We start from the raw sequence: 72,089 nt of genomic DNA, 5'->3' as shown, positions 1-72,089 counted from the left end.
GTTACATAACACTGAATCGAAATGTCAAAAAGTCTGTAATGACGTAAAAACACAAATTTGTGAGCATTTTCAACCTATTTTTTCGCGGCATGAAAATGCATTACAGAATCATGAAGCAGCCATAAAAGAACTGCAAACCATTGTTCATGAAAATCATGAGATATTGTGGGCTAAAATTGACTCAGTTGCATCTACCGATTCGGTTACGCAACTTGCAAAAACTCAGGAAAACTTAAAGGACACAGTAGATTCGATTTCAACACAAATGGACACTCTGAAACTTGGTTCAGAAAAACACACTGAGGAAATGTGTTCACTATCGGAGAAAGTAGCCGAACTTTAGGATCAGGTCACTAACTTATCTACAAAGGTAGATGATGATCTGAATTACACAAGACCCGTAGCCTTCACTGACACAGAAGAGTATGAACAAATTAGAAAATTCAAACAAAATCAAATCATTACACAGTACAAAAGAGAAATCCGGGAAGTACAAGATCAGTTGACGCAGGTAATACAAGAATTACATATTTCAGATGACACTCGCGCTCCAACACGGGAAGAGGGACATAGAAATACGGAACAACCACAAAATAATAACACAGGACACTGCGGAAATTATGAAAGAAATTGGCAAGGCGCATTGGATTTTGAGATGGAACCGCCGAAACGAAGTAACAACGAGCGATGTGTGACTCGCCGACACGATGATTTCGACTATACGCTGTTCATTACTACACGTAAATTCAAATCATTTAAGAATTCTGGCAACGACATTCATCTACGCATGGCTTCATCAATTATCTCATTGTTTTCCTCTCAACTGGTCATTGGAGCACAGGTTAGAATTTATGTGTGGCTACTTGGAGAATGAACCAGCTGTAAGAATGCGATCGGTCATTCACGATTGTCACAGTGAAGGAGAATTTTATCATGCCTTCCTCTCAGCATATTGGTCTCAAGCTACACAAGACTGAATAAAGCATAGCATCATAATAATGAAACATTTCGAACAATCTGAATTTTCCAGTCTTGTGAAATATTTTGAAGACATGTTGCACAAGAATCAGTACCTGTCAAACCCATACATCTGCATTTGCTTAATCAAACCGCCTGAACATTTGAGACATATTATTTTAGCAGGACGTTGCAAAGACGACATTGAAGCTTTTCAGGGACTGTTACAAGAACTGGAAATTGACACTGACAATTGCGGAACGCGAAATCAGGAGTACAACAATTACAGGTCACATCTGTCACAATTCCGCGATGACAGAAATAATACACGACAAGGCTATTCTTATAACGTAAATCGTGACCAAAACAGACACCACCCGTATGACAACCGTTGGCAGAGTAGTAATAATTACAGGGAAAGATCACCTCTCCACGGAAATGACTGTCACAGAGACTATCAGAGAAACAGACAATATGGGAACCAAAATAATTATTATCAAGGGAGACAGAATAACTTTAGATGCAACGGTCCAGCGTGCAGTTACGACTCAGGGAGAAATTCTCCACCACGTGACCGACAAGAAAGAAACTATGGAATCTACCGACATGACTACAGACGATATGATCGTAACGACAGACGGGAATTTCATCAGAACTGGCGGGATTTAAACAGGGCTGGGCGAATTTGTAGAAGTTAGGTCCCCAAATCCCAGTAACGACGCGCACCAACAAAGAAACAGACAATGACTCGCACCGCAGGCAGCCACTTGCGCCCGCTGGCTCAGGGAAAAATAGCATTGACGCTAACCTTGAGCAAAATTCCAGTATTCTTTACGGACGAATACCGCATGATAATTGTACTCTGAGTACCATGAAGAGTAAAGAATTGCACCACATTTCACATGTAAAACCGTTTATTGAGAGATAATGTGTTTTTTTTAACTTAGTCTTTGCTATAATATTTTTCACTTTACATTACTAGTATGCTTTGTCAGACTTAGTATCTGTTAACATGCAACAATGTTTGAAGTTAAATATCCAGTCAAGAACCAAGAGAACTTATTTAAACAGAAATTATGAATGCATTGTTATTGTGAACAGACGACACAGTGTTATTGTGTGGGTGCATTCTTGCTTGTTAGTTGCACGATTACGTAACGTCTATAAAGCTCACATACTTAGAACATTTACCAGTACTGCTAATGAGATTTTAATGCAACATTTTGGTTTACTTGAAAATACATTCTGAATTAAAGTACTTTCTGAGAGATACCAGATGACACAGTGGTTAGTTTATGTGACAGTTACACGATTATATCACGACGTTACTAATGAGTGACAATTTACAATGTTGCTTTTGCGGTGTATCTGTTTTATATCTGCACAGTTTTTCTGAATTCTTCTGTAAAGTAAAACATGTTTTAGTAGTAACTTCTGTGGTATAGCTACTAGGAGACAGCCTTTTCCTTAGCACAACAATACGTTACAGCACAGTACTTTCATCATCACAACAATAAGTGTAATAACTAAGATATCTATATGCAAAGCATTTCACTTTTGTTTATCATGAGATAAGTACATTGGCTTCTGCAGAACTTAGCTTTTGGAGGAAAATAACTACGACACTTCCACAGACATTATCTTACAACAAGACGCACATTTAGTGCTACAGGACACGCATTTCAGTGATTAATTTTGTACTTAAAACATTTATTTTTGAAGATTTTTGAATTACAAAGAAAGTTTTCCGTGATACATTTCATTCCAGTGCTGTAATCTGTAACACCTCATGGTATAATTACATTAATCCTCAGGGGGGTACACGCTTACTTTGTGTACCATGTGTTTGGCAAGTACAAGGAGCCCTAGCTAACATGGTATTTGCTTATACCACTTTACACATCGGTACCATATTTCTCTAACACACAAATTAAACAGCTATCTGATCATTTAACTGAGAGAAAAACATTTTTTTACTACGGCAATGACAGATGTTTACGTAATTACACCGTTGGATAACTTCACACTTACGAAATTGTATTTTGTCTGTACTTTGTGAACTGTTCATATTTTTTCGGACCAATTGTGATATTATGGGAGCTTTGAATGATATATTTGGTATGGGATCACGATTTTTAAAGTACGTTTGAGGCAGATGACCCTTTTGACATGAGCAGAGAATTTTTTTAGGTTTTGAAATTATTGGAGGAAGCTACGACGATTTTGAGAGTTGACTGTGGTGTTATGATGTTATTATTACGATGACTATGTGTATTATGCTGTTGCTGTATGTTTATGATCAATAAGCTGGTGCTATATGAGGAATTTGAATATGTGATGTATTTATTATGATGAAATATTGAAGTGTCGTTGCAAGATTGACGTGTCGACGAATATATATATATATATATATATATATATATATATGTGTGTGTGTGTGTGTGTGTGTGTGTGTGTGTAATAAGGTAAGGAGTAATGAATAGTGGTTAGGGACTCTGACTTGTGAAAAAGGATGTTGGAAACCAAGAATCGTACTTTAATAGTTATGAAATGTGTGTAAATGCGTAAATGTATCACAATGCCGGCAAAATTTTTTTGGACACTGTTATGTTCATAAGATTTTGTTTCTACACATTTGCAACGCAAATTCTCGACCCGTGAAATTTTGTATATGAGACTGTCACTGTAGCGGAAACTGCTGTCGTAAATATTTCCGTAAGAAAGTTAAGTGACCACCTGCACGTAATGCGTCGTGGGCACCCAGCTGTGTCAGACGCCAGGAGAACAAGTCATTAGTGAGGTGCCTCGTCAGAAGCACAGGTAGAAAAAAAGAAAGGGGAGGCCATTGTCCTCGCTATTGACATTTCCTTGTTGAAAGCATACTGTGGAGCTCGTAATTTACGATATTTACTAAAATGCCTAATGAAATGATTAGAAACATTTTACATCTATTGTCTTTGTAGTTGAGAGATTGCTCATTTTGTTTAATATCTGGTTTCCAGCTGTGTTGCAGCATTAGTTTTATAAAATAAACTTAGATGCATTTGCTAATGTGAACACTTTCTGTCAACAGATCTATTAAATAATTATTTTATGATCCACATTCTTCGAAAAAGGAGCTCTTGGTATGGAAAGAACAATAAGAAGGGACTGATAACAATAACTGCATATATAATTTTCTTTTCAAGTACTTGGTAATTTTTTGTAGAATTAGTTTTTGTGGTGCACCACTTTAATTACATAGACATTAAGATGTGAATATACATTTCCCTTATCTGCATTGTTGTTTTTACTGTAATATTTTTTCTGCTTGAGCTATGTCATGTTTAGGTATAAGTTACTGCTGTTTGCCAGGCATAGTGTTACTGAATTTGACTTTGTGTTACTCTTCTAAGCTAGTTTTACTACTGTTTTATTTTTCTTGTTTGCTGCACAGTGCCTTATATTAGTTGTAGTACTGCAATTGCTTTGCCTATTTAAAATTTTTGTCCTTGATGTTTGTGTTAATTGTTTTATGCTGCAGCATTGCCTCATCCCTTAGTTTAGCATCTGAGCTCAGTAGATTTCAGTTAGCTTAAGAGGGGGTGGACTATAAGAGAATGAGTTGCGATGAATTGGGAGAAATGCATTGAGAAGTTATACGAAAAAAGTACAGAAAGCAGGTATAGGTAGGATTTTCTTGGAAATAAATGATGAGGTAAGATAATGGAAAATAAATAATGAGGTAAGAAATATGTGAACATATAAATACAGAAAGCATGCTTGGATAGGATTTTTTTGGTGGAAGCAAAGGTTGAAATAAGACGAAAGATCCATGGAATGAAGTTTTGGGTTGGACTGCAGTACCAAATGTTACACTGAAAACGAACCCTGTCCTTTCCTTTTGTGTTATCCCACTATGTGTTTGTGTACCCTTGTGTATTTGTTTTCTTACTGTCTCTGTGTAGTTTCATAGAATTTCTTCTTCTAATACTAATCTACATTCACTATGATAAGGAATACTGTTATCCTCAAATATAATTGGCATTAATAATATGTTGTTTACCTTGTAAATATGCTTAGACATTATATATTCTGTTTTGTTGTAATGCTCATGTGTGAAGTTGATGTTTCAATAATTATTCTGATCTTTTATATATTTACTTATGTCATAATTCCTGTAACACTCATGTATATGTTTATTTCTATTCTGTTGTAAAGCCTATACTATTAATGTTATCTGTATTGTTGTTCTTTAATGATGTATTTTGTACCTTTGTAATCCAATTCTTATGTTATAAAATTGTAATTGACACCAGTTCATCATATTATTAACTTGTAAGTTCCATTTCACTACACACGTTTCTGTTGGTCATAGTATATGGACAATATGTGAGAAGTAGGGACTGTTAGTGTTTGCACGTGTGTTAATAATTCAGCAAGGGACTGGATAACAGCATTGCTGGTTCTAAGGACAATTCCAAAAACTTTGTGAGTGCACAAGTGGTGGTAATGGACTTGCTCTATTATCTGCAAGACTCTTCAATGGTGATTGTGCACCTGCACAGTCACAACAGATGGCAGCTGGCAATCTCTACAAGGACTACACTGGGTCTGCATCTTTGATGACCCAACAATACCATTATTTCTACAAGTACTACAGTGGGTCTACACCTTTGCTGACTCACCAGTACCATTATTTCTACAAGGACTACAGTGAGTCTGCATCTTTGATGGCCCACCAATACCACACTCTCTGCCAGGACTACAGTGGGTCTACTCTGTGATGACCTACTAATATTCTTCAAAATGTCGAATGACTCTGCTGTGGGTTTGCTCTGTTGTGGCCCATTACCTGTCAGCGTGTCAAGAGTCAGCATTGTCTTTCTGTTGGAAGGACAACACTACTTCTTCAAGACTGCGTGGAAATCCACTACTTCCGTGTGCATTTTCTTTTATTGCTCAGACTTTGCGAAAAACACTGCAATTTTACTGTGATGAACAATCGGGACTGTCTTTATGGACTGTGAGAAAATGTTAGCTTTTGACCAACATTTTATCAGTAAGTGTGTGCATTTGATATCTTTGTTATTGTAATTATGAAACTTTTATCAAATCAGTATTGGCCACTACCCAAAACAATTTGTAAAATTTTTTGTGGGGAGCATGGGGGCTATGTAAGTAGGCTGTTTATGTTTTCTTATTGGCAACGTTACGTAGCGCTGTGTATGAAAATCACTGGCTGTTCTGTGTGCCGTCTGTGGCTAGTTTGCATTGTTGTCTGCCATTGTAGTGTTGGGCAGCGGCAGCTGGATGTGAACAGCGCGTAGCGTTGCGCAGTTAGAGGTGAGCCGCCAGCAGTGGTGGATGTGAGGAGAGAGATGGCGGAGTTTTGAAATTACATATATTATGACTTGTGATGATATTAAGGTAAATACATTGTTTGTTCTCTATTAAAATCTTTCATTTGCTAACTATCCCTATCAGTAGTTAGTGCCTTCCGTAGTTTGAATCTTTTATTTAGCTGGCAGTAGTGGCGCTCGCTGTATTGCAGTAGTTCGAGTAAGGAAGATTTTTGGTGAGGTAAGTGATTTGCGAAACGTATAGGTTAATGTTAGTCAGGACCATTCTTTTGTAGGGATTTTTGAAAGTCAGATTGCGTTGCGCTAAAATTATTGTGTGTCAGTTTAAGCACAGTCATGTATAAACTTTTCTAAGGGGACGTTACAAAGGGAAAGGTGAGCAAACTATGTGGGTTGGACCGAGGGCATATTGTGATGGCCCGGAGGCTCGGCACGAGCAGTCAGGAAATTGAACAATTTTTCTGGTGATCGAGGAGTGCTCCTGTAAGTATCTTCAACACATAGTGAAGCCAAGGTAAAATCGCGTCCAGACGTCGTGGGATTGGGCACCCTTCCCTCATTACAGATTTACTGATGTCGGAGATCTTAGGCTGAGAGGACTGGTAAAACAGAGTAGGCGGAGATCTGTGGCGGAACTAACATCAGACTTTAATGCTGGGCAGAGCACAAGTGTGTCTGAACAGACAATGCCAGAACACTCCCAGCGATGGGCCTCCGCAGCCGACGACGTATGCAAGTACCTTTGTTAACAACAACGGCAGCTACAATTGAAATGGGCACGTAACCATCGGCTCTAGATGTTGGCGCAGTGGAAGAGCGTTGCATGTTCTGAATCCCGATACCCTCTTCATAAAGCCGAAGTGGGGGGGGGGGGGGGGTGAATCCGTCGTCTTCCAGGGGAACAGCACCTTAGCACCTGCACTGCAGGACGGAGACAACCTGGTGGCGGCTCCAAGAAGCACTGCGGAACATTTACTTACGCAGCCATGGATCGAGTGGCTCACAATGACGGCCAAAGAGTATCGTACACCGGTTGCAGACCACATTCACCCCTTCATAATGATTATGTTTCCCAACGACAGTAGCATTTTATAACAAGATATCCCATAGCCCATGTCACAAGGCCAGGAGTGTGATGGAGTGGTTCTAGGAACATAGTGACGAGCTCCTATTGATGTGCTAGTCCCGCAAGTCACCAGACCTGAAACCGCTCGTCGCCACTCTCCCTGGAATTACGGGAATTAGGTGACTTGTGTATGCAGATCTCTCTCCTGAGATATACCAAGGCCTCATCGCCTTTATGCCGTGACGCGTCGCTGCAGTTACCCCTGCTAAGAGGCTATTAGGTATGTGGTCACAATTCTCTGGCTGATCAGTGTAACATCCATTTTTGTAATATGAGTGGATGTCGGGAGGGAAACATCAGCTGTTTCTGCCGGAGTCGTATGAATTAGGTATTAAGTCCTGTTGCTGAAATATTGAGAATTCTCAGTACTTAGTTTGATTGAAGAGCAGAGAAGAATAAACCCCTGTGCATTTTCTTATATCATTTAAGGCAATTTTCTCTCTTTTTCTCATACCTTAGCCGCTCACCTTTATACGCGGTGCATAAGTCTGAAAACGGGAGGTACTTGTGCACTGCTGGCGAACTTCCCAGCATCAGCTCTGAATTTGCTCCCTCGTACACTACCTCGAGCGCAGACGTCAGCACGGCATGACGAAGAGTAAACGCAACTCAGAACGGACGTTAACTATTCAGTAGCGGCAAGCATTTAACATTCATCGAGCAAGCCAATTTGCATCGTGCTCCGGCATGCGCACCATAGCGCAGCGATATTTGTTCCCTGAAATACATTTACCCCCTACGTTTTCTCCAGCTCCACGGAATTGCAGCTATTGTCTGGATTTCCGATTGAGCCCATTTACCAGACTGTCTTAACGCATGACATCATGTCACAACATTAATCCCGGCTCTCACCTCATTCAACCATCTAGTTACCAAGTCTGACAGTCCTCAGTTATAGAAAATGCAGTTTCTTGAGGATGAACGTCACGTCTCTTTTATGCAGATGTCTGGAAAGCATGTAATGAGCTTAGACCTGCACACAAAATGGTTTCAAGAGTTTCCCCGTGAGCCTATTTACAGTACGACATGCAAAACTTCTGTACATATTAAAATTCTAACTTGTTTAGCCCTAATGACAGATGGAAGCTGCCATGCAAGACTTTTCAGCTAGAGATTACCATGACAGATTGTTCCTGGAGCAGCATACAAACCACACTTTCCAATAAAAATGATTGTAATTTCTCATATCAGTCTGTTAGTAGGAGGGACAGTTTTTACATCTACATCTACATGGTTACTCTGCAACTCACATTTAACTGCCTGGCAGAAGGTTCATCGAACCGTTTTCACACTACTTCTCTACTAGTCCACTCTCGAATGGCGAGTGAGAAAAAGGAACACTTAAATCTATCCGTTCGAGCTCTGATTTCTTTCATTTTATTACGATGATTATTTCTCCCTACGTAGGTGGGTGTCAACAAAATATTATCCCATTCGGAAGAGAAAGTTGGTGATAGAAATTTCGCAAATAGATCTCGCTGCAAAAAAAAAAAAATAAATAAATAAATAAATAAAAAATAAAAAATTCTCTTTGTTTCAGTGACTGCCACCCCAACTCGCGTTTCACATCAGTGACACTTTCACCCCTATTGCGCGATTAACACGAAACGAGCTGCCCTTCTTTGCACTTCTTCGATGTCCGCCGTCGATCCTACCTGGTAAGGATCCCACACTGCGGAGCAATATTCCAGCAGAGGGAGGACAAATGTAATGTAGGCTGTCTGTTTAGTGGGTTTGTCGCATCTTCTAAGTGTTGTGCCAACAAAGCGCAGTCTTTTTTTCGCCTTCCCTACAATATTATCTATGTGGTCTTTGCAATTTAAGTTGCTCGTAATTGTAAATCCTAGGTATTTGGTCGAACTGACAGCCCTTAGATTGAGCGATTTATCATATACCCAAAATTTTTTCGGATTTCTTTTAGTACCCATATGGATGACATCGCACTTTTCTTTGTTTAGCGCCAATTGCCACTTTTCGCACCATATAGAAATTCCCTATAGATCATTTAGTAATGGGAATTGATCGACTGCTAATTTTACTGGACGGTAAATTACAGCGTCATCTGCAAACAATCTAAGGGGCTGCTCAGATTATTCCCTAGATCATTTAGGTAAATCAGGAACAGCAGAGGTCCTATGAGACTACCATTACACTGGTATAATGGTGCCCAATCTTAATTACATTACTCTCTAACAAATTTTCTGAGGGGAAAGCAGAGGTCTAATCTAATTAAACCACGACGCTAAAATATTCTTCAACGTTATCTACATTCTTTCTAATTTGTTGGACTACGATCACCATCGGCGGCAGCAGCAGCAGCAACCATCATTTAACATTTAAGATAAAGGAACACTCCAGACATTATTATGCAGTACAGTCGTCAGCCGTGTGTCTTGACAAGAAGTAAATTACCCCTACGAGCAATTAATAAAATAGTTCTGTCATTTTAAACTGTGTATTAAGTGCGAAAGTTTAAGCCGCAGAATAGAATTCGAAGTGCAATGTGACGGCCAATTGTTAGAAAAGTCTCTCCCTTGTCTGCTGGGCTTCCACGCCCGCCAAATCAATTATTTTATAACTTCATTACCAGAAGGAAGATTGCTGTGTTTGACTGGTGTTGGAAGCGGCGCAACAGAGAATGTGGGCAGACTGAATTTTAGTAGATGTAATTTGTGAAAGTCCCTCTATGCTGTATGATTGATTTAAAAAACTCGCATTCTTTTTTTGAGTGACCTCAGATTCCTCACCTATAATGAATAAGAATGGCCATTGTAAAACTATATATACAAAGGCAATGTCCCGACAGGCTGACTCACTGACTGCCTCATCATCGCACAGGCCAAAGATTCAAGGACAAAGTGTGGATGCTATTCTGTAGGCGTCATTTAAGGAGGGATTTTTCTTAATTTCAACCCTGAGGGAGTAAAATGGGCGGAAGGTTTTAATTGAAAAATGTTGCTATTAAGGTAATTTGGAGCTCGGCTTACGAAAATTGGTATTTGGTCTCTCGCTCAAACATAATTTCTTCTATCAGAATTTTAGGAAATTTAGCTCTATGGACATGAAATAGTGGGTAATGGTTATTTTTTTAACAAATATATCATTATTAAAGAACCACTACTGTGTTTTTAAAAGCTACATCTATGAACATTGGTTAGAAATAAAAAAATAAGTGTTTCATTGTATTTGGATATTCATGCCTTAGGGGAGAACAATAGGGGATGAAAAAGCTAAATTTATGGAAAATGTTATGTTACTTCCAGGTTAGATATATAAGGAGTGTTTTTTATTGGATGAAAGTTGCTATGGAAATATCTCCATAAGACCAATTCTTTAGACACCTGGTACTAGAGTCGCTTCTTGGTCTAAAGTGTATTCGTAAAAGACAATGCTTATATGGCCTCAATTTGCATGAAAACGTTAGAAGGTGTTGCAATTTGTGAACAACATAAAAATTCGATTAAGTGAAAACAAAGAGATCTCTGGAGACCATACTCGAGCGATTAGCAGGCGCCAAGATAGCTAAGCTAAGCGGGCGGATCGGTACCACATCGAAGTGTTGCGTCTTCCTTGCCTGAAATGCTTAAAATTAAAACTCATGACACAAAGAATAGCGAAATTAATAACATGAATTAGTTAAATGATAGTGAAACAGGAATTAAGTAACTCAAGATAAGCTAGTATATTGTGAAATCACTATAACTATAGTCGACGATGCTTATATTATGGAACTAAAAAAGCAGAAAGACAAGTGACGTCAGATGAGGTTGAGTGACGTCTCCATTCGGCGCCAGGCCGGCTAGTATGATCTCGAACCGCTCGCAGAGCATCTTAAGATGTTCCTCCATTTTACTTTGAAGACTATCACATTCAGCTCTTCACTTTGGATGTCATGAGTTCAATCGTTACACTAGTGCCTCATTCGAAAACTTGGTAGCAACTCTTGCTGTCAAGTTTCGAATGAAGCACTAGTGTAGCGATTGAATTCACGACATCTAGAGAGTTTTCGTTTATTTGGAGAGATGCACATAGGGCCTGGACATGGAACAGTGAAATACTGAAACCGGTAGCCTTCAAAATAAAATAAAATGACGTCGTAAGATAAACGGCTCTTGGTGAATTTCGTTGACATTGACACGTGACGTCCAACATTCTCAGTGACAATCGGGTTTGGAGATGCATTTTGAGTGTCTCCACATAGGTATCCACTGACGTCCACTTGGCAGCACACACGCTTTAAGGAAACGGGTTCAGTTCGTCCCACAGGTAAGTGGACACGTTATATTCTGCAAGAATGCTGTTGACTTGTTTTTATGTTCCCTTAGCACCCCAATAGGGAATCGTGATTACATACGATGCACCCATTCTCTACCCAAACATAAGGTTGGCCACAATTTATCAGACACACACAACTAGTTTGTTTTTCACTATAAAAAACTCTGAGTACCTCAGTACGTCATTTCTGATTTTAAATCTGCTTCTAAGTCATTTTATCTTGTTATAATACTGTAACTACATGTTTTTACAAAGTTCTAACAGGTTCTCAGCCTTTTAGACTACGCTTTAGAGTTTTATTTTAGTATTCACGTATCGTGAAATTAGTATTTCAAGTAATTATATGCACATGACAGTGCAGATGGAGAAAACAACACACTATTACTTGGAGCACTGAGTGTAATAGGAAAGTGGTTACAAAGAAAAAACGATTCAATTACAGACAAATAAATGCTCACAAAAAAGGCGTGGAGGAAAGAACCTCTATTGACAAGTTTCACGCCGTCAGTACACTACCATACATGTTGCTTAGTTGTGTTTTGTGTAAGACTACTACTAGTGTTTACGCCGTATACAGTCCAGTACAGTACGTATACGTGTGTTATCGTTTTATGTTTATATGGTACAAGGCGCCCTGTGCACTGTGTCTGTATAAACGTTTTCATTTGTTGACAGGACGCCTTTCTCAGGCATTTTCCTGTTTACCCTGTATTTTTATCAGTTCACCACCATCTTTACTTTCTACGTAAAGTACCCATCATACCATTTAAAAGTGTTAAGCGTTCGCCAATGTGTAAGGCTGAGGTGCACCTTTGCACGCAGAGGGAACAATCTTACATCTATAGAGGTGAGAAATACTTGATATTATAATGAACATAGAAAAACACAGATAAATGCTAGTTGGTCTTACTGCATATCTTCTTCCGACTGATATGTGTGTATGTATGCAGGCAGATAAAAACAACACCAGAGCTTGTATCACAAATATATAAACGGTGTTGCTTATTTAATGTTTATTCTAAAACGAAGTCAGGATTCGTGATGTTTCACGCTTTTCAGGTTATTCGAAGTTCAGTACGAAGAATATTCTCGTAGCTAGTATTACCTACCATTTGTTTTGTTTGTTTAATAGTTCTGGGTAAGTAGAAACTTCTTCAGTTCTTTGTGTAGGTACAAATCTTGAATCTTACAGGTTCTATAATTTGTTAACAAGTAACAACCTGGACATGGGATGCGTGTGATGACATATCTTCCCTCATAAAGTAGAGTCCATTTGCCGTTTTTACGTTTGAGTATTCTTTACACACAGTGGACAAATTTCCTGTTTCTTGGAAAAAGTATGATGATTTTGGTATCTCTATTCAAGCTGAATGTGTTAAGATATCACTGTAAGTTCAATATGTGTGAGAATTTCTTTTGATCCTCATTGAATTTTCACTTACCTTCTACGCTGGAGACAAGTACTGTCCATTGTTCGTGCCTATTCCTTGAGGCAAGTTTCCGCAAACGTTTGTAGTATGTGGCAGTTATTGTAGGCTTTCTTAGTTAGTCTTACTGTTAGCGTGTATTCGTCTGTATATTCACGGCTATAGCTTTACCACCTCGATTATGACGGCACTTCAGTTACGCATTCTTTTATTTCATACTTTGTCATCGTTTGTATAAACAATGAGATGTTTTTTTTTTCTTCATATAGTAAACTGTTGGGGGAACTAACCCTCATGTAAATTGTATACTGAGAAGAAACTTCTTTTTGCTTGTTGAGAAGACATGAGTTAGTAGTAGCTGTCGTTATTGCTTACTAAAAGAGCTTTTCACTGATAGCAGTGTAACAATTTAAAGTCAGTTTCTTCAGACCAAGTTTCAGTGTTACAGACGGTTGAGCAATGAACGGAAGTGCTTCACTTATAGGTATTAATTATATTTTGTGTCACTTATTATCGTACTGGTTTGCTGCCCTGGCCAGAATCATTACAATTTCCTCACAATCTATAGTTGAGTAGCACTGCTCAGAGGTGAAATCGTCTGTTGCTTCCAACCCTCAATTTATACATCAACTAATATTCAGGTCCTAGGGATGGGCTTTTTCTTTTACTCTCTTTTCCCGGTTAACAACTCTACACTAACGTTGGGCGACTAGAAACTAACAGCACTGATGCCTCAGTATTCCTGAACAGGTTACCGTAGTATCGGCATTAAACCTGAATCTGTGGCTCCAAAATATGCAGTATAATAGAAAATAATTCACTACTCTTGCGTATAAAATTAGTTACGTAAGTGTATTGAACATTGCCCGTGTCATGGTTTGAAATGCTTTACTTGAAAGCCAACAATACTTCGGATTTTCCTTTGCTAAGACAGGTTGAAGATGAGAGTCATCGTTTTAATTGAATGTACTTACTTATCTTACGCGATAACGTTTCTTTAAGGTTTTTCTTTACTTTAGTATGTTGAGATATGTTGTTTCCCCCGTCAGATCCATGGTTAAACTTATAATAGGTCATACTGTGCACGTTTAATGTTGCTTATTTGTTACTAGCAGCAGATTGGTTACACTGTTTGCTGGACATCGGAATGTAGTATGGAGTATCATTTGGCTGTTGTTTGTATTTATATTTCACTCGTAATATTGCTAAGCCGTCGTTAATGCAAGTGACAGTCCACCTAATTATGGCAATTATTTCTTTCTTTTCTTGTAGTCGTACAGGCAATGAATTGGTTTCCGTACGACTGCTGGATAATTTACCAATTATCTCTTTGAACAATGCTTTGACCTGAATTATATTTTTAAAAAAATGTCGTGTAACATGATAGGAGCCTAAAAATCTCATTACTGCCTCCAGATTATGCAATAGGCGATAGGGCAGTGTTTTTCTATGCTTTGTCATCATGTTGCTACGCTGGTTGATGTTATTAAAACGTTCTCAGACAATTAAATTACTAAGAAAATAAACAGTGCCCCCAGCTCGTATGGCTGGTTGTGACAGGACATCTTTCTGTACGGCATTCAGTCTTAGAGCTTGGTTGCCAAATGGTCTTTCGTGTTTTCTGAAACATCGCTGAAATTTGTATACTCGTCGTCGACAGGACGTATGTCAGGACTTGTATTAATTGCGCTAAAATTTAGTTCACGTAGCATTATCTTCAGGAGTGATGTGAGCTTATATGGCCATCAGTTCCTTTCTTAGCTAAATTATTTTAAATTTCTCCACAAGACTGACACAGTTCACATGCGTGGCAAATGTATCTTGCAATAGCCCATCACTTGCATTCCGCTTCATTATGGCTACTCAGTCAACATTTTAACTTTCACTGCGCAAACGATTGTCTGCAAATGGCATGGCGGAAAAGCAATTTTAATTATTGCGTAAGTCAGTTAAATATACAGAGGCAAAAGGTAGGACAGAAAAGTCATTTCTACAATATTCTTCTACGCTAAGTTCTTCTGATTGTTCAACATCTGCAAATGGTAAAAAAGAGAAATCATGCGCTGTAGTTTCTGTCCCTTTGAAAATGTTTGAAACCTGTGTCTGCAGATTAGCTACACCCGATGAAAGTCCTGGAATTTAGGTAGTCATATTTAGCGTTACCTCATCGAACTTTGTGGTCACTTAAGCAGAAAGCCATCGCAGCAATTTCACTTTTGATTTCATCTTTAAAAGTGACCATTTTTTATTTCATTTTTTAATGTCGGCTCAATGTCTTTAGTAGTCATATTCATTAATATTTTTTTCCATATTTTTTAGCCATATTTAGGTCGCTATAAGTTTGTGCTGGCGGGATTGCGAGGTCGGGTCAAGTTCGAACCACTGCGTTCGCATTCTGTTCGCTATTAATGGATGGTCGCTCATACTGGTGTACTGTGGAATTTTCGGAATGCGTACTGCTTCCACTCACAAAAACGGTAATATCTCATTTATTTACGACCATTTCGACTTCGTTACTTACTTCGTCTGAAGTTGAGTTCTCTAAAATTCTTTGCTCATACTCTCCGTTTCTATGTCAAGTTTGACCACAATAATAAAAGAATGATGAATCGCAGTAAAGCATCTTTTGAATAAGTGACATTAACTGAGGGCCAATATATTAATACTTTTAATTATAAAGCATCTTTCCTGGTTATACTACTAACTGGTTACAGATGTTTGTACATTTCGCTTCTTTTAGGTCAACATATTCTCCAAAGCACTACTTCTTCCATTCTTATTATCAGCAGTTGACGTCGAAAGACCTCGTTTCACATTTGCACTTGGCAGTTTTTGCCGTTCTGTAGTATTTGTTGTGCTGCGTTTGATTTACTTACACTTACTCTTGTAAACTAAACCGCACAGGAAAAAAGAAACAAAACAAGTGAGGTAAGCACTGGTGTGACGAGAGAGGTAGTCAGTAATGAAATCAAAAACCTAATAAGACATATGAAAGAAAACTGAGCAAACCAATGCAATACAGATTCCATAATACTGACGAAACTTGGGAAGAAACTGCAGGAACATAACACCATCATCCCAAAGAGACCGGGATTCTCTGATTTAATGTTATTGCCATTTCCTGGGACTTAAGTGGAAGCCAGTAACTTACTACTTCAGTCACCTTTGAAGCTTCCCTTTTGGTATTTTAACAGTCATTCTCCCAGCGCTGCACATCTTGCTAGGATTATTACATTCGTGGCGTTCTCGCTGCTATTAAACAAACACTTTACCTACGATGCTGCTCTCTTTTGATTTACTTCTATATCCTCTAACTGTCCTTCTTATTCCGGGGTATGGGATGTATGTGTGTGTGTGTTTGTGTGTGTGTGTGTGTGTGTGTGTGTGTGTGCGGATATGGTGGGAGGGGGGGGGGGGGGGACAGAGGAGGCACTAAAATCAAATATCAGTTAAAGAAGCATGTAGTCTGCTATTGCTAAGATGGGTGTATTTCCTCAGCAGTCATCTAATTAATCTCAGTCAGGCATCTCCACTTCCCACAGCTGGTTTTAGATGACCATTCCACTTAAAATCGAGTAAAATACACATATGCAGTTATTTAACAGCTTTGTTTTCAGGGAATAATAATCGTGTTGTCAAGAATTTCTTTTAGCAGATTCAAAGAGCTCTTTTTTTTACATTAATTTTTATTAAGGGGTAAGTTCTAGCTACATTGTCAACAGTACACTTTAGAAAGTAAGATTTGTACATACGACAGAGTTCGCGGGATTATAATTTTCTTTAATTGATCTACTACTGAACCTGAATTTTGGTGCTGTTTTAAAGCGTAAGTACTTTAATTATACCTATCTATTATTGTGCATCTTAGGCACCACTTGAGAAAGGCCTTGGTTACACTTGTTTAGGGAAATAAATAGCGAAGCCGCGGATCTATAATTTAATTATGTCGTTCCTACAATTCTGTTTCAAATTTGTAAGTTCTTAAGAATAATCCTTTCCTCTGCCTTGATACTTTTAAAGAACTCTTTCAACTTCCCGAGCTGTTTAATGCATGTAGATAAAGTAGCGATGTGCGTTAATTCATAACTGAAGTGTAAACGGTACTTCTTAATAAAAGTGTGTCACGATTTACCAGATTACATTTATTTTCCCGAAAACTCTTATACAGGACACATTCATAGATTCTCAAAAATCATTTCCTTATGTGTCATGGCATCCATCAACCTCAAAAACTGGTCCATCATTAATGTTCAGAATCGCTATAGGTGACACTTTTGAATTGTAAATAAAATACGTCAGAAGTACGGAACCTTGCAACACTAGATTTTCCAGTTCCCCTGACTCGTCTGACCTCCTAACCATGATTTTTTATGTGTTAGGGATATATGAAAGGCTAGGCGAGTAGCAAGAAATTAATGGCCAGTGTGACCTTCGCTTTTTGGGCTGTGAGATCATATTCCTACGTGCAAAATGTCACTGAAACCGAACAACACAACGGATTCGAATGGTTTGCCAGTGTGAAGAACGCTAAAAATTGGAAGCAATTCGCATTATTTGTAGATGCAAGTATTCTATCATAGCCTCATACAGATGAAGATGCCATACATGAAGACTAATTACCATGAGGCACTACAGCTTTTCAAACTTTAGGGGTGCACCATAGTAATTTCCTCTTCCACAAATATATTTCATTTATTACATTCATTTCATTCACAAACTGCGGGAAATATTCATGCCATTCTATTAGTTTCCATATCCTACATACCTCCTTCATATTCATTATTTCAGGTGTCCTCTATCTCCAACAACATAAGGAACAGTGTTAAACGCTGCCCTATATTAGACAACATAAATTGTTACACCAGGTTGCTGAGCCACGTAGAAACTATGAGGAAATTTAATTGTAATGATTTCTTCTTATGAATGCACTCCTGTTATAAAATAATTCAGCTAATGGTTTCGAACTGATAGTTTAATGGTTACACTGCTGTTCACATTTAAAGTTCCATATACCGTAAACTGTACATATGATATTCGCTGATTTTTGCTGTTATGAAAGTCCGTAAGCATGGTGGTCCTCTACAGAAAAAAATCGATTTATGATAAAGAACTGTTTTACCCTAATTCACCGTAACAATGATATAAAACATCTTCCTGTGATACGAAGTTAATCAGTTTTGCTTTAATTACATAGAAAAGTTTTTCTTACTTTTATTGCATTGTTGGCTGTTTTTGCGGAAGTGCATATTTCGCTGAAAGGTAAGCAAGATTTAAGCGTTTCCTGAACGTTGAAGGCACAGATAGTATAGGGCATCACACACACGCACACGCACCTATTTATTTTGCCCACACGGATGCTTACATAGAAGGATTACGACTTACAATGTGAACAGCTGACTGATGATAAACGTGTTGGTACGAAACCGGTAACTGCGCCATTTGTTGTAAATAAGTGATATTATTAATAAATAATATTATTAACAGTGCCGGATAGAGATTTTACTTTATTCGACCAATTAACTTGTATTTTCACTCCGCTAAGTACTCATGTAAATAAATAACGTTATTGGCAGGGGCTGGTTGCTGTTTTTACTTTAATGTATCCACTAATGTGTATTTTCACACACCGGCGATCACATCACGTCAGTTTTACTATGCTCTAACAAATACGATCAGAAGATAAATAGCAACATAATGTAATATGGTTTCTATAAGGTAACTCGTCACAAGAAAAAAGAAACTGACTGCATGACAGTATACAGCAAGAGAACTGAGGGCACCGCCTCTATTCGTTTTGTCACTCCAGTCAGGTCCACAATAAATCATAGGTTATACTCGGGATGGAAGCCGTTCTCGTCCGCTACGTAGGAGATTTTGTACTCTCTGCCGTTTTCGTCCTTCCACGCGATGATTCCACGCATCTGGATCGCTTCGTCTTTGGTACCTGGGTTTTTCAGGACTGACTCCTCTTGGCGCACCAAGCCGTCGCTAGTCTTGAAACTGTAGAAAAGACAGACAGTTCATAGTTGAAATTGTCACATGTAATCAACGACATTTCAAATGTATAAACTACTCCAAAAAACTATTTGATCGTTAGTGACGCTGTCATGTTATAACTTTTCTGGGATTTTTTCGCCATCAGCAATTCCGCCATACTTCCCGAGAAAGAGCAATCTTAGCACATTCAGTTAAAATGCGCATATTTCTAAAAATATTATGGTGAGACGCTAACTTCTACACAAAGCTGAATCTCGTTGTTTGTCGTTGTGTTGCGCAATTCCACAAACAACGAGATGAAGTGTTCTGGGCTCTAAACCGCAACAGTAGTAGCCATCAATTGACGTTACTTTCTCATTAACTCCAAATTTTCATAGTTTTTTAATTGAGTAGTTTTACTATTATGTAATACTCATATATTGCGTTAACATACGTGATGGTGAGAAAAACATGCTCGTAACGTGTCGGATAACTTTTATTTCGGAACCACTATTAAACATAAAGCATATGGTAGCAATGAAACACAGATATTAATTTCCTTTAAGTTTCACTGTAATTCTGTGTTTAAAAATGATTGCTCACGTTTCTACATGTACCTAAAGCACTAACTGTAAGTGAGATTTAAAGAATATTAAAATGAAGGAGTGAATTGTCGAGATCTTGTGAACAGATAGCAATTGTAATATCTCGTTTGTTATGTCAAACATATTATATCAGTTTTATTAGCTTAAAATTAGTTAAAACACCCGCCTTTGTCATCATCAAACAAGTGCGACCAAATTACAATGGCCGGTAAAATTGCTCACCTTTTCTTACGGAATTCTCGAAGTCCTTTGAGTCTTCCACCTCTCAGAGGTAACAATACTTTCTGTTAATGAAGCAGTTTAATACAAAGCATGCGTCAACAATGATCATGATTCTCTTGGCGCAATCCATGACTAATTGGAATCAGAGCGGAAAAATACTGCTGATCACGTTTTTCATACGATGGCCGTATCAACAGCCGTCGTCGGTTTGTTTCCCGCCACAGATGAAATGATTTTTAAAATGGACTTCTGTGTGCCCAAGTAGATACCCTGCTCCTAATTTATACTAGTGCAGTCCTCGTCCTAGAGATAGCTACTAATAAGTGAAGCTGGTAGGACAACAGAAATAGAATAATTTACACATTAATACGAAAATGTCTAGCTAGTCGATTATTGTAAGTTTAAAGTTTAGTGCATCAAATTCTATGGACTAATCGTCTTGGACAATAAATTTTTGAGATCTAATATGATGCGTATCCCTCCTAAGAGTGTTTAGGCACATTTTCTCAGCAGATTTTTGCAACTTCGTTTTCTTAATGTGTAGCTGGAGTCATCCCAAACAAATTTTTGCTGATTATGTCTTTCATGCGGTGCCCTGAGTCGACGGAAAGCAGCGGTTTCCTTCCATTTACAAACAAAATATTTATAGAGCAGAATTTTAGGTTCCCATACAGTGGTGAGGTCCCACATTAGTCTAGTGCGATTTCGTTATAGCGATATGTGTTTACAAGAGAGTAAAACACGAGGTACTGTAGCAGTGTGGCCCACGCTGATTGCTACAGCCATACAGCAGGGCTAGTCAGTCGCTGCTCTTTTATTTCTCCAGTTTCAGTGACTCTCTTAATACAAGTCGCTATGACGAAGATTGCACTAGTGCAATAGACTAATTTGGGACCACTCTATCGAATGGGAAAGTAAATGTCCATTTGAAAAATCATTTCTTTTGTATCGGGAAACAAACCGACGATATTCGTACACTGCCATCGTATGAAAAATGTTATGAGTGGTATTTTTCCAGTCTGATTCCATCTAGTCAATGAGAAAATGAAATTACAGATACATGCAAGAAAAAATCAAAAGAAATGAGAGTGACGACATTCAGGCGACAGACACATTTCAAAATGCAGCGTTGACCCCGCCCACGCTGGAGAGGCGGTTAGGACGTGGTCTATTCTGCACAGACAGATGTCAGCTTAGAGCTGTAATTTTTTACGATTCGGTGTTTTAGAGATATTCACTTGTACATATAGTTGTATGAAATTGTACAAAATTACTGCTCCAAGCTGACATATGTGTGTGCAGAATACAGAACATACCACGTCCTAACCGCTCCTCCAGCGCGGGAGGGTTCAACGTTGCATTTCCAAATAGGAACCCACTTGTGCTGTATGTTCGGTTTGTACACCAAAAATATGTACGGTTTACTGAAACAATTGTTTTCCGTCCTGCTAGATGGCGCGGTAATGAAGAAATGTGAAGTGTACCTGTTTTTGCAATTAATGACTCTTTATTTCAGTTAGAAGTATGTTATTTCCATGATTTAATTTTCAGTGTACAATGAAATTATGTAATATTTCATGACTAGACCGCGGGCCCTTAGGTCAAAACCTGTTTTTTTGCTGTGTTTCTATTTGTAAATAAACATGAACATAAACATTTCACGACAAATTAAACTCGAAACTGTTAATTTTATAGCACGTAAAAAAGCCAATTTCAGCGTTAACACGTTCTTTTGCCTATTTTAGCTTTAAATCTTAAAAGGTACATATTTATTTAAGGTAACATAAAATTATTTTACTTTCAAAAGACTGTAATTCCTTACAAGAATCGAAGGTAGGAGTTCTGAGGGCAATATTTGAATTACAAAAGCGTTTGGTGTTGTTAGGGAACAACAAAAAATACTTTTTATATACACTTCAGTATAGCATCTTGTTTCTTTCGTGTATTAATTTTCTAGTGATGGGAAGTCCCACTTAAATCTGTATGTAGATGGAGCTCTACATAAGGAAAACGTTTTAAGAAAATCAAAACTGGAGCAAATGCTCTTAATAAAGACATCTGATGAATCAACCAAAAGAACCAGTACAGCAGTGACCTGTGTCATTCTATTCTGGCAGCTAATTTCCCTTTTCGAAAACGTTGTTGAGAAATGCTGCCATCAGTTTATTTCTGCAGAGTCAACGTTGCGAAAAATTGTGTGAACTCAACTTGTACTGCACAGACTCCGAGACGATTCGGGGAGTCTTACTTACGGATCGCTGTTGACGAAACTATTGAAAATCGTGGCAAGTATAATGCAAAAAAATGTTCAAATGTGTGTGAAATCTTATGGGACGTAACTGCTAAGGTCATCAGTCCATAAGCTTACACACTACTCTACCTAAATTATCGTAAGGACAAACACATACACCCATGCCCGATGGAGGACTCGAACCTGCGCCTGGACCAGCTGCAGAGTCCATGACTGCAACGCCTTAGACCGCTCGGAAGTACATTGCAAATCTGATCTTTGGCAATTTGGACACAGATGTTTGATTTGTTCAGGACATCTTCTAAAGGCTAACAAACAAACAACTGCCTACTTACTCAACAATGGACTCAAAGTGCTATATTCAAATGGCGTGGATGAAAATGACGTGCATCTGTCCTTCACTGACGTAGCGGCGCGTACGGTTGCAGCGCTTCGATAGTTTCAAGTGTTCTGTAAGTTTTGACGCTACATGTAACTCGTGCAGCATTGGTATCAACTCTGTATAAGAGTAAGTAAGGCCAGAATTCCCTAAGGTAAATAATTAATCTCCTCGGAATGAAACTTTTTGTTCTGTCACCACAAAGGATCAGGTATTCAACGAACAACTTTCGTATGTCCCCTTGCCACCTGAACCTGTTGTTACCGACTGGGGCACTTGGTTAGCTGCAGTGGAATTCTACAGTAAGAATCTCCCAACAGTGAAGAAGGTAACTGAATATCGTAAGTGGGATGCCGCCCCTGTAACGTCAGCAAAGAGCAATCAATCCTGCGGTACTTGACTTACGTTGAGCCTATCACACATTTACGGAAAGTACCATCTCGCAGTAGAATGGTCAGAGAGACCTATGTACGAGAACATACTGGAAGAAGTTAAGAAGAAAAGTAGTGAAGAATTCCGATATAACATGTGACGAAAGTGAAGTACCGATACGTTCCTGTCACATCCGTTCCTTTTAGGCATATAAATTAATACTGACTGACAAGTGTCATAGGATTTCTACGGAAAACGGAGAAAATGTTTCAGTTATTTACTGTGAAGCCAACTGTGATCTTAATGTTCGAAACTATCGCTTTATCCGACGTTGATTAAATTACATATTAACGTATTTCAGCATATGGGTATATGTGTTTTATACTGGATTTTTATCTTGGAAGAAATAAAAAGGTTTGGGATTAGTTTGAACACTGAAGTAGTGTAATGTTTTCTGTGCTGCGCAACTGTGCGTATTTTCATTTTCCGTGTTTTTAATGAATATTAATACACTAATATATTAATAGTGTCTTTTACATTATGTTCAGTTTTTCTATACAACCTTTTTAGGACCTATTCTATGTTTCATATAGCCTAAATGACGTGCTGAAAGAGCCTATTTTAGGCGCCTAAACTGCACTTTTTACGAGCAAGCAATCTGCGGTCTAGTCATCATCTTTCGATTTAAACGTAACTTAGGATGTGAGAAGAGAAGCAAACTTTAGTTTTAGAGTTGCACAGCAGTTCGTCGGATTTTTTTGAGTTTGTGACCATCATGTTTGATGACACGCTATGGCCACCGATCCCGGACGATCGAGAGAGACGTCCGCACCATCATCGGGACAGACGGCCATCCTATAAACTTGTTATATAATGAATTTTGATGTAATCGTTGTCTTTTTACAGATGACGAATAAGTACATTCCTTAAGGAGATCATGGAAAAACTAAGACCTTAAAAATGATGTGAATAAAGTAAACAACAATGGTTATTCTGTGAGAAAAGCTTCCAAGGAGTTTAGTATTTCCAAGGAAACTGTTGAGAGAAAGTTAAAGACCAGCTGTTATTCCAAAATTCCAATTAATCTTAGTTCTTATTTGGGTTCAGTTAATGGGTTACGACTTGTCCACCACGTAAAAAAACACTACAAGCCCATGGTTTTCCCTTAACCAGGGACCGTGTACGAAATGTAGATATTGATTTTGCTGTGCAGCTTGGTCTAAAACATAAATTTACTAACAACAAGGAAAAACATGTTACGATTGGTTACTACTGTCCTTATTTCGACATTCAGATCAAAGTGGGCGAAAACCTGAAGGCGTATCTTTCACCAGAGTCAGGAATGAATCGTGATGGAAATCAAGGAATATTTCACTTTACTTGCAACCCTAAAAGGTGAAAATTATTTGCTCAATAAACTTGGGAGAATATTTATCATGGATGAGTCAGACCTTCAGTTAAATAGCCGACCAGTCGTTGTTCTAGCTGAAAAGCGTTCAAGATCAGTTCCTGTTGTTACTTTGTCAGACAAAGGAGATACTATTACAGATTTGCAAGTATTTGGGCAAACAATAACTGAAGCGACAGTGCAGTTTATTTTGTAGTATGCTTCCATTTTAAACACAACACCTAATGTTATATCACAGTAATTTTCCGTGACAACGTAATTTTTAATCTACGACTAGCGCCCGGAACGTGGAACGCACACTGACGTTCGTAACGTACGACATCGTTAAGCGCATGAATCACGCCGATAGGTCGTGCACTAAGGGGCACTCTGACAACAGTTTCACACTTGGCGAAGGGTGCTAATAGAAGTTACACCTCATAAACGGCCATGAGGCTGTAATGGCGCGTTTTGTGTGTGGTAGTCTCTTGTGTTCTATTGTTTTAAGGCAAGGGAGCGAGATGGCCATATCCTTCACGCGATATGTGTACTCGTCGTACGCGTTCGTATATGACGCTATTCCGTCGTGCCCTTGCAGTATTAGCCATCCAGCGAAACCCACGGCTAACGCGTACCATCGCGGTGAGGAAGCCGTATAAACTTCAGACATCATAGCGACCATTTCCTAGCGAAAATGTGCCCAGTGCACGTTACGATTCTGGATCTTCCTCATTAAGTCGTTGCATAAACAGTTGCGTGTCCGTACCATATCACAGCGCTAGGCGGCTTGGTTATTCATGAAATATAAAGCAACGGTCCCCCCCATGAACCATGGACCTTGCCGTTTGTGGGGAGGCTTGCGTGCCTCAGCGATACAGATGGCCGTACCGTAGGTGCAACCACAACGGAGGGGTATCTGTTGAGAGGCCAGACAAACGTGTGGTTCCTGAAGAGGGGCAGCAGCCTTTTCAGTAGTTGCAGGGGCAACAGTCTGGATGATTGACTGATCTGGCCTTGTAACATTAACCAAAACGGCCTTGCTGTGCTGGTACTGCGAACGGCTGAAAGCAAGGTGAAACTACAGCCGTAATTTTTCACGAGGACATGCAGCTCTACTGTATGATTAAATGATGATTCCGTCCTCTTGGGTAAAATATTCCGGAGGTAAAATAGTCCCCCATTCGGATCTCCGGGCGGGGACTACTCAGGAGGACGTCGTTATCAGGAGAAAGAAAACTGGCGTTCTACGGATCGGAGCGTGGAATGTCAGATCTCTTAATCGGGCAGGTAGGTTAGAAAATTTAATAAGGGAAATGGATAGGTTAAAGTTAGATATTGTGGGAATTAGTGAAGTTCGGTGGCAGGAGGAACAAGACTTTTGGTCAGGTGATTACAGGGTTATAAATACAAAATCAAATAGGGGTAATGCAGGAGTAGGTTTAATAATGAATAAAAAAATAGGAGTGCGGGTTAGCTACTACAAACAGCATAGTGAACGCATTATTGTGGCCAAGATAGACACAAAGCCCATGACTACTACAGTAGTACAAGTTTATATGCCAACTACCTCTGCAGATGATGAAGAAATAGATGAAATGTATGACGAGATAAAAGAAATTATTCAGGTAGTGAAGGGAGACGAAAATTTAATAGTCATGGGTGACTGGAATTCGTCAGTAGGAAAAGGGAGGGAAGGAAACATAGTAGGTGAATATGGATTGGGGGGAAGGAATGAAAGAGGAAGCCGCCTTGTAGAATTTTGCATAGAGCATAACTTAATCATAGCCAACACTTGGTTCAAGAATCATAAAAGAAGTTTGTATACCTGGAAGAATCCTGGAGATACTAAAAGGTATCAGATAGATTATATAATGGTAAGACAGAGATTTAGGAACCAGGTTTTAAATTGTAAGACATTTCCTGGGGCAGATGTGGATTCTGACCACAATCTATTGGTTATGAACTGCAGATTGAAACTGAAGAAACTGCAAAAAGGTGGGAATTTAAGGAGATGGGACCTGGATAAACTGAAAGAACCAGAGGTTGTACAGAGTTTCAGGGAGAGCATAAGGGAACAATTGACAGGAATGGGGGAAAGAAATACAGTAGAAGAAGAATGGGTAGCTCTGAGGGATGAAGTAGTGAAGGCAGCAGAGGATCAAGTAGGTAAAAAGACGAGGGCTAATAGAAATCCTTGGGTAACAGAAGAAATATTGAATTTAATTGATGAAAGGAGAAAATATAAAAATGCAGTAAATGAAGCAGGCAAAAAGGAATACAAACGTCTCAAAAATGATACCGACAGGAAGTGCAAAATGGCTAAGCAGGGATGGCTAGAGGACAAATGTAAGGATGTAGAGGCTTGTCTCACTAGGGGTAAGATAGATACTGCCTACAGGAAAATTAAAGAGACCTTTGGAGAGAAGAGAACCACTTGTATGAATATCAAGAGCTCAGATGGCAACCCAGTTCTAAGCAAAGAAGGGAAGGCAGAAAGGTGGAAGGAGTATACAGAGGGTTTACACAAGGGCGATGTACTTGAGGACAATATTATGGAAATGGAAGAGGATGTAGATGAAGACGAAATGGGAGATAAGTTACTGCGTGAAGAGTTTGACAGAGCACTGAAAGACCTGAGTCGAAACAAGGCCCCGGGAGTAGACAACATTCCATTTGAATTACTGATGGCCTCGGGAGAGCCAGTCATGACAAAACTCCACCATCTGGTGAGCAGGATGTATGAGACAGGCGAAATACCCTCAGACTTCAAGAAGAATATAATAATTCCAATCCCAAAGAAAGCAGGTGTTGACAGATGTGAAAATTACCGAACTATCAGTATAATAAGTCACAGCTGCAAAATACTAACGCGAATTCTTTACAGACGAATGGAAAAACTGGTAGAAGCCGACCTCGGGGAAGATCAGTTTGGATTCCGTAGAAATGTTGGAACACGTGAGCCAATACTGACCTTACGACTTATCTTAGAAGAAAGATTAAGAAAAGGCAAACCTACGTTTCTAGCATTTGTAGACTTAGAGAAAGCTTTTGACAATGTTAACTGGAATACTCTCTTTCAAATTCTGAAGGTGGCAGGGGTAAAATACAGGGAGCGAAAGGCTATTTACAGTTTGTACAGAAACCAGATGGCAGTTATAAGAGTCGAGGGGCATGAAAGGGAAGCAGTGGTTGGGAAAGGAGTAAGACAGGGTTGTAGCCTCTCTCCGATGTTATTCAATCTGTATATTGAGCAAGCAGTAAAGGAAACAAAGGAAAAATTCAGAGTAGGTATTAAAATTGATGGAGAAGAAGTAAAAACTTTGAGGTTCGCCGATGACATTGTAATTCTGTCAGAGACAGCAAAGGACTTGGAAGAGCAGTTGAACGGAATGGACAGTGTCTTGAAAGGAGGATATAAGATGAACATCAACAAAAGCAAAACGAGGATAATGGAATGTAGTCAAATTAAGTCGGGTGATGCTGAGGGAATTAGATTAGGAAATGAGACACTTAAAGTAGTAAAGGAGTTTTGCTATTTAGGGAGTAAAATAACCGATGATGGTCGAAGTAGAGAGGATATCAAATGTAGACTGGCAATGGCAAGGAAAGCGTTTCTCAAGAAGAGGAATTTGTTAACATCGAGTATAGATTTAAATGTCAGGAAGTCGTTTCTGAAAGTATTTGTATGGAGTGTAGCCATGTATGGAAGTGAAACATGGGCGATAACTAGTTTGGACAAGAAGAGAATAGAAGCTTTCGAAATGTGGTGCTACAGAAGAATGCTGAAGATAAGGTTGGTAGAATACGTAACTAATGAGGAGGTATTGAATAGGATTGGGGAGAGGAGAATTTTGTGGCACAATTTGACTAGAAGAAGGGATCGGTTGGTAGGACATGTTCTGAGGCATCAAGGGACCACAAATTTAGCATTGGAGGGCAGTGTGGAGGGTACAAATTGTAGAGGTAGACCAAGAGATGAATACACTAAGCAGATTCAGAAGGATGTAGTTTGCAGCAGATACTGGGAGATGAAGAAGCTTGCACAGGATAGAGTAGCATGGAGAGCTGCATCAAACCAGTCTCAGGACTGAAGACCACAACAACAACAACAAAGCAACGATGAGTTTCGTTACGTGAGAGAGAAACTACCACATGAATGACGTACGTAGATTAACGAAGATTGTATTTATTCTGCACTGTTAATGGTCCAGACGTCCGTGAAGTTCTCTGGCGGAACCTCGTATTCTTGAAAAATAATCGTTAGTTAATTGTATAAAGAGACGTGACAATGATGTTTGATTCGCTAGTGTTAGAACAGTTATCGTTAGCTCCACAATGAATTATAATACTAGAACTGACGCGGGATGGAAGAATTGTTAGGACCATGTCTGAGCAACGACTGTTCAACTCCAGTAGTCATGTCACTCTCTGAAATGTAATCCAGTTTCTTAGGATCTAGGAGATGGTTGTTCTCCTTGTTAAAATCGCTTTTATTCGACATTACTGATATGCTATATTAAAGTGAGGTGTTACTGTGTCATGAAAAACTTACTAACTGAGATTTTTACTTTTGACAGTTACCGCTTTTTCTTAATAATTAATACTCATTATCATCATTTCGCCTATTTATTCAGCCCATTCCTCCAGCACAACGGTCAATGCTCATTCTCACTCCTTCAACTACGCTCCTCCATACCCCCAACTCCATCCACCACTCACCTAAGGCTACAGAGAAACCGCTTAATTATCTGTTGTGGTTTAGCATACGAACGAGAAATTAGAAAGTGAAATGAGGAAGTACTGTTAAATAGCCGAGCTATTCGCGTTTTAGAATTACATGTTCACTGCTGTTAAGCTGTCTCCTTCGAAGATATAAACGCTTTTAACGAATGCAATAAAGTGAAGAAAATGTGTTATTCTTATAACAGAGATGCCACAATCGCAGTTCCCTAAGTACCTAAGGAAAACTGTTTTCAGTTGCGGGCAACCGCAACCGTGTGTCCACATTTTAATAAGAAAGCAAGAATATCAATCTGGCCTAAACAAATTTTTTATTAAAACTACGATCGAATTCACACCAATTTAGTCATGAGCACGCACCAAAATTGGCCTTAAGCCGGTCATGGTTTTAATAAAAATCTTTCTACAGCCAGGGCGGTGTTTCTTTCCTTCTTGTAAGAAGCTAAGCAAAACGTGCAGTGACAGAGTTTGGCCAATACGACCCACACTAGGCAACTAAACTTGCACGTTTTATAAAATATGAACTAGATTTAGAATGTGTTGCAGAAGCGTTTCAAATAGGCAGGCGTTGAACGTCACGCCCCCATGCTAAATAGATACTCATTGGTGGATAGAACTGTATTCCACTTGACTGAGTGCCCTGATGTGGAGCCAGACAGCTAATTCACTGAATCATGTGGTTGCTTATAGCTGCGTGCCAGCAAAAGGCTGCATTCGGTGCAGAGAGGAACAGAGCATAGTTTCCACAATTGTTCGATTGTCCGTGTGCTCTGTCTCTGTACCACAACGCACCCTCAAGACATAGGCTACCTCCGTAACTGCCAACGCTGGGGAAAATGTCACATTGAGGCGTTATTTTTACTACCGAGTCCCCTTAGATAAATTTATATATTCAGAAAACTATGGCTACAGTTACTTCACGTGATACATTTCTTACTTGCTTTGTGTCACACATACATTGGCTGCGTATCTTGACCATACTCCACTAACATTAAAATCGATGCTAAATATTCTACACGCTTCTGGGCGCGCACACTACAGACAGGTGCGGCATAATGTTGCTACTGGCTAGTGCATCACTTGGTACACCGGTCACTGCCACAGCGTAGCACTCCATCATATGCTTCCTTATGTTGGTACCACTAGTTTGCAGGGTACTGCAACCTGAGCTCTCTCGACGACGCTAGGGCACTATCTGACGGCTGATGTGCAACAAAAGGTAGCGGGGACTAGTGATGTCCTGCTTTCGTCAGCCATTCCAGGCAATATCATAATCCTGGAATCCTCGTGCTGCGCTTCCTAGCCTGTGGTGTTAGTGAATACCTCCGTCTTCCTGGAAAACACCCACTATCCTCTAAATGATGCAACGTACGACAGACAACTTCCACCCCCTTCTCGTTGACATGGACTAATACATGAACTGATGGAATCCATGCGTAATATCATCAATATGCCATTTCTATGCCACCCTTCTGTATTAAGATTGGAGGACGCTATGAGTTTGGCCCAACACATGCAATCAAAACCACTACACCAAGGTTCTTGGCCCAAGAGCCATGTCCCGAGAATAATAAAAGACTGCCTGATGATGTGCCTTGTATGTCACTAGTTTTTATATAACGTCACCGACGCTAAATCATTCCAGTGTTGCTGCGAAGCTGTATTGTTCTATGTGCTCGACAAAAATGTGAAGTACGACAAGGGTTTATCTCTAGGTGGACGACAAAGTCATTAAAAATTGTGCAGAAATTCGAAGTGCGGAACGATGGTGAAGGATATACGAATTTCAAAAGGACCCATGTCGCAAAATGTCTTTAAGTGATTTAAGGAAATCACGAAAAAGCTAAATACGGATGGTTGGACTGGTACTTGGACCGTCATCTTCCCGAATTCGCCATATCTTACAACGGTACCGTATCGCTCGCTGCACTTACTTTTACGTCCCTACAACGATGCTCGCATATCTCGAAACAATATCGAAACACACAACAAGCAAACGTTTTCGATCACATACCACAAGTATGGATTTGTAGTTGAAACAGCTGTTTCTTTTTGAATATTTTATCGGATCCCCTTTAAGATGGCACAAGTATAAACAAGTAAAGGTCAAGCGCCTCTCTTATGTATTTGAGTGGTTCTTCATATGGAGTGGCACTTATGAGTATCCGCAACAAATCTGGCGTACCATTACCTAAGACGTCTCTATTCTATCTCTTTCGTTCAGCTTTCTACGTAGCAACCAATTTGCATTAGTTTACAGTGCATTGTGTGCCTCTATCAGGGTGTTGGTGTACCTGATCTTGCTCGTACCGTATTACCTGGAATGGAAAAAGGTGCTGTAATCACAGCTCTGCATCTTAACAGCTATTCTATTAGGAGAGTAGCCACAAACGTTGGCGTAGAGTGGTGTATAAATTGCAGTGCTTCAAGCAAGCTGCTGCCAATGCAAATATTTCGCGATATGAAAGACAGACACCGAGTAGCTTGTACAGGAAAGGTCAGTTCATATGTGTACAGATTAAACGTTAGAGAACTACCACTACACCTGAAATTCGCATGGAGGTGAATAGTAAGCGATCAGCTCCAATCTCTGTATCAACATTATTGCCGCCTTCGTAAACAGGGTCTAATAGGACGAATAAATGGTTTAAATTGCTCTGAGCACTATGGGACTTAACAGCTGAGGTCGTCAGTCCCCTAGAACTAGGAACTTCTTAAACCTAACTAACCATAGGACATCACACACATCCATACCCGAGACAGGATTCGAACCTGCGACCGTAGCGGTCGCTCGGTTCCAGACTGAAGCGCCTAGAACCGCTGGGCCACACCGGCGGGCATTAAATTGTCGTGGGTTTGTTCTATAGCAGGACAATGATCCCAAATACGCATCTGAATCGTACAGAGCGTATGACAATAGAAATTTGGGGATGTGAAGAATGTGATTGGGTGAAGTCAGTCATCTGACATAAATCCCATTGAGCCGGCCGTGGTGGCCGTGCGGTTCTGGCGCTGCAGTCCGGAACCGCGGGACTGCTACGGTCGCAGGTTCGAATCCTGCTTCGGGCATGGGTGTGTGTGATGTCCTTAGGTTAGTTAGGTTTAAGTAGTTCTAAGTTCTAGGGGACTTATGACCTAATATGTTGAGTCCCATAGTGCTCAGAGCCAATCCCATTGAACTTTTACAGAGTGAATTTGTAAGGGAGCCCAGAACACTGAGGTCATCTAATGATGAAGAAATGTGTAATAGTTATTAGACGTGTCGGACTGATGCTTAGACTTCGTGCAGCAGTTCTGAAGGTAATGGGTGGAGACCCTGACAAGGCTAAAATATATACCATATTCTGTTGTACTTAATGATATAGAAAGAAAAATATTTAATGGTCTATTTATATCGTATATGGTCTATTTATATCGTATATAATTTTTATCGCGGATGATCAAAGGCTTTTGACGGGTAGAGTAAATCATCTGCAGTATCCATCATATTACGATATTTGTGTGGATGAAAATAACTCACAGCAAACAGTCACTCATAAATTACCCATCGTACTCTAATCCCCTGAAAACAACGCACATACTTTACCTGTACTTCTTCCCAGCGTATAAAAGATATATAACTCGTTATCCGCAGATCTCTCATGTTCAAGTGCTTAGAGGCAGTGTACTGGCTACATTCTATTAAAAAAAAAACATGTTCTAAGAACGTAATTATTGTTCCTCAGCACTGCTGTCGACACTCTTATGCCGGAACATTAAAATCTCACGTTCGCGGATTAGTTACCCTTCCTCTTAACTTTCGTCGCTGTGCGGCAGAGTGCTGCGCCTGTGACACATTGACTGCCTAGCTTTCCGCAGACTGAGGACGCAGGACACAAATCTCCACTTGGCCATCCTCATTTACGTTTTCGATGGAACCCCTAAATCACTTTAGCTGAACAGGGCAATGAATCTCTAAAGTGGGCCACTGCCAATTACTTACAAACTTCGCTCCCCAAAGTACTTTGTCTCGGCAGGATACTAAACAGTAAATTACCTTTCAGTGGTAAGCGGTGGGGAATACAACGTTTACATTCACGTTATCATTCTTTCAGCTAGTTTGACGTACACTTCACACACTTTGAACTTATCAATTTATGTGAATTTGTTCATTCTATTGCACCAAAATACTTTCACAATCTCTTTCTCGAGGCCCAGTATTCGTCTGCAGTTATCTTTAATTTTCACCTCTGTTGCTCTTTCTAGCTTCATCCTTTTTTTTTTTTTACTGTAAGTCCTTATTTCAGTAACTCATCCTGTTTTTCGTAACGATTCTCATGGATTAACTCATGGACTAAGTACATCGCCTACGACACCTAGCACCTAAACAGTTAAATATTTCATTTACTCTAATATTTTTAACGGTTTCCTTGAACTCCATGTCTTCTAAATTTCTCCATTTAATGCTTTTAGGTTTCTCATTGTAAATTTCACGTTGAAGAACACCTCTCTCAATTTTATGTCAGTATTAAGTACTCTCACTCCCGTATAAGACTACTGTGCATCTTTATGGCTTCATGTAGGCTACGGCGGATGGTACCAGAGAAATGAAAAATTCAGGAGGGGCCAAAACTTACTACTAATTGACGTCTGTTCTGCAAAAGCTGCAACTAACAATAAACTTGAAAGATAATGTAATACCAGGACACTGTGCTTCAAAAACAGTCACGATGAGAAGTCAGAAGTATGTTTAGTGATCTTGGACATCAGTGTCAATGGCATCATACCACGCAGAAACATTTCATATGTCGTCATAACAGAAATTCTTTTTGCAAACATTTAAAGAAAATTAGATAATGGAACTTCAAGTATGACGACCTTGTTAACAAACCTAAATAGAGATGACTGTAAGAAAATGGGAGAAAATTATATCAGATTTTAAAGAGTGAGCTATGTTGTTATGTTTTCGGTACGGCGAACACAGAGAAGATCAAAGTCGGAGTTTAACAACTAGCAGTATTAGAGATGCGTTCAAATAAAATTGAACAAACCAATAAAACATTTAATAAAGGTCAGTGACGTATTAGTGCTAATAGTGTCGGTTACTTACAAAAACACTGTCTCCAAGTACAAGTTTTATTGGATTACGAAGTGACACTTCTGCCTAAAAACCATTGACGGTATTCGGAAAATTATAATTAAACGATGTATCCGTTCCGAGAGACGTCGAAAGTTCTTACAACGAAATGAAAAAACTGAACGAAATTTGGGCAGAAGGTAGGAATTTTTATACAGTGCAACGGTTAACAGGGTATCGTAATTGCTAAAGCAGTTTTCGAACACGACATTCGGACATGCGTTGCACCTTATGTTATCAGTAGATCTGAGACGGGCTGGACATCATTTGAGCACGTTACAGTAAGCATTTGCTGTGAAGCCAGCAGCAACTCCAGTCCAGATGTACCTAGAAAATAAGGGCTACTGATAGCTATGTACAGCATTCGTTCGCAGAAATTGGTTAAAAGCTTGTAATATTATCTTCGTCAACTTCACCCTTTTATTTCCGTTCTGATATTTTCAAACATTCATTTATTATTTTTCCGGACTGTGCTTCTTCATAAAATTTTGCGAAGCCACTGTGTATCTTCATAAAATCTTTGGAAGCGACTGTGTAGAGTACAATGGGTTGAACTCACTTTCCAATCAATATCTTACACCACTCCAGAATGGAACGAGAAAGATATGATAGTTTGTATGTCGGTGCTAGCAATGTTGTGGTCCAGTTGTAGGAAATATGTGACATATAGATACCGCGAAATGTTTCTGAACTGCTTTATCCAATTGTGAAGTGCTTTAAAAAAAGGAAAGACAAATCATTACGTCACAGTACTAAATATAATGTCATCCATGTAAATCTCTCTGTATTGCCCTGAAGTAATACATGTCTTTATATCACTATACCACCAGGCACTGTCAAAAGAAAAAATTCAGTAGCAATCATTTATTGTCACCATATGAAACTCATCCTTAGATATCTCATCATGTTGATGCACAACAAAAAAATGGTTCAAATGGCTCTGAGCACTATGGGACTTAACATCTATGGTCATCAGTCCCCTAGATCTTAGAACTACTTAAACCTAACTAACCTAAGGACAGCACACAACACCCAGTCATCACGAGGCAGAGAAAATCCGATGCACAACACTCCCATAAAACTCAGTTACGAAGTGAAGCTTCTCACCTGCCAAATACAGTACGATCCTGTAACGTACATACCTCAGCCAGCAACTGAGCTACTGTCTACAGTAAAATCATTAAACTTTATGTGTCAGGTCCTACGAAACTCGAATAATTAGTACTGCACTGGCTTTTCGTCGATTGTCATCCGCACAGAATGACCAAAAGGAAACATTAAAACCACCAAGTAGATTCGAGGAGAACATCGCTACGGTGGATATAAAAATGCACTTTCGATGCTTCTGTCTTTTCACATAACATGCTGACGCTATTTCATCTAAATGTGACAGCAACCGCCCATTTTCTTCGAAGTGAAATACATGAAAAGTATCTGGATTTGAGGATAGAGGACAAAATTAACAAGCTTGAGATAGGATGATACAGGAAAACGTTGTAATACTGCATGCCATCCCAATAAATACAAAACAGTATTCTTAAAAGGTTCAGTACGTAAGGCTAATACCATACGGCTACCCTTCACATAAGAACAAAGGAGTGAAAACACTTTAAAAATAGGATTAGAAAATTGTTTTTTAGTGGATTCAGTAGATACGCTAAATGCTATTGTAGGACACAGAAAGCAACTAAAAGAGAAAAATTCGCAGAAATAAAGAGTTTTGTCATACTAGAGAATTATATCAAAAAAACTGTAGAGATTATTCAACGGCAAAGAGGTGAAAATTGCATTTAAAACGGACAACAAATTGGAACAGATGCTGAAACGGGAGAACCGGCAAGGTGAGAACCGGATTTGGAAAGAGAAGTTTATGAAACAATGTTTCAGGATTATGAGCTGAAGTATGTGGAACCAACGGGAATAAAGTTAAAATTAAGTTTTAAAGAGCCCAATAATAAAGTGTGTAGATAATCGGTGGTAGAAAAGTACCTCAAGAATCAGCAGCATTCGTTAGGAAGCAGCATTTTTGCCAACGCGCGTGTGAACATGGTAAAGGAAGGTCCGTGGGTAACAGATACTTTTAACAATCTCTTTTTACAAATAAGAGATCAATTGGTGCAAATAGTTCACCAGAGAAAGAAAAACACTACGGTGTAGAAGGAATACGATCGGCAATTGGTGAATCGAAACTTTATCTCTCATTTCATCTGAAACATAGGCTCCTGTCCGCAGTTCGTGGTCGTGCGGTAGCGTTCTCGCTTCCCGCGCCCGGGCTCCCGGGTTCGATTCCCGGCGGGGTCAGGGATTTTCTCTGCCTCGTGATGACTGGGTGTTGTGTGATGTCCTTAGGTTAGTTAGGTTTAAGTAGTTCTAAGTTCTAGGGTACTGTGACCATAGATGTTAAGTCGCATAGTGCTCATTTGAACCATAGGCTCCTATGGTGGGAATAATATCTCCAGTAAGAAGCTAAAAAGATGTGACTAGATGTTCTTTACCACCTATGTTATGTATCATTAACTCTGAGAATTTTTCGAGAAATATTTGCTATTGTTATGCCTCTCTATAAACAAGATGTGTCACCACTTATCAATAATTGCCGCCGACTGTCTCTTCTTACATCATTTTCTAAGATTATTAGAGGGTAATGTACTCCAGGATTGTCACCCACCCGAGTAGTAATGGGACCCATAACCAGTCAGAGTTTGGATTCCAAAAGAGCCATTCGACTAAGTCAGCTATTTATACATTTACTCAGCACACAATAAAATCTCTAAGTAATGAAACATCACTAGTTAATATAAATGATAAGCCTTTAATTTGAATCAGGGTATAGAATTAGTCCTTTGAGCAGATGATACAAGCATTGTTACGAAGCCGAGGAAACAAGTAACAACAAAGAGTATAATAAGTGATGCTTTTGTTGAAGTTACTGAATGGGTCTGCACAAACGGGCTAGATTTATATCTTGATAAAACGCAGTTCACCCAGTTTGACACTGCCAGCAATATCTCACCTCGTATTATCCTTATACACGAAACCAACAACAAATAATAAACAAGGTGCAAATTTGTTAAGTCCTTAGGTGAGGGTACTGATGAAATCTTGAACTGGGGAAACTATGTAGCAGACTTGCTGCAGCGTTTAGGTTCGGCTGCTTTTGCCGTAAGACAAACTGCCAACTTTGGGGATACGGAAATCTCTAACTTAACATACTCTCATTCATTGTTTCCTATGGTAACTACTACTTTAGGCAAAAAGTATAGTCACACAAAACAAAATAAACAAATTATATGTAGAGTTACAAGCTTACATCTTGCGGTATCTTTTAAGTAGTTGGGAATATTATTAGCAATGCCACAGCATATTCATTTGCTTGTGACGTTTCTTATCAACATTCCGTATGAGTTTGAGGGTAACACAGATATTCACAAATACAATACTAGAATAAAACAATCAGCATTGCCATTTAATGAATCTAGCTTTGGTACAGAAAGTGGTGAAATATGCGGCTATAACGTTCTTTGAGAATTTAACCATAGAAATAAAAAGTCTGGTAGATAGCGGAAATTTTTTAAAGAGTATATTAAACAGCTTTCTTCGTAAGAACTCCCTCTGTCCCGTACAGGAATTCTTGACTGGAGATAATTTGACAATCTTTATCTTTTTACTTAGTTTTGATTAAGAGTTCTGTGTTCTGTTGAGACATTCCACATCATAACGTTTGTTGTAAATTTGACCTGTGGAACAGGTAACTAAGAACAAGAATGTATTGTGCTTTGAAAAAAAAGTGTAGTTGGTCTCACATTTCGAAGACATAAGGCTTTTGTGCTCTAAGAGAGAAAAGACAAAAGTGCAAAAAGAGAATTTATGGCCACAATTTTATGATATCCCCCTTGAGAAGAAGCTACAGATGCACCTTCAGCACCATGCAGTTTTTATTCGAATCGTACTGATAGTTTGCTGAGCTGTTTATTACCCGTGTTTCGCTTTACTCCATATCAATGCCTCCAGGAAAATAAACTTTAAATTTATTTTACATGTTAAAATGATTCTCTTTCTCACAAATGAATTTCTCGCTATTGCCTCTTTGCATATTACATCCACCCTACTTTGTCCATCGTCACTTATTTTCCAGCCCAAGGAAGAAAATCTGTTTCACTACTTCTGGAGCCTCATTGCCTAATTTAATACTCTCGGCAGCACCTGATTTAGTTCAACCCTTAGGGGCCCCCTAACCCACCTAATATTGGAACTTCCAGCCACCAATAGTCCCACCCTCTGTGACTGTTCGGATACTGCAGGCTGAGAGACAAGCGACTGTATCTGGCTGACAGACATCGTCAGCCGTGGAGAGCATGGGAACCTCTTTGCCAGACTAACCGGGGATGCCTTATGTTTACCCCCCACCCCACCAAGTTTTCGCAGCCTGCCACGTCCTAAAGCCACCTCCCAAAGCTGAGGGGTCAAACTCAACGTGAGCAGTAACAGGGCTCGCCACCGGTACGGACCGATCGGTGGACTCGTGTGTCATGCTGGCCGTCCGCCGGATTCCCACGGCCGGACCACATCAATGATGTCGAAGCACTGCGCCTCAAGTTGTGTAATCAAAGCCAACGCAGCCCAGAGCTAAGAACAAAGTATCACCAACTCAGCTCGTATCCACAGACAACGGTCACAGTTCTTAACCTGACTAAAGACGGTGGAAAACTACACTACACAGAGAAACAAATGACGAGCTACACAGACTACGAATCTCTACTATAGATGCTGACGGAAACGCAAGAACTGTGTCTAGGAATTTAGATTAAAACGCAGAAACTGGGAAACTATCAGAGCTCACAGGTGAGACTACCTAATTCGCTCCTTGTTAGAAACCTGTAAAATGTCACAGAATCGGTTACTTTCCGGCGCAAAAGAAAGTGCGAGAACTGTATCTACTAAAATATTACAATGACACATAGAAATTCGAAAACTGAACTACTAAAGCACACAGATGAAACTATATAAAGTGGGGCTTGGTAGAAACGTAAAATGTCACAAAATCGGTAACTTCTCTGTTGCTGAGCTATCGGCAGCACTCAGCGGAGGAGCACTTCTGAGGATGTCCAGCGCAGTCCTGGACGAAACGTCAGGAACAGAAGAGTTTCTTGGAATACGACCTCACATCCAGAAAGGTTTATTAGCATTAATGAGTATGTTAAATCAGGCGAAGGTTTTCTGTGACAGCTAAAATATAGCATTAGTGGTTCTACAGATGTTGTGGCATCGCTACCAATGCCAGCTGGTAACTTACCCGTAGCTGTATTGACCCATTCCGTCGTTCTCGTGGCTCATCTCCAGGATAACCGCTTCCGACGGTTTTCGACCTTGGGCAGCAGCAGCAGACACGAGGACACACAGCACCAAAACCTACAACAAGTATAACTTTTGCTGAGGTTGTCTGACTCCATATGACGTTTTCCGTCAGTAGTTAAAGAGGCACATGATCAATGGAATATCCATTCATTTTCCATATAGTATGTTACCTCAGAGAAGAACTGCCAGTTGGTAAACTGAGGCAATTGTTTTCCATTCGAAGCAGACGCAATCAAACAGTTAAATTTCTCTTATGTGGGGTATTCTACAGTGTTGTGAGTGGTTCAGTGCGGCCCACACGAACTTTGTTTAACGAGTCACTAACTTCATCTCAAAGTGGGAGGTCTATATGAACTGCAAAATGGTCGCTACAGCCACCAACAGTCTCTAATAGACCATGAGAAGAAAGCAGGAACAGTTTTGCAAGAGGAGCATGCGTCTATCATCTGTATGGCCTACAATTTTCAAATTTAAAAAATGACTTCACGGAACTGCAGCCCACAAGACGTTTCCTCAAATCGACGCCAAACCATCAGCAATTCCAGAACTCCTTCCACAATGGGTACCGGATGATTCTCCACAGAAGAATGTGTTGTCGTAGCCACTCACTGTCAATTACCTACAATCGAATTTAAGGTAGGCTACAGACTCTGGCCCAGGATACGACGACATTCATTACCACATGATAATTAATTTACCCACAAAAGAGAAACACGTATTGACAGACATCTTCTACCAGCTATGGGAGAGATAGACCTCCCAGGTGACTGCCTTACTAGGAAAATGAAACACTCAAAAGTAAAGGGAGCGAAGTGAAACTTCACAGGCCACTTTTCAGTATGACGCTCAACCTAATCTGCACTGGATGCATGCACTCGTTCGGTTGGGAATGCTATCGCAAATCCGTTGCCTTCGCTTCCAGATGTGCTGACGAACAACATTTGTGACTGGTTCTTCATATCCTGGATACTGGCAACGAGACAGGGTTGATATCCGAGCTGGTTCCAGACCTGTTCCGTTCGATACAAATCAAGGGAACTTGCTGGCCATGGGATTAACTCAACACCGCATACGCAGTTTATAGATACACATGCCACGTGTGGACAAGCGCTGTCCTGTTAAAAATGATACTGTGATTCCGTCGGATGTGAGATAACAAGTAAGGACGTGAAATTTCCGTGACAAAGATCAGTCAATCACTATCATCACCAGATCGACCCCATACTCGCAGATGATGGTCATCAATGTTAGTTTAGAACCGAGATTCATCGCTGAACATAATGCGATATCATTAAACAGAAGCTGTCTATGCTTCCCTGTCACGGCACCACTCCAAACGCAGCTGTTTCTGTTTCCATGTTAACAATAGCCGAAGTCCGAGGCTGTAATTGCCCAGTCCGACAGCTGCAGTTCTTTGCCCAGTGATGCGGGATAAAACAAAATGTTCCACCACTTCTTCTCTGATAGCAGGCGCAGATATGAAGCGATTTTGATGTTTTTAGTGCACAACATGGTGGTCTCCCCTTTCGGCGACTGGCCAGTTAGTCGATCAAAGACGTCAAGTGATTTGTCACGTTAATAAATTTCTGCTTGTAATATGCTTCCATCTATAAGTTGTATTTCACTAATAAGTTTGTCAAACTGTTTTTTTTTCTAAGGTCTTGGCATAGTCTGTTAGAAGCAATTTTTTGAACAGGGAAACAGGTGGTATATTTGTTGATCTGTTTCTCCTGATCAGAAGCTTAAAACATTTGGCTATGGTCTCTCCCCTTGTGGACAATTATCGTTGTTGTTGTCGTGGTCTTCAGTCCAGAGATTCGTATGACGCAGCTCTCCATGCTACTCTATCCATTGCAAACTTCATCATCTCCCACTACCTACTGCAACCTACATCCTTCCGAATCTGTTTAGTGAATTCACCTCTTGGTATCACTCTACGATTTTCACCCTCCACGCTGCCCTCCAATACTACAGTGGTGATCCCTTGATGCCTCAGAACATGTCCTACCAATAGGACCCTTCTTCTAGTCAACTTGTACCACAAATTTCTCTTCTCCCCAATTCTATTCAGTACTTCCTCATTAGTTATGTGATCTACCCATCTAATCTTCAGTATTTACCTGCAGCACCACATTTCGAAAGCTTCTATTCTCTTCTTGCCTAAACTATTTATCGTCCATATTTCACTTCCATACATGGCTACACTCCATACAAATACTTTCAGAAACGACTTCCTGACACTTAAATCTATACTCGATGTTAACAATCTCTCTTCAGAAACGCTTTCCTTTCCATTGCCAGTTTACATTTTATATCCTCTCTACTTCGACCATCATCAGTAATTTTTCTCCCCAAATAGCAAAACACATCTACTACTTTAAGTGTCTCATTTCCTAATCTAATTCCCTCACCATTACTTGATTTAATTCGACTACATTCCATTCTCATTGTTTTGGTTTTTTTGATGTTCATAGTATATCCGCCTTTGAAGACACTGTCCATTCCGTTCAATTGCTCTTCCAGGTCCTTTGTTGCTGACTCATACAGAATTACAATGTCATCGGAAAACATCAAAGTTTTTATTTCTTCTCCGTGGATTTTCATTCCAACACCGAATTTTCCTTTTGTTTCCTTTTCTGCATGATCAGTATACAGACTGAATAACGTCGGATAGACTACAAACCTGTCTAATTCCCTTCCCAGCCATTGCTTCACTTTCATGTCCCTCGACTCCTGTAACTGCTATCTGGTTCCTGTACAAATTGTAAATAGCCTTTCGCTCCATGTATTTCACCATTGCCACCTTCTGAATTTCAGAGTATTCCAGCCAACATTGTCAAAAGCTTTCTCTAAGTCTATAAACGCTAGAAACGTAGGTTTTCCTTTCCTTAATCTATCTTCTAAAATAAGTCGCAGGGTCAGCATGATCTGACGAGTTCCATCATTTCTACGGATTCTAAACTGATTTTCCCCGACGTTGGCTTTTACTAGTTTTTCAATTCGTATGAAAAGGTTTCGTGTTAGTATTTTGCAGCCGTGACTTATTAAATTTTTACATCTGTCAACACCTGCTTTGGGATTAGAATTGTTATAATATGCTTGATGTCTCAGTGTATTTAGCCTGTTTCATACATCTTGCTCACCAGCTGGTAGAGGTATGTCAGGTCTGGCTCTCCCAAGGCTATCGGTAGATCTACTGGAATGTTGTCTACTCCCGGGGCCCTGTTTCGAATTAGGTCTTTCAGTACTCTGTCAGACTCTTCACGCAATATCGTATCTCCCATTTATCTTCATCTACATCCTCTTCCATTTCCATAATATTATTCTCAAGTACATCGCCCTTGTACAGACCTTCTATATACTCCTTCCACCTTTCTGCTTTCCCTTCCTTGCATAGAACTGGGTTTCCATCTGGGCTTTTGATAATCATACAAGTGGTTCTCTTTTCTCCAAAGGTCTCTTTAATTTTCCTGTAGGCAATATCTGTATTACCTCTACTGATATATGCCTCTACCTCCTTAGATTTGTCGTCTAGCCATCCCTGCTTAGCCATTTTGCACTTCCTGTCGATCTCATTTTCTAGACGTTTGTATTCCTTTTTGTCTGCTTCATTTAATGCATTTTTATATTTTCAATATTTCTTCTGTTACTCAAGGATTTCTACTAGTCCTCGTCTTTTTACCTACTTGATCCTCTGCTGCCTTCACTACTTCATCCCTCAAAGCTACCCGTTCTTCTTCTACTGCATTTCTTTCTACCGTTCTGGTCTATCGTTCCCTAATGCTGTCCCTGTAACTCTCTACAACCTCTGGTTCTTTCAGTTTATCCAGCTCCCATCTCCTTAAATTCCCACCTTTTTTCAGTTTCTTCAGTTTTAATCTGCAGTTCATAACCAATAGGTTGTGGTAAGAGTCCACATCTGCCCCTGGAAATGTCTTAAAATTTAAAACCTGGTTCCTAAATCTCTGTCTTAACTCAACTCCTCCCGAACCGGCCATGAAAGCCCAACGATGCTGACCGGCCGCCGTGTTACCCTCAACTCATAGGTGTCACTGGATGAGGATATGGAGAGGCATGTGGTCAGCACACGGCTCTCCCGGCCGTATGTCAGTTTCCGAGAGCGGAGCCGCAATTCTCAGTCGAGTAGCTTCTCAGTTTGCCTCAGAATGGCTGTGTGCACCCAGATTGCCAACAGCGCTCGGCAGATCGGGTATTCACGCATCCAAGTGCTAGCCCAACCTGACAGCGCTTAACTTCCGAGATCTGACGGGAACCGGTGTTACAACTGCGGAAAGGCCGTTGGCGAAATCTCTGTCTTATCATTGTATAATCTATCTGAAATCTTCCAGTATCTGCAGGCCTCTTCCATGTACACAACCTTCTTTAATGATTCTTGAACCAAGTGTTAGCTATGATTAAGTTATGCTCTGTGCAAAATTGTACCAGGCGGCTTCCTCTTTCATTCCTTACTCCCATTCCACATTCACCAGCTACTTTTACTTCTCTTCGTTTTCCTACTTTCGAATTCTAGTCATCCATGACTATTAAATTTTAGTCTCCTTTCACTGTCTGAATAATTTCTTTTATCCCATCATACATTTCATCAATCTCTTCATCTGCGAAGCTAGTTGGCATATAAACCTGTACTACTGTGGTAGGCGTGGATTTCGTTTCTGCCTTGGCTGCAATAATGCGTTCACTATGCTGTTCGTAGTAGCTTAACCGTACTCCTATATTTTTATTCATTATTAAACCTACTCCTGCATTACACCTATTTGATTATGTATTTATAACCCTGTATTCACCTGACCAGAACTCTTGTTCCTCCTGCCACCGAACTACACTAATTTCTACTATAACTAACTTTTACCTATCCATTTCCCGTTTTAAACTTTCCAACCTAACTGCCCGTTTAAGGGATCTGACATTCAGCGCTCCGATACGTATAAAAGCCTGTTTTATTTCTCCTGATAACGACGTCTTCCTGAGTAGTCCCCGCCTGGAGATCCGAATGGTGGACTATTTTACGTCCGGAATATTTTACCCAAGAGGACGCCATCATAATTTAACCATACAGCAAAGCTTCGTGCCCTCGGTAAAAATTACGGCTGTAGTTTCCCCTTGCTTTCAGACGTTCGCAGTACCAGCACAGCAAGGCCGTTTTGGTTACTGTTACAAGGCCAAATCAGTCAATCATCCCGACTGTGGCCACTGCAACTACTGAAAAGCTGCTGCCCGTTTTTAGGAACCATACGTTTCTCTGGCCTCTCAACAGATATCCCTCCGTTGTGGTTGCACCTACAGTACGGATATCTGTAGCGCTGAGGCACGCTAGCCTCCCCACCGACGGCAAAGTCCATGGTTCTAGGGAGGGGCGGGGGGGCAATTATCGTATGTAACACTCAATACAACATATTAACCGCTGTATGACTCAGTTACCACAAGTACATAAATCTTTTTATTTGTGTGGCTCTGCATTAGGAATGAAATGTTGTCATTTAAGTGATTTTAAAGTTTTGTTGTGAATCTATATTTGTATTTTTAAATGATTGCTAATATGTTCTGTACTACGTCAAGTAATCTCATCTGGGGCTATCTTTAATGTTTTATGGGCTATATTTAATGTTTTATTCCGTTCGCTTTAGCGTGATAGCCTTGTTATTAATTATAACATTGTCCTTGTTCAAATAGCTCTGAGCACTACGGGGCTTAACTTCTGAGGTCATCTGTCACCTAGAACTCAGAACTACTTAAACCTAACTAACCTAAGGACATCACACACATCCATGCCCGATGCAGGACTCGAACGTCCGACCGTAGCAGTCGCGCGATTCCAGACTGTAGCGCCTAGAACCGCTCGGCCACCCCGGAAGGCTATCGTTTTTGTGTGTTCATTTATAAGCACATATTGCTTCTTGCGTTTCGATCAGAATTTGTGATCGGTTATGTCAATGGATGAGAGTGTCCGAAAGTGATGAATCCTATGAAAGCCTTCTTTGTTGCACCTAATATTTGTATGCTATCTTTAACGTTGCTATTTCAGTGTACTGATCTGTGGCTTCTGTGCCAGGTACCTGCCTCACGATTACATTACGTATACCCCGGACTGATGGTTGCGCATCGCGTGACCAGCTTTCTTTATGTATTTTCTTTTCTGATTAGTCTTTGGTGGCCTGCCGAACGGAATTTGACTACGACACAGACTAGCTGTTCCCGCGCTACAAGTTCCATCGTCCTCTGTTTGGTAGCAGAACTTGGGACTAGGCCACGGCATATCGTCCGGCACTTCCGGGATAGAAGTTAAGTTTCTTACCAAATCTTTTTCAAATATTTTGGCATGGGCCTCAAGAGTCAGTAGTCCGAACGGATCAAGATGGCATTTAATAACTTAGTCATCAGTTTGTACACCTTCTCTGGGACCAATATTTGCCTTATTCTTCTGTATGTTATTCCCTTTATGGGAGCTGTATTGGTAGTCTGATTGTCCTGTTCATTGAGGGCAATGTACAAGGGTTGCCCAAAAAGTAATGCATCGTCCTTTTTTTTTCTCAGCCAGAAACAGTGCTACTAATGCGAAACGCTACGTATGTATTATTTGAAGCCTCCTGAGTGGACGCGCCCAGTTTCCGTCATTTCCTACAAATAGCGTAGCTGCAAGACAGTTTCTGTTGGTGACGTACGTTACAAATAATGTTCCGTCATTGAATTTCTCACTGCAGAGAAAGAACTGTGGGAAATATTTACAAACGCTTGTGCAAAGCCTATGGAGCATCTGCTGTCGACAGAAGTACAGTTAGTAGCTGGGCACGGAGGTGAAGTCATCAGAAGACAGTTCGGCGGAGCTCTACGATTTGCAGCGGCCGGGGAGTCTATCCACGGCTGTCACACCTGGCAGCCCTGACCTAGCCTAGCCCCCTCGGACTTCCACTTGTTTGCGCTATTGAAGGACACCATTCGTGAAAGACATTTTGAGAACATGAGGAGGTGATTCGTACAGTGAAGGACTGGCTCCACCACAGGACAAGGATTGGTAGCGAGAGGGCATACAGCACTTGTTTCACGCTGGAGGAAGGCTATAAAACGGGGTGGAGATTACACGGAAAAATATGGTGTGTGGATAAAACAACATTCTTTCGTGTGTGTAATTTTCATTATATTAAATAAAGAACTGCCGAAGAAAAGAAATTGTGGTGCATTACTTTCTGTGGTACCCTCATAATATTAATAAACTGCTCAGTGTTTGTATGCCGGAAATGGCTCCGCCTTGCTGCTTATGCTATAGTTAACTAGTTGACGAGAGACAGGGTGAAGCTTCCGCCTGAAACGAGCAGCCTTACGCCTCGTTTGTAGCAATAAGAAAGGCACTCAGACATGCACTGCATAATATCAATGATGCTCTGATACTAAAAAGTTCGCGGAGCGCCTCCGAAAAAAACAGAACGTTGACTTCGGAACTTGAAAACGAACTTAAGTCTTCGATACATAGGAACTAATCAGCTTATACAAAGAGTAGAAAAGAGTGCAGCCCCCTTAGGTCAAAGAGAAGCCCGCTAATGGAAACAATGAAATAACAGACCAATTAGCAAACACTGGCATCACGGAAGGATTACTTTTCTTTGCGCTTATATTTTTTACAGGCTTCATAGCCATTCCAGAAAGGGGACTTTCGTGAATGGTGCTGATTCTGGGAAACCTTCCAGACGAGGAATAGTACACTGCTAAACGTACATAGTATTATAGGTATAATCTTCAGAACGACATACCACATCAATCAGAAGAATGTGAAACGAACACGGGTATTATCCTGCATATCTCAACAGAATCGAAGCTTTAACCTCTGCATGCTATGAAGAGCATCCCACAGAATTATTACAACCGATTCACATTCTGCTCAGCTGTTTTCCCTGATAGTCAACAGATCAGCTCTGAACGGTGTCAAATTGGGAATTCCCATACCGACAAGTGTCATCAATCCCTCCAAACAAAATACGTCGACATCCATAGATACTTTGAAAAGACGGGCATTCTATGTACTAAAGTGTGAAGAAACCATGCCACAGCATCTAGAACAGTTGATTGATTCCACAGGCGCGTCCAGCACTGATAGCATAAGACGAAACCGTATGCAGTCAGTTTCTACCAGAAGGAATTTTCACTATGCAGCGGAGTGTGCGCTAATGCGAAACTTCCTGGCAGATGAAAACTGTGTGCCGGATGTGAACTCGAACTCAGGACCATTGCCTTCTGCGAACAAGTGCTCACAAGGGAACATCCCCATCGCATCCCCCTCAGATTTAGTTATAAGTTGGCACAATGGATAGGCCTGGAAAAACTGAACACAGATCAATCGAGAAAACAGGAAGAAGTTGTGTGGAACTATGAAAAAATAAGCAAAATATACAAACTGGGTCGTCCATGCGCAAGATAGGCAATGTTAAGGGGCTATGTGAGGCGAAGACCGCCGTGGTCCCGTGGTTAGCGTGAACAGCTGCGGAACGAGAGATCCTAGGTTCAAATCTGCCCTCCATTGAAAATTTTGCTTTCTTTATTTCCGCAAAGTTATGATCTGTCCGTTCGTTCATTAACGTCTCTGTTCACTGTAATAAGTTTAGTTTCTGTGTTTTGCGACCGCACCGCAAAACCGTGTGATTAGTTGACGAAAGGACGTGCCTCTCCAATGGGAACCGAAAACATTTGATCGCAAGGTCATAGGTCAACCAATTCCTACACAGGAAAGCACGTCTGATGTTTTGTATACGACACTGGTGACAGCATGTGCGTCACATGACAGGAATATGTTGTCGACCCACCTAACTAGTACACTTGGCGAATGGGTGAAAAGTTTCTTCTACCTTGCCCGATTTAGGTTTTCTTGTGGATGTAATAATCACTCCAAAAAAGTGATGAAAACATAAGAGTTTTTCACATAAACTGAAAATAAAAAGTTAAAATTTTCGGTCGAGTTAAGATTCCAAGGACCTCTCTTTCCGCAGCTGTTCACGCTAACCACGGGACCACGTAGCTCCTCTCCTCGTATTGCACTTAATATTGCCTATCTTACGCATGGACGACCCAGTTTGTATATTTTGCTTATTTTTTCATAGTTCCACACAACTTCTTCCTGTTTTCTCGATCGATCTGTGTTCAGTTTTTCAAGGCCTATCCACTGTGCCAACTTATAACTAAATCTGAGGGGGGTGCGATGGGGATGTTCCCTTGTCAGCAAACTGAGCTACCCGGGCACAACTTATGACCTGTCATCACACCGTTCCTTTCGCCAGTCCCTCATCTCTCTCATTCGAAACTACACAGAAATTCGGCTGTCAAACTTGCAGTTTTATGTAAAGGGACAAAGGTGTACATCTCGTTCATGTCGTTTGGTATCTGTAACTTCCCAGACTAATAGACAGTGTCACAGCGGTCATCACTTGAAGTGAGAACATGTAATTAATATGATTTGATGTTACACGTTTAAAATTGAAACAATTTACTCATTACCGAAATCATAATGAATTATTCATACAAATGCCAAGATGATGTTTCGTAGCCTGAAAGTAATCTGTCCGATTGAGAATTGAATCATAATAAAAAAATTCATTCAATAAGTTTCGGCAGGTTTTCACTTCATGATTTTTATGACAAATTATGGATTTTTCAGTCTCGGCTGCTCCTTGGCTTATTTTTTATAATATTCCGAGGACGCAAAAGGTGACATCTACAGTAGTTTCTAATCCGTTACGTTGTAACCAGTTTGTTTTGAACGTTCGATTTTTCTGAAGAAAGAATATGCATAATTCATGAGCTACTTGAGTGTAGATGTTGCACTGCAAATCTAAAAATAGTAAAGCAACTTTTATGTTTGGTTTACTATCAGGGAGAGCCGGAAAGTTTCTTAACAAGCGTAAATGTTAAAAAAGACAAATATGTGTAAAGTAAAATATTCTATTCCGAGTAATTAATTACCATTTCTCCGGCATCAAGCAAACGGCATTTGGCCAAATACGGATTTAAGAAACTTTGCTGAAGGTCCTAGAGGGTATCAAAATTAATTATGTAGAAAAGAGACTTCAGTCTCTAGCCAGCGCTGTAATAGAACTTAAATATATTGTCTTAAGCCTTTTTTAAATGATAGCGTTCACTTTACGTCCAGCAGTCTTTCCCTGAAATTGCAAAAATCACCCCAAAAAAGTAACAACTTTCCAAATGTGGCATGTACCTAGGAACAAATAACCTATTTACATTTAAAAATGCTGGAATCGACAAAATATAATCATCGTAGGATTTCCTAGTGTATGTGTTACATTGTTTACGACATACCTACCATCAGTAAGTGAAATCACATTAAGATATATTATCAAAAACCAGTTACAGGTAAACAATATTTTGAAATAGAGACTGTTGGGAGCTAACTCGAATTTTTAGTTTCGAGTCAGGAAGAACTATTACGACCGTAAAGAAACTCGGTTCATTAGCAAACATCACGTGTTCCTTGGTAAAGAGACCTTCTGTACAGGATGGTGCACGACTCACGAAATATGGCGTAACCGTCCACGCGTAATGGAACTGGTTTAAAAATGCACAAAATCTTAGTCGCCGTAAGACTCTGTAATTGATCAATTAACAGTAACCACCAAATAGCTTTAATAAAATTATACAGCTTTAATACTTACAAACGCTGCACAAAACACTTCATATCTCACAACAAATAATAGAATACAAAATGACCTTAGCTGTTTATGGCGGTCTCTACAGCGCTATGCTTCGTGCGATTCTAACATCAGATGGAAACACCGGACGTTCCTAGGTACGCTATCCTCCAGGAACAACGACTTCAAATGGCTCTGAGCGCAACGGGACTTAACTGCTGAGGTCATCAGTCCCCTAGACTTAGAACTACTTAAACCTAACTAACCTAAGGACATCACACACATCCATGCCCGAGGAAGGATTCGTTACCTGCGACCGTAGCAGCAGCGCAGTTCCAGACTGAAGCGCATAGAACCGCTCAGCCCCAACGGCCATCCCAGGTGCAACACCTTCCCCTACTTACGACAAGGTAACAAGAGATAAAACTCACCAGCTTCATAACGGTAAGCCACGACCTGCACTGCCGCTAAGAGACAGATGTGAAACCCAGAAATCTGCGGCCGATGTGTGCTGCTGCTACGTTTGCGCTGTTTTATATACGAACCGTTCGGCTCCTACGACCTGGAATGGAACGCGACGTATATCACAGCCGACCTTCCCCCACCAGCCGAATGTTGTCTCGTCCTGCCAAGTTTCGTAACACTCGTGCCGTCGTTTGCAGCGTCCTCACACGCTCCTGCGAGCTGGGTCACCAGTCATCTAGGATGTCTTAATAAAATGTTTACCTCTCCACTGTCACTGTTCACGCACGTGTTAAATCCTTTTTTTAGACATACTTCGGTGTCTGTGACAGCCTCGGTAGTAAACCCGTTCAGTAACTTAATCAGAAATTCTTGATGACTGTCTCTTCTTGGGGATTACTTACGTCATGATGAAGCATAATGCAAATTAAACTTAATACATTAGAAAGGATGATTGTCTACAAGTCTGGGTACGCATACAGATCGTTCTACATGGAAGTTTCCGATCTTGTCTGCACAACAGAATATTACGCAGAGTAGAGAGACTTCTATTTGTGTTGTGCAGGAGATGCATCAAAGGATTTAAGTAAGAGGTTTGCGAGAAAAGTGATGAGACTGATCTCTTATGTACCAAATTATTATATTCCTGTCAAACAGGAATATTGTCCCCTTGAAAGTAGTTCCCTTCTGCTGATATACACCGGCGGTGTCGTTGTTTCCAGTCTAGGTAGCATCGCTGAAAGGATTCAGATGGTTCAAATGGCTGTAAGCGCTGTGGAACTTAACATCTGAGGTCACAATCCCCTAGACTTAGAACTACTTAAACCTAACTAACTTAAGGACATCACACAAATCCATGCCCGAGGCAGGATTCGAACCTGCGACCGTAGCAGCAGCGCGGTTCCGGACTGAAGTGCCTAGAACCGCTCGGCCACAGCGGACCGCTGTAGGCTTCACCTGGTAGGGCCTATGTAATATAGGTCATATTCTTGTGAAAGTTCTCCAGTCCTAACATGATTTTTTAAGACATTTTTCAATTTCGGCAAAAAGAAGGGCTCAGATCAGGTGAATGGGACTACTGTGCAACAACATGAATGTCTTTTGAGGTCAAAAATTCCACGACGGAAGTTGCTGTGTAATGTGGGACTTTGTCATGTTGCAGCATCCAATTATCTGCTATGTCTAGTCTGATTTGATCCATTATAAATGGTTTTTGAAAGCCTGCGACTGTAGATATAACAGGTTTGTTTATAAATAAATAAATCTTCTGCTACCAGTAACGATTTTTCTTTATTTTACTATTCGCGAATAGTAAAATAAAGAAAAATCGTGACTGGTAGCAGAAGATTTATTTATTTATAAACAAACCTATGCTATGTCTAGTTTTACTCCATTGCCCTTTTCCTGAGACTTTTAAGGACAGCTTTGTAAAACACTTGGTGGAAGAATAAATTCCTTATGCACGGTAACTCTACTGTCAAAAAAGAAAATCTTCATTGGTTTCATCTTTGATTTCCTCGTTAGAGCTTTTTCAGTCGAGGATATCTCTCTGCGCCACTCCTCTCTTTATCGCTTCGTCTTAGGATCACACTCGGAAATCCACAGTTCGTCATCTGTGATCAAGCGTCCGAAAAATTCATGGTCATTGGTGCTGCTCTCAAGAAGGTAAATGGACACGTTTTTTCGGTTGTCCTTCTAGTCACCTGTCAGGTTCTTCGGTGCTATTTTCGCACCAAACTTTCGTATGTGCAAATCTTCGGTCAGCGATTCAAGCACGGAGAAAGTGTGTAATAGGTCACCCATCACCTTTATCGTTAAACGTCGGTCTGATCTCACACTCACAAGAGCATGCACACGTTCGACGTTTTCGCCGATTTTTTAAATTCTCCCGCTGCGAGGTTCATCTTCAACTGTTCTCATCTTCCAAAAATAATTTGTGCCAGTGAAGAACTTATGCGTTGGGAATGATACCCGCAGGCCTGTTTTCAACTTTCGAAAGGTTACACACGCGGATTCCTCTAGTTTAACACAAAAATCGATTGGATAACGTTGCTCTAAATTCCACTCTTCCACTTTCATAATACACAAGAGAAGCACGACTTTACTGTTGGCGCTCTCAGAAATCACGTGATGGCTGTACAGAGCAGGAAGTCGAACTGACGCTCTGGAAGGCTTTGGAAGGAAAAAAACATGGGTCTACACAAGCAGTATAACCCAGCGTTGTCTGGTCGTCTATAGTGTTGTAAGTCTCATTACTTTTTTCACCCACCTCGCTTATTCATGTTTACGTGTTAAAAAGAGGGGGTAAAAAACACAAGAAATAGAAAAAATGCTTTTTTCGCTATCAATTTCTTTCCATTTGACAACATAGAATGCTATAGCAACCTATACACGCGATTGTCCACTATGGTTGCAGTAACAAAAGGAATTTATGAAAAGTCATTCTCCGTCATTGTCGTCAAGGGTGAATCGCATGGACACATTTTGGAAGGTCTATACAATACGAGAGATGGCAACTTTGTCTGAAGAGTTTTCTATTATGAACGTCTTTGGATGCCTGAGTACATGTGCGATATGTCACTCCAAGGCTGCCAGATGTTGTTGCAGGAGTAGACGACACAGAGTGTCGGGTGTGGAGCGAGTGAGGAACTTTGATGGTAAAAGCACTGAATACTGACAGAATTTTATTTCAGATGATTCCTGGTATGACTGAGGATAGATGATGGTGTTAAGATGATTTTATAGACATGCGGCACATTTGGTAAAAGAGAACAGAAGTGAATTTCTTACACGTATGCTGCAAGCACTAATCGCGTTATTATTATGTTTTAAGGTTTCCAATTTGTTCAGCAATATCCACTTTTAGCATATAGTATGAATAACCGATCATGTGGCACAATCTAAATTACTGCTCGTCACCCTCCAATATTAGTTAAAAGCAGTTTGTAGGAAAAGCCAAGAGTAAATTTTGTAAGTACTGTCTCAGTCATTGTTCATTGTTCATAATAATGCAAAACATGATCATAGTTTTATGTCAATGTGGCTCACGTCTGCGTTAATACTGAGACGTGAATACCACTTCAATTTAAAATAACATTTTCACTCATTTACATATATTTCACTAAGTTTATCCTTACAGTCTGAATGCCAATCGTAACATTACGGCATTGTGACGTCTTGCTCTACTGCGTGGACAGTGTGCTTCATTTTTCGGAAGGCTGCAAAATTCTCATTTAGTAGAGCACCTAGATAAATACTAAAGCAATTATCCGCCCAGTGATTTATTTCAGGTATATGCAGATCAGCATTTCAAATTCTTATAAATGAACAAGACGGATTGGAACAGAATTACCCATTGCAAGCGGAGAACCTAGAATAAATGCTAATTCCATTATCAGTGCAGTGATTTATTTCAGATGTATATAGTTAAACATTTCATACTCCTATATAACTAAAAAACCGCCAGGTTAACCGAAAGCGCTAATGCGCTGTTGCTTGGACTTGGGTAGGTTTCGCCGGACCCGGATCGAATCCGTCCGGCTTATTAACGACGAGCGCCGGTGTGCCGGCCAGTCTGGATGTGGTTTTCCACATCCCATTAGGTGAAAACCGGGCTGGTCCCCATATCCCGCCTCAGTTACACGACTCTCAGACATCTGAAACACGTTCGCACTGTTTCATGCTTTACAATAGATGCAGATAACTGGGGTACACTGATTCCGTCTGGCAGGAAGAGCATCAAGCCATCCCTTCGAATTAACCATGCCAAATCCGATTCTAACAGTGCCGACCCTGTGTGAACTGCAAGACTCCTATGTAACTAAACAAGACAGAGCAGAGCTGAGTTATCCATTGCAGGAAGGAATCAATCATACAGCCTAAACGAACTTTATAACATGGGGGCAATATCCAATGGCCAACGTTTGAGATAATTCAGTAGATGGATTTTCTAACAGGGGACAGTCCCAATAAGCGAGTATGGGACTGTGTGTTGTAATTATTTGATGATAAGCCATTCTATGCACTGTGGATAACCATTCTTTCTATTCTATTCCATTTACAGATAGATTTAGTTTAGTGTACTAGACAGTTCGAAAGTAATTTACCCAATTTACACAGCTAATATTCGTAGGGTATTGTAGTTGAGAGCACATGAGCGACTATTTAAAAGTCAGAGTTTGCAATTACAAGTTCTTTAGATGAGATGTTTCACCTTCAGTAATCTTAATACAGAGACAAATTTAAATGTTGCTGTTGTTGTGTACAGCACACACAACATTCTAATAGTATGCAGTGTCGATCTAAGAACCATCTATCACCTATAAGGGTGAGGATGAAAATGTGGTGGCTTTGAAGCTTAATTCAGGGACATCTGAAGCAATTTAAATCAAATTTTGAATATACATGTCTCATGTCACACCTACGAGCTGTGGGTGGAGTGACGAGAAGATGTAACATGCGAAAAAGTTCTGTAAGGTCTGATATTAGTATCAGATGCAGAGATTTCGGTGTTTGGTAACCGGAATAGAGCGAGACCATAGCGCATCGGTAGACGGATCGACGACGTTAACAGGACACCTGCCAGTACAAAGCAGACACACACAACAGGGACGAATGACAACACAAAACTACACGGCGAAATACCAAGACCACACACCAAAGCCAAACCGGATACAAAGACGAGCAACTACCAGTGACCAGAGCAACAATGAACAGACAAACGATCACGAACGCTGCCGACTTTGTAGGACAACGTGAGGGCCCATAGGCCAGCGCAGCCGGGTGGCCAGCGCATAGCGCTGCGGAGGCGACAGCAGGGCTCCTAGATCGTAGGGCGCTGCGTAGTGGATGTCGTTTACGTCCATGCCTTCTGGCGGGCTTTCAGAGCTGTCAGACCATGATAACACATCTCTCCCCCCCCCCCCAATCCCCCAGAAAGGCCTGAAGTGCCCTGGACGATATTTTGGAAGCTGAACAGATGGTGTCCCATCAGTGGAGGCCGCCATTTGGCAGGAGGGACGCCGGACATCGGGCACTGCGCTGGAGAACTGCAGCGTATGGACTCACTGCGGAGCAGACAGAGGCTGTGGTGATGTCTCAATTCCTGTTATTTTTGAAAGATCACAAGAGCGTAAGAGATCTCAAAATGCTTAAGCCAAAAAACATATTGATGACCAATATGTGCCTCAAAATTGGTGGCACACCCCAGGCGAGCCTGAAACAGAGACGTAAAAGACCCACAAAGGTCATCAAGTTCCGGGAAAGAGACTGTGTGAGAGACGACCTGATGTTTGTCGGAGATGGTGAAGCCAAACAGCAAGAAAGCATCCATGCCAGAAAGTTGCCAGGTGAATGACTGTTGACAACATACAGTGTTAGTGGCCTCATAACTATCTTGTATTTTGCATTAGTGGTGAACAGACCTCTGAGTGGAATACAGCTATCATCATATGGTACCGGCTTACGAGAGGATGAGGTCAACGCCAGGTAACCCGGACGAGTTTATGTCGGGGAGGTTGACGAGGAAAACAGTGGCTCCCATATCGATTTGGAAATGAACGTTCTGACGAGTATCCATGAGATCAGTAAACAGCCTCGGGACGTAAAGATTTCCTTGGGGAACAATGGGCTGAAGTTCATCCACCATCCTATGACGCAAGTTTGATTGACGTAATGCCTGACGGCAGATCTTTCGCAGGTATCCATCCTTTCCACAACGGGTGCAGTGCGCCCAGCGATCAGGGCAGTCTGCGTGTTGGTGTCTTACAGAACAGTCATGACAAGAACGCAGAAACCTTTGTTTCCGCCGACCCGGCTGCACTGGCTGCTCAGAGGTCACTGACACGTCCGAAAAGGATGGATCACGACGCCGTCGGAAAGAATGTTTGTCAGAATTCCATCCGCGTGGCGGTGGTCGAATTGCTACAACTTGGGGGTGGCCCATAAGACAATCATTTTTTGCCTGCGCGTTATCGGAAGAGTGAGCAAATTTCAGCGTGTCTTCCGAGGAAGGATTGTGTAGCTGCAGTGGGAACTTCTGGATTCGGAGCCAATTGGAGCACCACGTCGCGAATAAGGGAATCGGCTCAAATGGCTCTGAGCACTATGGAACTTAACATGTGAGATCATCAGTCCCGTAGAACTTAGAACTACTTAATCTAACTAACCTAACGACATCACACACATCCATGCCCCAGCCGGCCGTTCTGGCTGAGTGGTTCTACGCGCTTCAGTCTGGAACCGCACGATCGCTACGTTAGCAGGTTGGAATCCTGACTGTGGTCTGAGTTTTTTTTTTCCTTTATTGATTTTCAATTCCCCCCGAAGGGGGCGGGCTGGCAGCAGCTTAGTACGCTGCTCTACAGCCTACAGACTTCTTTTAAAAACGGAAGAAGAAAATAAACAAGAAAAACAGGCGATAAAAACGGTGACTTAAAGTGTAAAATGGCGGGAAAATGCGGAAAGTTACAACAGAAAGCAAAGGGGTTGGCAATGTTAATAAAATACACAGTAATCAGACAAGTAACATAGTAGACAAACAATTAAAAAAACATGACGACAGGCTGGTTTCTGATCACAAGAGATAAAAAATCACACCCAGCGACAGTTTGATAGCTGTTCGCAAGACTTCCTGAAAGACACACAACACAGAACACTCACTGTAAAACACTCACTGTAAAACACTGCACGAAAATGGCGGCACAAAGATGACACTCCCGAGCCAAGGGCAGATGGGGGGAGGGGACCTGGAGGAGGGGGAAAAACAAGGAGGGTGGAGAGGAAAAAACGAAAAAAGAGGGGGGGAATCAAGGAGGGAGAGGACTCATAAGGGGGAAAAGGAGCAGGGCAGACTTGAGAGGGAATGAGAAAAGGCAGAGGAGGGAAATGCAAAATGACTCGGGGGAGAGAAGGGGGCAGAGAGAGGGGAGGTGGGGGAAAAAGAGGATAGAAGGGGGGAGAGGGAGCCCGGGAAAAGGACAGAGGAAAGGAGGGGGAGTGAGGATCAGAGTTGATAGGAGGGATAAATGGAGGGAGAGAGGGCATCATCTGGGAGGGGGAGTTGATGGAAGCCACCTTGGGAAAGGAGATGAAGGGTGTAGAGATGGAGGATAGGGGGGACGCAACAGTGAAGACGTGGCAGGGAGCGGGGATGGGAGAGGAGAGTAGCAACCAGGGGGTGAGGGGTATCAAGGAGGCGGGAGGTTTAGAGGATGCGGATATGTTCAAGGAATAGGAGAAGATGGGGGAAAGGAGTGAGGCCATAGAGGATCCACATCGGTGACGGGAGTCATATACGTAAGGCGAGGTGGAGTGCATGATGCTCAAGGATCTGGAGGGACTTATAGAATTTGGGGGGGGGGGGAGAAGATATCCAGGAAGGACTTGCATAACAGAGGATGGGATGGATTAAGGATTTGTAGGTGAGGAGGATGGTAGAGGGGTGCAAACCCCATGTCCGGCCAGAGAGGAGTTATAGGAGTTGGAGGCAGTTGTGGGCTTTGGATTGGATGGAGCGGGTATGAGGGATCCAGGTGAGGTGACGGTCAATGGTGAGGCCAAGGTAGGTGAGGGTGTCATTAGGCGGACAGGACGGGTACATACAGTAAGGGAGAAATCCATGAGCCGGAGGGAGTGAGTGGTACGACCTACAATGATTGCCTGGGTCTTGGAAGGATTGATTTTCAGGAGCCACTGGTTACATCACGCAGCAAAAAGTCAAGGTGATTCTGGAGAAGGCGTTGGGACCATTGGAGGGTAGGAGCGAGGGCGAGGAATGCAGTGTCATCAGCACATTCCATGAGGTGTATTGGAGGGGGGGGGGTTGGGGCATATCTGCCGTCTACAGGAGGTAGAGAAGAGGGGAGAGGACAGAGCCCTGGGGCACACCTGTGGAGGGGTAGAAGGTGTGGGAATTGGCATTATGGATGGTAACATAGGAGGGGCGGCAGGAGAGGAAGGAGGCCGTCAGACAGATGTAGTTGACAGGAAGGGTGTAGGTTTGGAGTTGAGACCAGGATGCCAGACATGGTCGTAAGCCTTTTCGAGGTCGAGGCAGACAAAAATAGTGGAGCGACGGGAGTTAAGCTGGAGGGAGAGAAGATGAGTGAGGCAGAGGAGTTGGTCATCGGCAGAGAAGGAAGGTAGAAAAGTTGGGTGTTGGGGATGAGGTGGTTTTGGTGTAGGTGGTGATGGGACGGGAAAGGGTGGTGATGGGAAAGGATGGTTTCCAAGAGCTTGCTGAACACTGATGTGAGACAGATAGGACGATAGGAAGAGGCATCAGATGGAGGCTTGTTGGGTTTGGAGAACATCAGGATATGGGAGGTTTTCCACAGGTCGGAACAGAAGCCGGTGGCAAGGATGACATTTTAGAGGGTGGTGAGGACTGAAAGGAAGGAGGGAGGGCAGTGTTCGAGGTGGTGGTAGGTAATGCAGTCGTGGCTAGCAGCAGTGTAGCGTTTAGTGAGGAGTGTGAGGCTGATGTCCTGTGTAGTGATGCGAGTGTTGAGTTCAGATGGTGGTGTGTGTCCCAAGTACTGGAAGCTAGGATCAAGGGGAGAAACAGAGGTATTCGTATGTTCCATGGCGTCAGGGAAGAGGGAATAATCAACGTGGGGATCATCTGCGATGGAAAAAACATCTGATAGGTGAGAGGCAAAGTGGTTGGCCTTACTGAGGTTGTCAGGAAATGGACAGTCATCAAGGAGGAGAGGGTACTGAGGGTGGGGTGATTCCCAGTAAGGTGGTGGAAAGCAGACCAATACTTGGAAGAGTTTATGGGGAGTGTGGTGTTGAGTTGTGTATATGTCTGGCGCCAGGCATGGCGTTTCTTCGCAGTAAGCAGGTTGCAGATGTGTCGTTGTAATTGCCAGTTACGAGTGCGGAGAAAAGAGCGGTAGAGGTGGCGGGACTCTTGAAGAAGAAGGACGGCCTGTGGAGGCAGGGCAGGGCAGCGAGGGTGGATGGCTTTGGTGGGGACATGGGTGGCGACGGAGTCAGACAAGGTCTGGTGCAGAAAGGCAGCAGTGCAAGAGATGTCATCAGGAGATTGGAGGGTATGGTCGTGGCCGTCAACCTGGGTGTGAATGGAGTCCCGTTAGGCATCCCAGTTGGCACGGGAGTAATCATGGACAAGTTTAGTAGGGATGTCAGGGCGAGGAGGGTTGTGGGAATGGTGACCATTAGAGATACTGAGGAGAACAGGAGCATGGTCACCGCCAATGAGGTCAAGGACATCTGCAGTGTTGCGCCCAAGAAGGTTGGGGGAGGCAAGGACCACATCGGTAGTGGTGTTGGATTCGGGTAGGGTGTGCTGAGGCATGGGAACCAGGTCTCCCTGGTGGGTGGTTAGAAACTGATGCCACCGCTGGAGGTCGGTGGGATCATGGCTGTGGATATTGAGATTGGGGGCAATCACGTAGGTGGAGAAGGTTCGGTCAGTGTGGGCTTGGAAATCGAACGGGATGAGGGTGTGAGGGCGGACATAAATGGCGACACAGGTGATGGTAAGGGAGGGGAAGAAGAGGCTGAGGGTGATATGCTTGGCAGGTTTGTTAAGGAGAGGTTGGGGAGGGAGAGGGAGGTGCTTGAGGTGGCCTATAGCAACTCCACCATGTGCCAGAGGGTACAGGTTATCGGTGAGGTGAAGGGTGTAAGGAGCTGTGGAGATGGCGATATGGGGTTGAAGGAAGGTTTCATTTAGGACAAAGGCATCCACACAGTGCTGGCGGAGAGTGTGGAGGAAGAGAGGTTTGTGAGTGGGCAGGGAGCGAATATTGTGGTACAGGATGCAGTAGGGTTGTTGTACCATGAGAGGGGAGAGTTAGACGAGGGTGGTGAGGGGGGGTGAAGGTGAAGTGGGCCTGGTTGTGAGAGTATGTGGCATAGGTGGTAAGATGGAAGATGGAACAGGCAGCGAGGGTGACTGAGGAAAGGGTGTGAGCGTGCTGGAAGGGGTGGATGTTTTGGATCAGAATGGTGATGAAACAGATGATGTCCTCTGCAGTAGGTGGAGGGTGGAGCGAGTTGTTGGGATGGATGGGGTCATCAACAGGACGGACAGGGGCAGTGAGCTCAGGGGTGACTGGTGGAGGTTTCGCTTTACACTTCGAGGAGTAGGTAGGATGTGGTTCATTACAGGTGTTGCAAGAGGGGGGAGAGGTGAGGTTGGGGCAATTCTTGAGGAAGTGTGAAGCTTTACAGTGGAGACAAGTAGGGGGCTTCTTGGCGGCAGAGGTAACATGGTCGTTGTATGTGAGGCAGCGTTCACAGTGGTAGGATTGGACTGGGGTACAGGGGGGGTCCACCTTATGACGGGGATTGTAGATGACAGCTCCCTCGGTGAGAAGGCGGTCAATGGAGGAGGAGGATTCAGTGAATATCCACATGAGAAAAGTCGGCCCGGCATCATAGAAGATGCAACGGGCCTAGCGGATTTCAATGTCAGGCTGGGAGTTGACTTCCGCCAACACCTCAGCCTCCATGACCATGGGGCTAAGCTTCGTGATCACAGTGGTGAAGGTTGGCAGACATCGGGGAGGTTGAATCTGATGGGGAGAGGGCGGGTGGTGGTAGGGGGTTAGGGTTGCATGTTGGCCAAATTGGAAACGGGGGATGCGGGAGTGGAGATCGGTGTAGAAGGAAGCATTGGTGGATTTAATGAGGACCGAGCCCTTGTGAGGAACCAGAAGGGAGATAGGGGCATTGGGGTACTATTTCAGGATGCCGAGGATGAGGGAGCGGGCATCAAGGAATTGAGGGTCAGGATTGGAGAGGACTAAGGTGTGGGTGGCAGGTGTGGCAGAGGCGGGTGTCACAGGGACTGTGGAATGTCAAGCCGAAATCCGTGCAGGCTTGGAACCTGTTGGAGGCAGTGCTGGGAGCAGCGGAAAGTCAGTAGCTGTCGATGGGGCGACAGTGATAGGGGAGGGCGAGTTGGGGGTAGTTACAGCCGAATATGGCGCAGGGGTAGGGTAGATAGGGAGAGAAGGAAGGACGGGAAGGGGGGTGGAGGATGAGCTCCTTGTGATGGTTGTTGGAGCAGCAGAGGGAGAGATGAAAATGATAGTGGTGGTGGGTTGGGACATGGTGGCGAAGCGCGAGAAATGCAGCGAGAAGGCGGCGGCAGCAGCGGCGGCTGCGGCGGCGAGTGGGCGGTGGCTGGGCGGTGGCAGGCGGCGACAGCAGCGAGCACCGGCAGGCGGCGATCGAGCGGCGACGGCGGCGGCAGCGAAGGCGGCGACCACTGGCAGGCGGCGGCCAGGTGGCTGCGGCGGCAGGCAATGGCCGGGCGGCGGCAGACAGCGACAGCGGGGAGAACCGGCAGGCAGCGACCGAACGGCGGTGGCGGTGGCACCGGAGGCGAGCACCGGCAGGCGGCGACCAGGTGGCTGCGGCGGCAGGAAGCGGCTGGACGGCGGCAGGCGGCGGCGGCGGCGGCACCTGCAGGCGGCGAGCGAGCGGCGGCGGCGGTGGCGGCGGCGGCGGCGAGCACCGGCAGGCGGCGACCAGGCAGTGGCGGCGGCGAGCGCCGGCAGGCGGCGACAGAGCGGTGGTGGCGGTGGCGGTGGCGAGCACCGGCAGCCGGCGACCAGGTGTCTGTGGGGGCAGGCAGCATCCAGGCGGTGGCAGGCGAAGACGGCGGCGAGCACCGGCAGGCGGCGACCGAGCGGCGACGGCGGCGGCGGCGGCGACGGCGAGCACCATCAGGCGGTGACCAGGTGGCTGCGGCGGCAGGCAGCGGCCGGGCGACGGCATGCGACGACGGTGGCGAGCACCGGCAGGTGGTGACCGAGATGCGGCGGCGGCGGCGTCGGCGGCGATGGCGAGGACCAGGAGGCGGTGACCAGGTGGCTGCGGTGGCAGGCAGCGTCCGGGCGGCGACAGGCTGCGATGGCGGCGAGCACCGGCAGGCGGCGACCAGATGGCTGCGGCAGTGGGCAGCGGCTCAGCGGCAGCAGGCGGCGACGGCGGCTACGGTAATGAGCACTGACTGGTGGCGACCATGCAGCGACCAGGCGGCGACCAGGCGGCGGTGGTAGCGGTGGCGGCGGCGGCGGCGGCGGCGGCGGTGGCGAGGAGGACCGAACGGCGAGCAGTAGTGACGGCACACAGACAACGCGGCAAGGATAAGGTGGGGCTCTTCCACACCCTGAGAGTAGCCCAGACAGTGCGAGCCCTTGATGAGGAAGTCATAGAATCCAACCCTCGAATGGCATTCTGAGTCCAGGCGCTGCTGGCTTTATAGAAGCACAGTGAGAGCCGATAGGCTGGCGTGGCGAGAGTGGAGGCGATAGCAGTGCTCGCATATTATAGGGGTGCCGCCTACCGGCTGCAGTCTAAGTCCATGCCTTCTGGCGGGCTGTCAAAGTTTTGACAGACCGGATTACCGGTATTGTCCCTAGACTTCTTGGTGTCAGTTAGGATGACGTTTGACACCTAGTGTTGCGGGCAGGGGATAGTTTGGGGCAAAGGCAGTGACCTATTAGCATATGTCTGTAACACCTAAAGGAATTCTACAAAACTTAAGGTACATATCACTCGCTACCTGGGAAAATATACTGTTACAAAAGGAAACTGTAACACCACAGTACTGAGGGTTCGGGGAGAAAAATCCTGACATAACATTACAAACCGGGAAAACCTGAATCAATTTCACTAAAATTATACATAACTTGTTTAAAAATACTGTGCGAGTAAGGTATAGCTACAACTACTACTACTTCTACTACTACTACTACTACTACTACTAATCAACCACTTCGTAATGAATGAGTATTGCCGTGTTCCACATTTCGCAGCTATTGGTCGTGCCACACAGCTGAATGCCAAAGAGTAAGTTGCTCTGCATTTAGCACTGTGCTAATAGTCGAGAATCAGACAGCTGCCAGCGACAGTACGTTTGCTCGAAAGGATAATTAGCTACTGGCACAGTTAAACGTTTCCTCGTAGTTCAGATGGAACAGTTGGTCAAAATTCCCTAGAGATCCAGACTGTATCTCTTGGCGAATCTACTATGAGTAATACAAGGGTTTACGAGTGGTGAGACTTTTCGAAGAGGTTTTAAAGAGGGTCGAGGAGACGTTAAAGGCGACGACAGCCCTGGACTCCCTAGCACAGTTACTGACGACAATTTGGAAGAACTGAAGAGAGTGGTTCTGGAAATCGCCTAATCACTGTCAGAGAGGCCGATGATGTTGGCATGTTCTGAGGCTCATGCCATGTTAGTATTTTGGATGTTTTGTACATGAAATGTGTAGGATGAGAAGTTTGTTTCGAAATTGTTGAACTCGGACTAGAAAAGACGTCGTGTAGACGTCGCTCATGAGTTGCTCATTGAAGTCGACAACGATCTAGAACGTCCAAAGTAATTTATAGCAGGTGACGGAACGAGGGTGTACGTAAATAACAACGAGATCAAGGCCCAATCGTCCCAAAGTAATCCACCTGAAGAGCCGACGCCGTAAAAAATTGGGTCAGTTCGATCACACGTGGAGGTTCTTCTAACCACTTGTTTCGATTACTATGTAATAGTGCATCATGAATTCCTGAATTATGGTCATACAGTCAACAAGTAATGTTACCTTTAAATAATGCGCCGTTTGCGTGAAGCTAACCGTAGAAAGTTTCTAGAATTTTTGCAAAACCACTTGCGGATTTCGCAGCATTATAATGCTCCCGCTCATTCCTCAGTTCTTGTTCGTCATTTAACGACAAAAAATATATCCGTTATGTTACCTCCGCCACCGTATTTCCCTGACATGACCCTCCGACGTCTTCCTATTCCCAACGCTGAAGGGAAATATTAAAGGATGTTTTTTTTCCATCACTGGTGAAATAAAAACAGAATCGCAGAAAGGGCTGAACACCATAACGAAAAGTGAGTTCCTGAAGTGTTTCCAAGATCGGAAAAAGCACTGGCACAAGTTTGCTATATCTGAGGGAGATAACTTTGAAGGCGACATAGCTGATGTTGATGATAAAATAAATATTCCTTAAGGAAGCAAAAATTACAGTAATTTTTGATCATAACTTGTGTGTATGTGTGTGTGTGTGTGTGTGTGTGTGTGTGAAATATATGTGACGTTTCCATACCTGAATGAAATTGCAAGCAAAACGCTACTTTCTAACAAAATTTTGTTACGCACGTTCTGTATGCGGACTGCTAACCACAACAAGAGCTGAAGGACGTCCAACACAAATTAAATTTATTAGAGGTATTTTAATGAGAATCGGCACTTTATTATGCTTCTATAAGACATTTACGAGTTGTAGCAGAAAAATCGCGTGACGAGGTCCAGTGGTTAAGGCATCGAACACGCTTCTGAAGTCTGTGGATCCAATCGCATTACGACCGCGGAGACATTCGACGTAAAATAAGTGGATGGTTCCTTTCTAAAGGACACATCAATCCTTCTTTAGAAAAAGTGTCACATAAATGTTTACGAGAAGTGAATTATGCTACTGCACCCTCACTTGCACTATGATAGTTTGTTAGCATAGCCTCGTAAAGAAATTGGTTACACTAAAGGCAGAAAAACTACGCACAGATTTTAAATGTACATTAGACGTCACAAACAACAACATGTCACATTAGAAGAACTTGCCAACATTAGGAAACTTAAAATTTAGACGTAAGATTGCGTTATTGATTACTTATCGATATTAAAGCTATCCTTGAAACGTAGGCGGTATATTAAATGACTCAACGTGTCAAACAGAGTCAAATAGGTTGTACGGTGTTAACACTGAACCGTCAGATCGCAATTTTTAGTAACTTTTTTCCGATTCAGATCGTGAAAATATAATACAACTTAAAATTATAGGTGCATTGTCACCCCATTTCACCATTTGTCTCCGAATTTGGCACTTTAACTTACTTATCTAAATTCATTCAACGGTTACACTACAGGTTGACAGCACTATGCTCCTACCCACTCCTTCAATACCAAAATCAACACATATAGAGCAAAATGCATCTCTGAAATTTATGATTAATAAGAGGTCTAACATGGGTCAAACATTCTTTTCTTAGTAACTAAAAAGATCATCATAATACAGAATCTACGCTCAGTTTATAACTGTTTAATATTGATAAAGGTTTATTTTGTAAGTCATTACTAATGGCTTGGGGCACTAATTTTCCACGTCTCCTGGAGTGCTACGCATGTTCTTACTAAGTACAAGAAGTCACATGGCAGGATTCAAAATGTCTTCAACGTTAACGGTAAGTTTGTCGAGAGATCTAGTGAACCTACGGTTACCCACCCTACTTGTAAGAGTCGTAAGCAATGAGAAAGAGTACGTGATGCCCATTAGGACTTATTACCAGGTGTAAGTGTACAGCATAACTGAAAGGTTGTGTTGTGTATACTTCAGATTCATTTTGCTGTATTTTGCCATTTTTATTGTGAAAAATCAGAGAACAACATAACCTCATCTGCAATAATAATAATAATAACAAAAAGAAAATTCCAAGGCAACTTCGGAATCGAACTAGATCAGCAAACGATTTAGGCTCCTCATACTGTGTGCTGTATTTGCGTAGAAGTCTTATGAAACTGGACAAACGGGAAGATGTAATGACTAAGTTTTGGAATAACAATTTTGTGGCGTGAACCACAGAATCACGATACCAGCTGTTACTTTTGTACACCTATGTGAAGGGTCTTAATGCAAACACCAAAACAGGAAGTACATACCCAAACTTGCCATCTGGTATGAGACATGGCACGTAGCCCCGGTATTAATTTACGTAAGCCACCTACAGAAAGTAGTAAATGTATTTCAGTGACAGCCAGTAACAGTTACTCATCATCATTTGTGTCCGATGAGCTCGTTCCTGAAACATCAAATGCGCTATAACCATTAGCACAGACGAACTGAAATTTTAAAGTAAGGCATACAAACCTTCCCTAGAATGCAACTGAACTACTAGGCTCCAGACTACGGGCAAAGAACTTACGCGCAGCTGATACATCTGTGTCTTTCTATAACAGCATGGAAATGTTTCCAAATGACCTTAATACTGTTTCAGACGTAGTAAACCAACTGGTATTTGATAAATATGATCCAAATGACTAGAGGCTGCTTATTGTAACCAGCAAAAGCAGTCTTCAGGGTTTGCTTATAAACAGTTCCAATACATTGCCTTCAATTCCAGTAATGCTGTCAATACAATAGAAGGCGAATTATGAGAGTTTAACTATATTTTCGAGAAAATAAAATATTTTGAATATCAGTGGTTGTTGCCACTTCATGTCTAACTTGGTGCAATGAAAAACTTTATGGCAGCTCCTATGAAGATGGTGACTGTTTGATATACCATCTCAGCGACAATTATCCTGCAAAATGAATCTGAAGTATACACAACACTACCTTTTGTCTGTTACCGATATCGATACTGGCATGACATTTTTTCTGGGAATTCAAAGGCTTTCGAGAATGTTTTAATTATAGATTTAAACATTTAATGTTTTTTCAAATTTGCTATTGTAAAGTGTTTTACTAATTTTGTAGTTGTATTTATATGATATGCTAATTGGCAACTGAAGCTGCATTGACTTCGTCTGATCTCCTTCCTGCTGCTATTACTCGTAAGATTTGACAGAAGTCTCCAGATATGAAAAAGGTACAGCCGGCCATAGGGTTCTTGTTACAAGAATGTGTTCTGTGTAAAGCTTAAATATGTTTCATATCAGAATCGTATTTCAAACAGTGGAACTGCAATACTGCATCAGTTACCACTATTACTTTGCTCTGAAGCATTACTGATGCTGTGTGCGTCGTAGACATAGATTGTCAACACTCGGTTGGCAGTATTCTAGCGGCTTTTTCCCAGCCACCCCTAGACGGAAAAAGCATCGTTTCCACAGTGGGAGGGAAATTCATTTAATCGTAGCTCAGGCAGTTAGCACGAAAGATTTGTAAATTATATATAGATACGTAATTCGTGATTCAGTCTACCTTTTCCTAAAAACCAAATGAAAATCGCTACACTAGTTCCAGAAATTCTTGACAGATTACGAATGTTACGTAACTTTGTAATGACAATAAAAGTATTTTTGTGAGATATAATTACAGTTTAACTATTTGATGAATTTTCTTTTACTTTTACCATGAAGCCTTGTTTCTTGCCAAATTTCCTTACCCTAGATCAACGTCGCATTTTCTTTGAGCTTGTCCTGGAGAAGTAACGGTCTCTCAGCTTTCGATGATTCCTTCCTCTGCAGTCCGGTACCCACGAGTTCCCTGTTAGAACAAATGATGTCCTTCCAGTGGAAAATCTGTAGTAGAACCCGTAGCATTATACGAATCGAACGAGTATAACAGATGATTTTCAGCATTAAGTTAACTGAGAGATTGATTGAAAGGTAGTTTGTGAATGAAAACTTTGATATCAATGTACTTGAAACTTCCTGGCAGATTAAAACTGTGAGCCCGACCGAGATTCGAACCCGGGACCTTTGCCTTTCGCGGGCAAGTGCTCTACCAACTGAGCTACCAAAGCACGACTCACGCCCGGTACTCACAGCTTCACTTTTGCCAGTACCTCGTCTCCTACCTTCCAAACTTTACAGAAGCTCTCCTGCGAACCTTGCAGAACTAGCACTCCTGAAAGAAAGGATATTGCGGAGACATGGCTTAGCCACAGCCTGGGGGATGTTTCCAGAATGAGATTTTCACTCTGCAGCGGAGTGTGCGCTGATATGAAACTTCCTGGCAGATTAAAACTGTGTGCCCGACCGAGACTCGAACTCGGGACCTTTGCCTTTCGCGGGCAAGTGCTCTACCAACTGAGCTACCGAAGCACGACTCACGCCCGGTACTCACAGCTTCACTTCTGCCAGTACCTCGTCTCCTACCTTCCAAACTTTACAGAAGCTCTCCTGCGAACCTTGCAAAAAAAATCTCATTCTGGAAACATCCCCCAGGCTGTGGCTAAGCCATGTCTCCGCAATATCCTTTCTTTCAGGAGTGCTAGTTCTGCAAGGTTCGCAGGAGAGCTTCTGTAAAGTTTGGAAGGTAGGAGACGAGGTACTGGCAGAAGTGAAGCTGTGAGTACCGGGCGTGAGTCGTGCTTCGGTAGCTCAGTTGGTAGAGCACTTGCCCGCGAAAGGCAAAGGTCCCGAGTTCGAGTCTCGGTCGGGCACACAGTTTTAATCTGCCAGGAAGTTTCATATCAGCGCACACTCCGCTGCAGAGTGAAAATCTCATTCTGGAAACATCCCCCAGGCTGTGGCTAAGCCATGTCTCCGCAATATCCTTTCTTTCAGGAGTGCTGGTTTTGCAAGGTTCGCAGGAGAGCTTCTGTAAAGTTTGGAAGGTAGGAGACGAGGTACTGGCAGAAGTGAAGCTGTGAGTAGCGGGCGTGAGTCGTGCTTCGGTAGCTCAGTTGGTAGAGCACTTGCCCGCGAAAGGCAAAGGTCCCGAGTTCGAGTCTCGGTCGGGCACACAGTTTTAATCTGCCAGGAAGTTTCATATCAGCGCACACTCCGCTGCAGAGTGAAAATCTCATTCTGGATCAATGTACTTGTTTGGTACAAAATCATTGCCAAGGCCATCCTAACCTTCAGTTCTACTCGTAGTTTCAACACCCACCTGCAAAGACCGTCACTCATAATACCCAGCGTATGGTAATAAATTGAACCCATGATAAAGGTTTACCAAAACGATTATCTGTGACAGAATGCTCCCTTTAAGATTAGACAATTTGACCACTACGAAGATTCAGTTTGTGGTCCCGTGTTGTACAACACGCCACGCGGTTTTTTGTTATTCAAAAGTCACAGTTTACATTTGAAAATAGGAAGTTCACGTGCTCGTTTTTCTCGCACGCTCGCATCTACTTTGTGGCACTCCACGGCCAATTTTTCGCCGAAGTTATCATACCTATTCAGAGCTCCTTACTTCCGCATACGAACATGATGATGGCTCAGCTGCCAGCTGAACTTTTCTGACTTCACAAAGCGGTTCTTTAGCCCATAAAATATGTGCGAACGTAATGTCCTCTGATCATTTCATACATATTATAGCCATTCTGATATTAGTATTAAACTGGACAATCACGCGTCTTTAGCATTTGACCAATCACTGCTTAATAGCTACTATAACCAGTTTACAAAATGAACAAACTAAGAAACTCCACTCAGATCAAAATGACTTCCTGTTTAGATAGCAGGATTATCGTAAAATGTTTCTTCATTTCGTAAGTGCCATAAACTGGCTAGTTGTACAATACAGAATTACCCTCTGAGTATAACTCCCTTTCTCTGTACAATCATAGTTCTCACGCTAACATTTACTGAATTAATAGACATAACAGAGTGCATGTATTGTCATACTTTCCATTCACACCATCATTCATAGTAACAAACAAATTAGCAATAATTATTGACTGTTGCAATAACCACTGTAACTACAGATTTCTTTCGAAAACGTGTTTTTACTACTTGATAATTTCGTAGTCCTGAAGAAATTGTCACCTTCGGCTACAGACGTAACTACTTGCCGCTAGCTGCTGGGTCAGAGCGCATCTGTCATGCAATAACCATGAAGCTGTCGGCTCGTTAGCCTGTTTTACTTTACATGGGTGCAATGTGAAGCACTACGCCTCAATGCGTTTTGATGAATGAAGTTGCGAGTATCATAATGTGTGATGTATACGGCCGCATTTTTTATTTCATTGACATAGAAAGTTAATTATTTTTACACTGCCAAGAGGGCCTGGACGTCAGTACAAAACATATATTTCAACTTTAAACGTTTACCCGTTCGTGAAGGAAAGAAGTTTTAACAGTCGGAGGGTTAAGACACACAGACGACGCAGTGATCCTATAAGTGTCCCACTTGTACAGACTGATGTTGCGCAAACCTAGGAACAAAGTTTTTATAATCAGCGGTTTTGAAATACTAAGAACAATTTTTCAAATGTAAAACAGCTCTCAACAAGTTTTAATTTTGTTAACTTTTGATACTTTGCTCTTATTGCTACTGTAATTGTCCTCAAAGATAACAGTTAAGTTACGAGTAATGATAACTCGGACGCGACGCTTCATCATACAGATTTCAAATGACCCACTTCTGTCCAAAAAGATAGTTACTACACAGATATTGCTAGCTTAGATACTAACACAGTTTTTGAAGAATCTAAAGGGGTTACTGATGGAAAATTCAATTGTTTCACTGACGACTTTCTGAGCAATAAGATTTATGCATAATTTGAAACTTCCTGGAAGATTAAAACTCGAACCCGTTCAAAGTTCTTGGTTCCAGTACTGGTCTGGCACACTGATTTAATCTACCATAAAGTTTAAGAACACTGCACACATCTCTCAAGAGTGAACAGTTACTCTTCTTGAAGTATACAGCATGTAACACTTTGACGTTTTAAGATATCTGTAGCTTGTAGAGGATTAAATATTGAAAGTTTTGATTTAGCCGGAGATGTGAGGTAATGTTTCCACAGGCACCACTGGGGTGTCACAAATACATTCACTACCCTTACGAGAAGTCGTCAGATGTAGTTCTTAGTGAACGTTTGAGCTAGAGTTCTTTGAGGTCACTTTATTGACCGCACATCTTACCGGATTGTTTGAATGGAGCATGTTATTTGAGGTTTCCGGAGAATGCCTTGCCTGAACATATCGTTTAAGCTCCCTTTCAGACCAGCACTAGTTTGTGGTTTCAGAACGATAATGCTCCAGCGCACATTGCTCGCCCGGTCAGGGCATATGTCACTGACAACTTCAAGCAGAGAATAATTAAGGGGATGCCCTGTTCCCAGGCCTGTGCGCTAGACTCCTTCCATTACCTTTAAGGTCCTTTGTGTACTCAACGCCAGCAGAAACAGTATCTGAGCTTACGCTGCTGAAATTTACAGTGTTTGATAGCATCAGAGTGGAGCGTGAAATTTCACAGAGAGTCTGATAAAACATGGTTCGTAGTTGCAAATTATGTAACGAAGTTGATGGTCCTCACGTTGAACGATGTCAGTAAACGTCTGACAATTACAGTTGTCTGGTGTTTCATTTAGTCTCCTGAACGCGTAGAAAGTGAGTGGTTCTGTAAAAAAATTATTTTACATTTCCAGCTATAGGTTTCTTGTGTCAAAGCTTTCAAAATGTCATCCTCAACAGTCTCCCAAATTTTTAAAGCGTCACTATGTTACACCCTATGTACTATTAGCTACAGCATAATATTTTTCTAAAGCTTAGCAAACAGTACCCACGGAATTAAGCCCTAAAGTATGTACAAATTTAAATATTTTCATAACCTTTTTCGTTATGATGTAAGTGAAAACGTATTTGCAATATGTTATACGGTGCACATCCTGACGAACTATGAATCCACAGCAGAGAAGAAACATCATTTTATCATTTCTCTTGTGGATATTGAATATTCTCCATAGTCTTATCACTACGTGTACATCAATCGAACTGTGCAGTCAGTC

At 41.8% G+C, this 72,089-nt stretch overlaps 1 protein-coding gene across 1 annotated transcript; it reads right to left on the bottom strand.

Annotated features, from left to right (window-relative positions):
• Positions 1–18,822: 18,822 nt before the first annotated feature.
• On the bottom strand, positions 18,823–50,686 carry LOC126094862 (endocuticle structural protein SgAbd-6-like). The gene is made up of 3 exons (XM_049909491.1): positions 50,608–50,686; positions 39,469–39,584; positions 18,823–19,127 (listed from the first exon to the last, which is right to left on the bottom strand). The coding sequence occupies exons 1-3, from the start codon at positions 50,614–50,616 to the stop codon at positions 18,950–18,952; spliced, it is 303 nt and encodes a 100-aa protein (XP_049765448.1). The 5' UTR covers positions 50,617–50,686; the 3' UTR covers positions 18,823–18,949.
• Between the last annotated feature and the right edge of the window lie 21,403 nt (positions 50,687–72,089).

The sequence above is a fragment of the Schistocerca cancellata genome, chromosome 8 (assembly GCF_023864275.1).
Source record: "Schistocerca cancellata isolate TAMUIC-IGC-003103 chromosome 8, iqSchCanc2.1, whole genome shotgun sequence".
NCBI classification, from domain to species: Eukaryota; Metazoa; Arthropoda; class Insecta; order Orthoptera; family Acrididae; genus Schistocerca; species Schistocerca cancellata.
The sequence above is the reverse complement of the archived record's forward strand: the minus strand, read 5'-3'. Positions and strand labels throughout refer to the sequence as shown.

Coding starts and splice junctions, on each gene's coding strand:
- LOC126094862 (XM_049909491.1), bottom strand. Junction 19,128..39,468: donor ATGGGTCAATACAGCTACGG/GTAAGTTACCAG, acceptor TCTTTTCTACAG/TTTCAAGACTAGCGACGGCT.